At 38.0% G+C, this 68,926-nt stretch overlaps 3 protein-coding genes across 3 annotated transcripts; 2 read left to right on the top strand and 1 right to left on the bottom strand.

Moving 5' to 3' along the window:
• Window positions 1–29,613: 29,613 nt before the first annotated feature.
• lurap1 (leucine rich adaptor protein 1) lies at window positions 29,614–39,649 on the bottom strand (the record flags this gene model as incomplete). Its single annotated transcript, XM_079245584.1, has 2 exons — window positions 29,614–30,501; window positions 39,437–39,649. 2 exons carry the CDS (start codon window positions 39,647–39,649, stop codon window positions 29,614–29,616), a joined length of 1,101 nt encoding a protein of 366 aa, XP_079101710.1.
• Window positions 39,650–47,036: 7,387 nt separating this feature from the next.
• Window positions 47,037–53,148, top strand: ttc22 (tetratricopeptide repeat domain 22; the record flags this gene model as incomplete). Its single annotated transcript, XM_079245549.1, has 8 exons — window positions 47,037–47,299; window positions 48,652–48,952; window positions 49,029–49,084; window positions 49,162–49,277; window positions 50,434–50,552; window positions 51,265–51,426; window positions 52,377–52,529; window positions 52,612–53,148. The coding sequence occupies 8 exons, from the start codon at window positions 47,037–47,039 to the stop codon at window positions 53,146–53,148; spliced, it is 1,707 nt and encodes a 568-aa protein (XP_079101675.1).
• A 12,399-nt stretch (window positions 53,149–65,547) lies between these two features.
• LOC306759841 (cornifelin homolog B-like) lies at window positions 65,548–66,475 on the top strand (the record flags this gene model as incomplete). Its single annotated transcript, XM_079245583.1, has 3 exons — window positions 65,548–65,614; window positions 65,718–65,905; window positions 66,206–66,475. 3 exons carry the CDS (start codon window positions 65,548–65,550, stop codon window positions 66,473–66,475), a joined length of 525 nt encoding a protein of 174 aa, XP_079101709.1.
• Between the last annotated feature and the right edge of the window lie 2,451 nt (window positions 66,476–68,926).

Below are 68,926 nucleotides of genomic sequence, written 5' to 3'. Positions count from 1 at the left end.
AAAGTTAAATCAGATCTGAAATCCAATGAGAAGAAAAGCAAAATCTAGAACATGAGAAAAGATGTGTAGAATTGTGGGGACCCAATTGCTGGACAGAGCGGTAGGAGGCAGACAATTTGCAGGATGACGATTTAATCCAAGAACTTTAACTAAACAGAAGAAAGTCAAGGGTGACTACAGACAATGAACAAGCAAATACAAAACTGCCACTGGGTTAACAAGGAACTGGTGAAATGAATAAGAAAATCAAAACCAGGTGCGCTAATGAACCAGATGGCCAAAAAGAAAAACAAGAGTCCAAAGATATGGGAGAGGAGGGAGCCTGGAGGAGTGACCAGAGCAAAAACACCAAGTTCTAGGAGACTGGGGGAAAGTTCAGAGGGCCCAGGACAGCAGGATGGCCTGGAAGCCAAGATAACTGGGAGACTAAAGCAGCCGAACATGGAGGAGGAGCAATATCCTCAGACACTGAAACAGCTGAGGAGAGAGAAAGAGCCACCTATTTGGACACTGAAGCATCAGAGGATACTGAAAAAGCCTGGAATGGAGGAAAAGCAACCTCCTTGGACACTGGAGCAACCAGGCATGGAGCAACGTTTTCTTCGGACATCAGAGCACACTGGGATATTGGTGTAGCTAGGGACAAAGGAAGATAAACCTCTTTGGATTCTAGATAAGCTGGGATCGGAAGAAGAGCGACATCCTCAGACACCGTAGCACCCTGGGATATTAGTGCAGCCAGGGAGGGAGAAGGATCTAACTACTCTGCGACCTCCTCAGACACTGGCGCACCCATTGATTTTGGAGTGGCTGGGGGCGCAGCATGATTAACCTCTTTGGACTCTAGAGCAGCTGGGATACATAGGAGGAACGACCTCCTCCGACACTAAAGCAGCAATGGACCAAGAAGAAGTGAGAATAAACCTCTTCGGACTGTAGAGCAGCCGAGAACATAGGGGGAGTGACCTCCTCCAACACTGAAGCAGCTATGGACCAAGAAGGAGCGACCTCCTCAAACACTGGCGATGCCAGGGATGGAGGAGGAGCGACCTTCATGGACACTGGAGCAACCAGGGATGGAGGAGGATCAGCCTCTTCTGATTCTGGAGAGGATGTGATCACAGGAGGAGCAACCACCTCAGACTCTGGTGGAGCTGGGGATACTAAGGAGGACAGGAACGGAGCAGTGATCTCTTTGGATTCTGGACAAGCCAGCATCGGAGAAGGAACAATCTCCTCAGACACTGGAGCAGCCGAGGAATGAGGAGGAGCAAACCTGGGATGTCAGAGCAGCATGAGACATAGGAGGATCAACCTTTTTGGACTCTAGAGCAGCCGGCATCAGATGAGGAGCGATCTCCTCAGACGCTGCATTTGTTGTGGACCAAGTAGCAGAAAACTTTTTGGAATCTGGAGTGGCCAGGCATGGAGGACAAGCAACCTCTTAGGACTCTGGAGCAGCAAGAAACAGAGGAGGAACAACCTCCTTGAACACTGGAGCAAACATGGACTGAAGAGGAATGACCTCTTCAGACACTGGAACAGCCGGGAAGGGATGAAGAGAGAACTCCTTGGACACTAAAGCAGCCTGGGTTGGAGGAGGATAAACATCTTTGGATTCTGTATAAGGCAGGATTGGAGGAGGAGTGACATTCTCCTACACCGGAGCAGCTGTGGACTTGGAAGGAGCACTCACATCAGACCCTGGAGCAGCTGAGCACAGAGGAGGAGCGACCTCTTTGGACACTGGAGCAGCCGGGAAGGGATGAAAAGAGAACTCCTCAGACACTAAAGCAGCCGGGGACGGAGGAGGATAAATCTATTTGGTTTCTGTATAAACCAGGATTGGAGGAGGTGTGACAACCTCCAACACCAGAGCAGCTGTGGACTGAGGAGGAGCATGCTCCTCAGACTATCACGCTGATGAAATCAGGTTTATTTTCCTTTCGTCTGTTGGAACCTAATGTGTGGAAAATTTGCAAAATTGTTTGAAGGACATTAGAACATGGATGGAGCTAAACTTCCTCTGCATAAATGAGAACAAAACGGAAGTTTTAGCTTTTGGGAAACTGGGGTTTTCTTTGATTTTAATTTAAAATTTGATTGGCAGGTCAGTGCAGGGGTCAGTCTAGTTTTTATCATTTAAGGCTTTACAGTAAAGTGAAGCCTTATCTTCTGCATGATGTCCTGGAAAGGGTCATTCATGCTTTTATTTTCTTTAGACTGGACTACTGCAACTCACTTTATACTGGGATTGGTCAGTCTCTCCTCCATCATTTACAGCTGGTCCATAACTCAGCTGCCCGCCTGTAAATGGGGAAAAGACGGTGTGAGCACATGACTCCTGTAATGCGTTCTCTGCACTGACTGCCTGTCTCATTTTCGAATAGTTTTTAAAGTTTAACTTCTGGTTTTTAAATGTCTAAATGGTCTGGCACCTTCATACCTTTTGGAGCTTCTGCACCGTCATCGTCCTGTCAGAGCTCTGAGATCTGAAGAGCAGATGCTCTTAGTGGTCCCCAGAGGTCAACAGCCCCCAAATTTTGGAATGATCTCTCTCTTTCTGTACGACTTTAAGTGGTTTTAAGTCTCTTTTAAAAACTCACCTTTTTAACCCCAGAGAGCAAGACTACTAGACACCCCCCCCCCCCCCCCCTCTTTTTTTTTTTTTTTTTTTTTTTTTTTTGCCATATATTGTAATGTTGATTTGTTCTACTACCCTGTACAGTACTTTGGAAACCTTTTGTTTTATGTAAGTGCTTTATAAATAAAGTTTTGATTGATTGATTGACATCCTCGGACTCAGGAGCACCCTGGGATATTGGTGCAGCCAGGGACGGAGGAGCATCAACCTCTACTGATTCTGCAGTGGTTGAGATCCAAGGAGGAGTGATTTCCTCATACACTGGAGCAACCGTGGACTGAGGAGGAGTGACCTCTTCAGACACTGGAGCAGCCAGTAAGGGACGTGGAGCAAACTCCTTGGACACTAAAGCACCTGGGATATCGGAGCAGGCAGAGACATGGGAGGAGCAACCTTTTCGGACTCTGGACCAGTGGGCATCAGAGCAGTAGCGAACTCCTCAGACACTGGAGCAGCCGGAAATGGTGGAGGAGCAACCTCCTCAGACAGTGGAACAGCCGGAAATGGTGGAGGAGCAACCTCCTCAGACAGTGGAACAGCCGGAAATGGTGGAGGAGCAACCTCCTCAGACAGTGGAACAGCCGGAAATGGTGGAGGAGCAACCTCCTCAGACAGTGGAGCAGCCGGAAATGGTGGAGGAGCAACCTCCTCAGACAGTGGAACAGCCGGAAATGGTGGAGGAGCAACCTCCTCAGACAGTGGAGCAGTCGGAAATGGTGGAGGAGCAACCTCCTCAGACAGTGGAGCAGCCGGAAATGGTGGAGGAGCAACCTCCTCAGACAGTGGAGCAGCCGGAAATGGTGGAGGAGCAACTTCCTCAGACAGTGGAACAGCCGGAAATGGTGGAGGAGCAACCTCCTCAGACAGTGGAACAGCCGGAAATGGTGGAGGAGCAACCTCCTCAGACAGTGGAGCAGTCGGAAATGGTGGAGGAGCAACCTCCTCAGACAGTGGAGCAGCTGGAAATGGTGGAGGAGCAACCTCCTCAGACACTGGAGCAAGGAAGGAGGAGGAGAAACCGCCTCATACACAAGTGCAACAGGGGATGGATGAGGAGCAACATCCTTGGACACTGGAGCAGCTGTTTACAAAGGAGGAATGACCTCCTCAATACTTGAGCAGCCGGGGACATTGGAGCAGCCAGGGACTGAGGAGTATGGACAAACAATTACTTACTTACTTACTAACTTACTCTTTGGAAACTGGAGGAACCAAGGACAGTGGAGGAGTGACCTCCTCAGACTCTGGAGCAGTCAAGGATATTAGGGCAGCAAGGGATAGAAGAGGAGTGACCACCAAGCAGGCGTGGACCGACAAAGAGCTACTTCCTCGGACAGTGGAGCAGCTGGGGTTACTGGATCAGACGAGGACAAAGTAGGAGCAACTTCCTCAGACACTGGAGCAACCTAGGATACTGGGACAGCCGGAGGCAGATGGAGGCAAAACAAATTTCTTGGACACTGGAGCAGCTAGTGACGGACGAGGAGGTGACCTCCGTGGACAGCAGAGGAGCTTGGGATATCAAAACAGCCAGGGGCAGGAAAGGATCAGGGCGGGGCGGTTGGGGTCCGTGCTTGGGGGTGGCGGCCGGCTGCCCGGGTCTCGGGGTTCTCATGGCCTACCTCTTGCCTTTGTGTGGGTGGGATCAAATTGACATGATCACTGTCCTCTGAACACGTTTCACTGTGTATGTTCTGCATGTGACACAATCACTGAGTCATCCTGCAGGTTTATTTACTTACAACAGGTAGTTTTCTTTCTACGTTTCTAATTTAGCTTGTTAGTTTTAGGTTCTCCTGACAGCTGATGGCCTTGTCCTCCTGTAGGGTGAACATGAATCGAATGTGTTTATGTGTATATGTGTAGGTATATGTGAATATATAGGCGGGTGTGTATGCGTATGTAGCATATAGGTTTTTCTTTATCTCATTCTTTCTTTCTGTTTCTCTCTCTCTTTCTCTACGAGGTGTTTTTCCTGTTTTCTCTTCTTTTTAATTCTGTTCCTGTCCCTCTTCTATTCCGTCTGGTCCAGTCCAGCTATAATAACTTTGTAATACAAACATTTCTGCAAAATAAATAGAAAAATAAAAATAAGAATACAGAATATCAAGGGGAGCAATATATCTACAGTGTTCCCCAAAGTAAAATTTGCTCAGCAGAATACGGCATCCAGACCATCATACTGCTTGCTTAAATGCTGGACAAGACAAAAATAAATAAATGAATGAATAAATAAATAAATAAATAAGAAATACAGGCCAGGTATGGAGGAGAATCAACCTCTTCGAACTCTGGAGCGGATGGGAATAGAGGAGGAGCAACTTCCTTGGACACGAGAGCAGTCAGGGACGAAGGAGGATCAACCTCATGGACAATGGAGCAGCAGTGTCCGAGGAGGTATATATATATATATATATATGTAAATATATATATATAAATATATATATAAATATATATATAAAAAGAAATCCTATCAATGGCTGGAGAGGGCTGGACTGAAGGACAGCACAGAGGCACTAATCATGGCAGCACAGGAGCAGGCCCCGAGCACCAGAGCGATAGAGGCCCAGATCTACCATACCATCCGTCCAGAAAAGTGCAGTCCTGAGAACAGGTGGCAGCTAAGATAGAGCATCGGCAATGGGGACGCCACCTGATGCACTGAGAAGTACTTTGCTCCTTTTCCCTAATGTATAAATATATGACAGTATTGCCATCTCTAACATATTTCTACTTTTTCCGCAGGTCTTCCTGAATAAAAGCTGCTGTATGTGTGGATCTGTCTTTCCTGTCCTCTCCACCCCAACCAGTCGAGGCAGATGGCTGCCCTCCCTGAGCCGGGTTCTGCCGGAGGTTTTCTTCCTGTTAAAAGGGAGTTTTTTCCTCCCCACTGTTGCCTCGTGCATGCTCAGGATGGGGGATTGGATCGAACTCACAATTCGATGCAATCAGTTGGTTTCTAATAGCTAGGCTATTTATGAATTGGCTTGAAATATTGTGTTTGTAAAGTGCCCTGAGACAAGCGGTGCTATACAAATAAAGCTGAATTGAATTATTAAATGCTATGATTCATGGTTTCTTAAGTCATTACTCTTTATTCTTTATTTTTCTAACATTAATATTATGAGTCCTCTGCCACTTATCTGATAGAAGTTTGAACAGACTTCATAAAAACGCTTTGCATTTTTATTTAGAATTGCTTAGTTTGCAATGATTTTTCTATAAAGTTAGGCTCAATGACAAAACACAGTTTTTTCATGTACTGTCCACTAGGTGCCACTCATCAAGATTCAAGCCATTTTGGCACATTGTTAAGGCATGATGAAAATTGAGTTGGAATATATTTATTAACAACTGATGAGATGAAAATGATCCAATTTGAATCAACTCTTACTCTGCTTTTTCTGATTAAATAAGACAACACTAAGATATGATCACAAAACCTTTTTGTATTTTCATGATTAGTCTGGGCATATTTACCCACATTAGTACTTTTTTAATTGTTCCTTTAGCTTTGGCTGAGCATACATAGCTATATTTCATAGTTTTGAGTTGTTTGGCTTGATCAAAATCAGCAATGCAAGTTTTTCTTGAATTATTACGTCCATGTTTTCATATCAGACTGGCCAAATGAAATAAAGGTAATAAAATATGCCATAATTCAATAAATTGTTATAGTTGAAAACAACTGCATAGCTGGGCCTACATTATGAACACCTTCAGCAGGTCATGCAGGCTGTAAACTTTGCAAGTAGACAGTCTAAGACAAAATTGGTGGAAGATAAATTGTTTTACCTAACAATGGAGAATAAGCATTTCTAAATAGATTTTCCTGTCTTGGCTACATTTACATAATATCTAGTTCTGCTCCTCCCTGAAAAATACTTTTAATTTTTTATTTTTTAAATAAACTACTATTTATTAGAGTTACTGGTTACTTTATGAACAACAAATAAATGATCATAATAGGAATCCTTCTCCCCTTCTGGTGGACAATCAGAAATAACAAGAAATATATGAAGTTATATACAGGCTTTTAAAAGGGGAAGCTGAGGCTTGCAGGGAGTCCCTGAAGACAGCATGATGTTTTCTCAGAGCTTTCTCTGAACACTTAAAGTCTCTGCTGGTCGTCCTTTTCCTTCTCCTCCCATCCAGCCAGACCATTAAAAACATATCTGTGGAGTAAGAATACTCCCCAAATTGTCTGTTCTAAGGTCAGAAAGTATTAGGAGGCTAAAGACAGAGAGGGCCAACCAACAGACAAAGTTAAACTTTCCCAGGCTACTGTAAAGGGAAGGGCTAAAGGTCATTTGATATCACTTGGTCAGTGTTCAGAAAAGAATTCACCATTCAAAGATCTCTTCATGAAATGACTTAAAAATAAAGATGCACAGTAGTGTCTTGGTTAGCTCTGTTGCCTACCATGGCCTTTCTGGATGAATTTTGCATAGTCTCCAGTTGTATGTGTGGGTTATCTTCAGACACTCTGGGTCCCTGCCACCATCCAAACTAAAATACTCCTGGTTGTTTTGCCTCTCTATATTGGCCCTGCAGTGGACTGGCAACCTGTTTAATGTGTACCCTTTCATCTGCTAATAGCTGGGATAAGCTCTAGGTTCTATCAAGTCAGATCATCAACAGAATGAAAAGTTTTCCTCAAGAAATATATTCATGCAATCATCTCCAGTAGACTGGATTACTATAATGTTCTTTTAACATGACTTCCTAAGAAATCCTAAGCTCATCCAGATTGTGGCTGCTAGAGCTTTAACTAGGACTAATAGATCTGAACATCAGTTTTAAAGTTTTTATAACTGGGTTCCAGTAAGTTGCACAATAAACTTTAAAACCCTACTGATTGTTCCCAGAATGGTGCAGGCTAAGAATACATCAGTGATACGGTCAAGAAATATAATTCAAGCCGAGTTCTTAGATCCAGGTCAATTAGTTCAGGCTAAAGTCCAGACTAAACATGCAGCTTCAGCATTTCAGCATTTAGTGGAAAATAAACTAACCAAATCTAGACACTTGCAAATCCAGGTTAAAACCATTTCTTTTCTTATTCCCCTGAAATTTCACTGACTGTAGATTACACTCATTATTTTAGGCCCACCTCAAAGCAATCTAATCTAAAAAAAAAAATCTAATATATTACAGCAATTAGATTAAAAGAGCTTTAAAAAAAAAACTCTTTTAATCTAATTGCTGTAATATATTAGATTTTTATTTTTTTTATTTATTTTTTTAAAGTTAATTTAAAATAGTTAACCTGTTGTAATTGCAGTATTGGCTGTAAATAAACTGCGGTTCAATTGATCTTATAGTATATTCAACAAATACAATACAACTTCTGCTAGCTTTGAAAAGAGAAGATATACTGATATAAACATGAACCAACTTGAACTAACACACACATGAAAAACAGATCCATAAGCTATGCTGTGGGTTCATTTAATTACATTTTAGTTACATTGTACAACATAGATGTATTTGCATATTTTAGCCACAAGAGGGCAGAAAAACACTACTGATGGCTCTAAGTTAGCTGTGAAAGAGGGATGTCAGCAATGCTGTATCCTTACAAGCCCTCTCTTGTGTTTACCATAGAAGGGCATGATGGTGAGGGGTGCTGCTGCCTTTGGCAGAGAGGTTTGAAATCACTGAGGTCTGACACTTTACAAACAAGGGGTATATTAGGTTCATTTATTGGCAATAGAGGTGTTGGAGAGTACACAGGAGTTCCTGCAGGGGGACTTAAAATATCCCGAGAGCCAGTTGGTTCAAATGTTACACATATTATTTTAATGAGTTGGCAAAATTACATTCCACTTATGGAAGTGATAAAATGTCTCATCATGTGACCCAGATTACTCAGATGACCCTGGAAGCAAACCTCTGTACCCACAAACCAACAGGTTAACAAATGGGGCCTCTAATATAAAGCAGCTTCCAGGAGAAATGTTGCATATGTGAAGGTTCGGATCCTTCATCAACTTCAACAGAGATCAGAACTAAATAAAAAACTGTTCAAGCCCTTACAGAGATATTGGTCAGTAAGAGTAGGCAAAATTGACAAAGTTCTAGAAATGGAAAATGATCCAGATAGCTTTTTGACAAATCCAAAATTAGACCTTTGCCTTAGAGGAATAGTTGAAGTGTTGTTTTTTTTAATTTATTTTTTTATTGTTTTTTAAATGTAGTCTACTTGAGTCTTTACTTTTATTATAATGAATTCATTTTGATTTGAGCTGTGTAAAAAGGAAATCGGATACACAGATTAGGTCTTTGAAGGTTGCATTAACATATTGAATAATTGTGAAACCTAATAATCTTGTTCACAAGGGGGAGATTTTCTTTATTAGTAGAGGTTGACCCTTTAAAAGCCAGATTATGCATGCTTTCTCAAATTTCCATTTTGGAGATCCGATGAATGCTCCTGATGCACATTTAGGTCAAAGTCATGAACTTTGCCATTAGGTTTATACAGAATAGGCTTTAAAATGTTAGGTGCTTCATAAAAAAATTCTCTGACATTTTCCTTTGTGGGAAATATTAAAATACTGTTTAGCATATTGCTATGATCTCTGGGTTAAACCAGTCACTTACTCAAATTTAGGGTAAAAGAGTGTCTTTTGGGAAAACAAAGCCCTAACCTGTTAAAGGGAATTTCCTTCTATGATTAGTGATGATGCATTTCAGGTAATGATCTGCTGAGAAAAGAGATTAAAGTATGAATTAGCAGTGGCAAAAGGAAATAAACCTTACTAAATCTGACAAAATGACAAACCAGGAGAACCGATGTGCCATATTTGAAGAGTATAGCAGCAAGCAATGCTTCCCTGGTGCCTCTTTCAATAAGGTTAAAGCCAGTGGTGTGGTGGTCGATCAAGAAAGGTATACTCTCAGTTTCTTGTCCTAGTTTTAAAAACAGAAAAAAGTACCCCAGAAAAACGCTGTTTCAGAAAAAGTGACACGTAAGACTCAATTTAGTCTACTTATGAAAGCCATCAGTATATTTGTACATTGTTACATAATTTCTGCTCTTTGGTTTCAGGGAGGAAGAATTATGAAAGGACTAAACCAATACTGGCACATAGACTAGTAAGAGACACTCATAGGCATATATATAGCTTTATTTTGTCTATGGTCAGGCTAAAGTCAATACAGCTGTTGACTAAATGCACCAATGTAGCAAAGGTAACCTTAGCTTAGCTGCTGGGCAACGTAGCTACATGTGTAGGGACGTTTGTAACTGTAAAAGCAGCATCACAGGGGATTTAGAAGTGGGTATACTGAATGCTGACTGAAAAAGAAGTGGGTGTACTCCGTATACCCGTGTATACCTTGGACTACACCACTGGTTACAGCATGTGTGTCAAAATGAAAGTATTAAGTTGAAGTTATAAAGTTCTCTGCCAATGTTCCAGATGAAATCCACAAAAGATCAACAGTTGAGATAATGTGAAAACATAGCAGCAAATTTTCTGGCTCATTAACTGGCAATGTGTGCTAGAGCGTTTGCGCCTCCTTTCTGCTGACCTTTTAATGTTGTTTTATACCTTCTCCTTGCTGATGATACATTCAAAAACCTGCAGGACTGATATCAACAATACAAGGAGCTTTAGCTGCTTCATCTCGTGTTGCCATTTCTGCAGCCTCATTGATGCATCAAAGTCTGCCTCTGCAGTCTTGACAAAGGTCCCCCCCACACACACTTACCTTGCAATTCCAGCTGTGAGAGAGCATTTCCAGCAGGAAGCTTTCTATTGTAACGCATTTGTGAACAGCAACTGCAAAAAAATTCCAAACAAATTGTCAGCACTTTCTCCTGAAAATCTCCAGTGTTAATGTGCAAAATCAGCTCTTTTACACATATGAGAACAATGCAGCGCATCAGGAGAGATTTATCTTGGAAGCAGATTAGTTCTGTCTATTTCTGATCTCACTCAACTCTTTCAGTTTTCTTCATCTTTGGAGATTCAGAGGTCAGAGATTTAATGTTTCATTGGATGCACTCACAAATGAAAACATGTTTATGTCAGGAAGAATTTTGTCCACTGACTGCCACCGTCCTGTCCCGTCATCACTGTGCTTGGCATTTGACCTTATTGCTATACCAAAGTTTAACACTGGATGCCAGTAATTCCAATAAACTGTATCTTGAAGTTTTAGTATGTTATCAACTGTACTTATGTTAGTGCTACTAAGATGCAAAACCAACAAGCTATTGTGCATTTCACCATGTATGAAATACTGGTTTGTGGTCATTAATATGAAAAATATATTAGATGTAACCATTAGACCAAGTTTTGAGACCGGCAACAATGACCTAAACAAAATTAACTGTTTTAGAACCAGCTTCCTGCTTCATTTAGAAATGAGGTTGGGGTTGTTTTTACACATTTTCTGCATTCCTAAAATATTTAAGAGATTATCTGGAGGGGTGAGCATTTACTACTAGAGAGTGTGTGCATGGTGATAAGACTTAATGTTAAAATTACGCAATATGCTGTCAACAACATGCAGCAATTTTAACTAAAAAACATTTTGCATTGTGTCCTACCTCCTGTGTTCGCCAGACAGATGCTCCCCTACACCCCTTATCTGTGTGCAGCTGGAATGATTTTTCACTATACTACCACCAATGAAAAATCACTGCAGTTCACTTCCAGAAGATAAACTTCTCTAAATGACTATAAGACACTAAAATGTACTAAAGAGGTGAGGGACACCACAGAGTTGTAGCAAACTGTCTGTGAATTTGTTACCACCAATGGTATCTTTCACTTCACAGAATATTACAAATAATACTAAGAAAATATCAAATTGTGCAGCTTTCATTTCTAAAACGCTGACCTAATCCAGTGTGCATGCTCTGACTGTTGACTTCAACCCTGCTAATGTGTATCAGGAAAAAGATTTAGCAGCTTGAGATTGTAAATCCCTCATTGATCGCCTGGCACAAGGGGCTGGAGCTACTGCTGCTTATCCATCTTGGCTTTGAAGACCTTAACATGTGGGGCAAAGGTCAGATTGTAGCAAGTTCACTGCAAACCACAAGCAAAAAGGAAATGAGGAAAATCTGCCACTGCTGTTTGAGAGCCACATGCACACTACTTTCGCTGTTTCTGTCCGAGTAAACAGGCTTCTCTGCCAGGCACCACAACAAGTCGGTTAGATTTGGGTTTTCTGCAAATGTAATGCCTCTTTCTCACTGTAAACTTTAATCTTAGCTCAGTTGCAACTCATTTGTAGGGAAATCAGTGTCACCAACATTCATGAGGTGAGACAAAAACAGAGGGGGGAAAAAACCCCAGAAAGTTAAAAAAAAAAAAAAAAAAAAAAAAAAAATCAATGGTAATTAAACAACACTGAAAAAAGTGGTAAAAGTATCTGTGACTGTAGGTGGAGCAGAGCTGAGTAAACAGAGAGAGGGAGTGGGAGATCTTTGGGAAGGATAAAAAGCATGTCAACAGAAGCTGCTCTGACCTCTGGGACCTTCTCCCGAGGCCCTTTCTGTGTTGGGGGCCTTGGAGAGGATTTAGCCGGACATGAATACTCTTCTCTCATTCCTCTGCTCTCTGACATTGCTGTAAATACACAAGATGCTTAATGCCTCTTGCCTGCTTTATGTCATTAAATATCAGGCATAATTTTACTGTGGATAAAATCTTTTCCAGAATAATTAAATTAAATTAAACTTTTAAAGGTTTGAAAAAAAACCACAATATCAATCTATATTTAGTCATTTTCTTTGGTAAGAATGATGTCATCATTGCAAACCTAATCCATGACTCTTACCTAAGTCATGCCTCGTGTTTCTTAACATTTAAAATTTCTGTGTTTTCTCAGCTAAGAAGATAATCTAGTACCTGTAATTTTCTAATAATTTTCTATGATATCTTTGATCAGCTGCTCAGGGACTCGAAAGTATACTGTATGAGTACAGGGAGAAAATATGTCAAATAAAAATTGTAGAACCACAATAGTAAAAATAATTTACTGTTATAATAATAATAATAATTATTAATCTATAAAAAAAAAAAAAAAAAAAAAACCAACAGTTATTATAAATGCAACATACACTGGCCACTAAGTTGTTTTTTCATTTTTGTCATTTGCAAATGACAGAAAAATATATTTGTTCCAACATTTCTAGAGTACGTTATTATCTAAAAGGTCTTTCTATCAATGTAAATTTGTATGAATTCACTATGTATTAAACATACAAAGTGTTTATATGGTTATTTCAGTTCTAACTAGAGTGATATACTATATAAATAGCTTATATAGAAATGTCTGTCTCCAGTGAGATCCTAAACCTCTGTCGATTCACACACTCATTTTAATGATGACCAACTGGGAGTAACCGGAAAAGGAAAAAATAACAACTCAGTCTCATAAAAAAAAAAAATATATATTATCCGAAAGATTATTTCTTAGAATAGCACAAAATTTTGGTTTATGACAGCTCCTTGAAATAATGGTTTTTGCATTATTTGACTCATGAACATGTCAAGATAATTTTTTTTCCCCCCCTGATGGTCAGTAAAAACCTAGAAGAAGAAAAATAGCACTAACTCTCACTTTTTTTTTTTTTTTTTTAACCCAATAAAGCTTTTTTTTTTTTTTTTTTTTTTTTTTTTTCCATTCTTCGAAAAGAAAATGTGAGATCCACTTGTGTTTTCTTTTAAGTGACCCGGGGCAGCCTTTTTACCCAGACTCGCCTGACATAAGTGGGTCGAATGAACGAAATGCCTCTGGATCAGTTAGTATGTGTGTCACAAAGCATGCTTGTCTCTGGTTAACAGGGTGAAAGAGGCTCTGTCGAATGCCCCCCTTTTTACTCTGATACTCAATTAAGGCCTAATTGGTCTGGGGTCCACCATAGGCATGTGGCAAGGCAACGCCACAGGCTATCTGCTCTTGTTCGATATTTTCTGGAAAAATTCCTTTGATCTATAAACAACTTAAGTAGATTTTAGGCCAACAGGGCTGATAACCTGGTTTTCTTTGAACACGAGCGGCAGTTTTAGACAATTACTTGACTCATTTGAGTTAATTTGACTTACAGATGAAGGAGTTGAAAAAAAGGTGGTAAGGAGCCATATGACCACAATGAATATGGATTTATGTCTGTTTGTGTGTGTGTGTGTGTGTTTAAGAGAGAGAGAGAGAAAGAGAGAGAGGGGAGAGAAACATTTTCATGAGCTGTATCAGCAGAACAGAAAGACCGTCTCCCTATAGAGTGCTACCATAATGCATTACTGGAAACCTTCTACAGAGCTCTGCTTCCCAGAGATCCACTCAGCTTAAACAGCATCTTCAGCGGCTATGAACCTCTCAAGCTACCTTTCCAGGAAAGGAGCTAGTTTTACCCTTCAAAAAAGCTAATTGCACAACTTTCACAGATATAAGGGCTGAAATTTGTTTGAAGACATCCAAACAAAAAATGTTTACATCGGCAACAAAACAAAAAAAGTATGATTGTAGCATATGATATAGTGCTGATGAATTTCATACAATCATAATGGGAGGTATACTGTTTTTATTAAATGTTAACACCAAGGGGAAAAAAGCTGCCATCTATAGGATTTATTGACAACGCCAAGTTTAGAACAAATGACACAATACAACACTCTCAAAAATAGAGGTACAAGATAGGGACATTTCTGTACCTATAGGTACATTTCAAAGAAATGTTCTCTCAGAAGTACAATACAGGTCTTTAAGAGACCAGAAGCACACCTTCAGAGTACGAAAAAGGGTTCAAAGTGACATAAAGTACAAATTTGTACCATTTCGACCATAAAGGTACCTGCAGCATTGAAAAATGTAATGTTAATGGCTGTAATGTTACAAACTCGAGCAGAGTTGAGTGATGACAGTAGTACTACTTAACAGTCATTTACTACACCAGACAATGAAGGTCAGATGCTGCAAACTACGTGTATGGCTGGTCAGTATTTTGAGTTTTTGAAGATTATTTCTAGATTAAAGATAAGATAATATTGCTAAGTTGCATGGACCAGGCCTAATGCTGTGAAAACATAAAAAAACATAACTTGATAAGGTGAGGTTGAACTTGATAAGGTACAAAAATAGACCAGAACTGAAGGGTACAGAAATGTCTCTCAAAAGAGTACACCCCCAGCGACAAGCATTTGTACCTTTTTAGGTACAAGCTGGTACCTCTATTTTTGAGTGTGAACCTCTTTGTGTAAAATGTCAATAAAATCAGAATGCAAGGGTTTAAAAAGATCAGAAATACATATTTTATTTAAAAAAAAAAAAAAACATAAAAACATACAAGTGAAAACTGAAACTTTTTAGCACCTCATGAACATTTTTATCTAATTTTGAAGGTGATGGCAGAAACACATCTCAAAAAAGTTTGAACAAAGGCAACAAAAGGCTGGAGAGAAACTGGCACAAATCAAAAGCGACTGTTAACAACTAATTAGATTAACTGGCATCAGCTCAGTAAAATAACTGGGTATGAAAGGAAATTTTATGAAAGAAAATACACACACACACACACTCACACACACACACACACACACACACACACACACACACACACACACACACACACACACACACACACACACACACACATATTTGCATATAGATGGAGCTCATCCCACCAATAGAAAGAGTGTCTTATCTTACCTCTTATCTCTTTTTATGTCCCGTTTGTTCTTTCTTTTCCTCTCTTCCTCCATGGGTTGTTGCTTTTCTTAGCTAAATCATCCACGGTGCGCATTAAAAATAGTCAGTATGATGATCTGCTTTTGTGAAACTAAGCAAAATGCGGCATCCCAAAAGAAAAGTTGTGAAATGCAGTTTTTCAGCCTTGGGACACAGCTGGGCACAATGCCTCCAGAAACGTACATAATACATTGATTGTGCAATGAAATAGTCTGGAAATGCAGCGTTTGGAAATTGTATTCATTGTCCTGTTCATTAGGTCCACTATTCTCAAAACAGACACGTTTGTAATGAAAATCAAATTCAAAGATATTTTTATGTGCAAACACAAAAATAGGTCAGCCTCATTTCAAATCTTTTTCCTTGTTACATTTTTTCATCTTTTATTGTTGTTTCTTTGTCCATTTTATGCTATAATCTCTCAGAGGTGAGCACATTTTGGTCTCAGCCGTTACAACCTGCTGAGAATGTTGTAAGTGGGGAATCCTACTGAGACAAAAATACACGTGCATACATAAAACTACGCTAACACAAAACAGATGGCTTTTACCATGCAACCAGTTTCTTTGCCTCAGAATCTTTGAGTAGTTCTTAAAAACTGAAACAACAGTTCCCAAAACCCCGGCCTCTGCTGACCTTAACCCACACAGCATCACGTCACTTGGTGGGAACGCCACGGCCCAATTCTGCCCCTTTGTTTGTTTCCCTCAGCATCCCATAGATCCCGGAGACCTCTGCAGCAAAAACACTCAACAGTAGCAAGCAGCTTGTGGGACAGCCGGGCACATTCCACTGTCTGGGAACTTCCTAACAAACTGTCAGAGGATCCAAATGGTTGTCAAAATGAGGGGGAGGAAAAGATGACTGAATGAAGAGCAAAAAGCTGAGAAAGTCTGAGAGGAATGGAAGAAATTATTAAGTACTTCTAACGAGACATTTTGTTTTGATTTTAACTTGAAATAACACTCCACAGTTCCACATCTGTGTGGCCAAGATAATCAACTTTCGGGTGGATGGATGAGATTCTTGCAAGAATTTTATCTCTAGCAAAACTGTCTTTTATTAGCCGATAATAATGAGCCATTACAGTCTAAAGTTTGTCCATGTCCACCATTTGTCCTTGTTTGTAAAATGGGCAGATGCCATAAACACCACCCATTTCACATGGTCTTCAGAAAGACCACATGAAAGAAACTCTGAATTCTTCAGTATACTCTAAGGGATTTTGGACATTTCCAAGTTCCTAACTTTATGCAAATAGTTTGGGGATGATTGCTTTCTGTACCAACTTAACTGTAAACCAGAAGGCAAAGCAAGGTGCATAAAGACATTGATAAGCAAGTTTGGTGTGTAAGAACTTAACTGGTCTGACAGAGTCCTGACCTCAACAGGATCGAATACCTTTGGGGTGAATTCGTGTGGAGACTGCGAGCAAGGTCTTGTTGTTCAACATCAGTGTCTGACCTCACAAAAGTGTTTCTAGAAGAACACAATCAAGCCTTCGGAATATATATATATATATATATATATATATATATATATATATATATATATATATATATATATATATATATGTATATATATACCATATATACCATTCACATTATTCACTCCTAGGGACAATCTAGACTAACCAATTAACCTAATCTCCCACCAACTTTGGACAGTGGGAGGAAGCCAGAGAACATGCAAACTTCCCACAGAAAGGCCACTGTTTGAGCCTCCCCTCCAGGCGATGATCAAACCAGCAACGTTCCTGCTGTGAGGCCACAGAGCTAACCACTATGCCAAGTGAAACAGAGTATCCCTATTTTAATGCTGAGCTTTTATCAAGAAAATAAAATGTGGACTGCTGTTTTTTATGCTAGCTACAAGTACATCTCTGATAAGTGAGACTCTGAATTCATTTGCTTTTATTAGTGGGGTAAAGATTAGTCCATGTTATGAATAGAATTATAATTTCTAACAGTAAGTTAAACACTGAATGTGAGGCTGTCTTAGACGGCTGCTTCCTCTCACAGCACTCTGAGATAAAGTGGGGGTAAGGCAGTGGTAGTTTTCACTACAACACTGGAAGACTCAAAGTATTTGGAGTGCTTTCTGTCATAACTTGGAGATATACTTCGGTATATTTGTGGTGCACTGTGGCTATAGTCTGTGGTTCATCATAATAATCAACTTTAATGTTACTGGATGTGAGGCCAGTTGAAGAAAGTAGAAGTTATTTCACCTCTGACTCCATTAGAAAAAGGTAAAGGGGGCTCTGGTCTCAGCTGAATTTAAACAGGGTGCACCCTTTAAACTTTGACCTCCTGACCCAGAAACCATAAAAGCTATCAAAACCATTTTTCATTTGGAGACTGGGAACATGTGTTTTTTTTCTTACTAGTGTCAACAATGTTGAAATGAAAATGAGTGAAAAACATAAAACATTTTGATTTTGGTCAGAAAACCAGCTGCAATTTTATAATGATAGTTAAATAAGACAGGAAAAGGAGTTTCTCTTGTTTGGACAAATGTTGTCAGTGATATGCAGATAAATGTAACAATATAACATCCTGCTTGAGGTTTTGCAAAAAGGAATCACACCGATCCTAATGCTGTGTTATCAACTCCATAACAGAACCAAGAGCTGCATTTTATAACTTAACTTTGGGATTAAAAAAAAAACAAAAAAAACAAAAAAAAAAAACCTAACGCCAGTAGGATTTCCTAGTCGGAAGCTAATTTACTCCCAAAATTGACGAGCAAATATGTTTTGACTTTAAGTTGGACAAACACAGAATTGGCTTAGTTTCACAAATATGGATTATTGTGCTATTTCATAGCATATTCACACATTGGCCAAGTTATTTACCTGCTTATTATTATTTGGACTGTGTTTAAAAACCAATTTGCATAGAATAATCAGCTTGATACCAAATCAGGACAATTCTCTCCAGAGTCTAAATTAGCAACAAAACCTTTAAGTTTGTACATGATTTTACTTAGACGATTGTAAATATGTTGTTTAACTAAAAAGAAAACAACAAGTTAGGATATTAGTGGAGCGAGGAACATGCTCAGATTAGGTTACTGATGCACATATGCTCAGCTGATGGCTCAGCACATGGATTACAGTTACATACAGAGTAAATTGAATTGAAAAGACTGTTCTCCAAAGAGCCCTGATGAATGATAAAGAGCTGTAATTGTTTATTCTGACACCAATAATAAGCATCCTAAGGAATTTCAGCAGTAGCAGGTGAGTTATGACTACCAAGTCTGTATTTAGCCCTCAGCACACTGAAAAGTCTCAGACACCTGTGACCTTTTCACAGGTTCTGTGTTAGTCTTTTTTTAGACAACATTTTGGTCAAAACCAGAGCTCATATTTCAAGTTTGACTTAAATGACTAATTATGTGAAGTTCATTGCTTCCACATGTGCCCAACTGAGAGCCATTGCAGCATATTTGAACTTTCCTTTGAGTGGGCTTTCTTCCACAGCTGGCTGCAATGTGCAAAGTGAACACATTCAGACTAAGCACACGCAGTCTTCCAAGTCAATTTCTAAACACACTGTTAGCAGCACAAAGTGCCTGAGCAACATTGACAAGGGCCAAGCATTGAAACCAAGATAGCAGGGACCAGGATGTTTCTAACAGAGTAGGTTCAGTAGGCTGTCTCTGCTCATAGCCTCATTGCATCTGGCAACTTCTGGTACATGCTACTTGTAAAAGAAATCTCTGCTGACATAAGTGTTTACGCCAGCTGCCAACACCTAGGTTTAATTACCAGAGATATGCATCTCTATACAAAACCACTGCTTTCTGGACAGCAGTCCACTGTGTGAATGCAGCCATGATGTCCTTATAGCCAGGATCTTTAGCTCTGATCCTCCAAAGCTGCTGTCCTGCAGGTTTAAGGCACTTCCCTGTTCCAACACACTGGATTCAGATTAACTGGATCCAAGTGTTGTCACATAACACCATTAAACTGGGTCAGGCGTGTTGAAGCAGGGATCCCATCTAAACCCTGCAGTGTACAATGGTCCTCAGTGACTGGAGTTCTTTTTTTAATATTGGCTTCTCTGGAAGTTCAGATAAGAAATAAAGTTAAAGTTCTTTGTACTGTGCAAACTTTCAAATGTCTATGAATTTATTAATTTAATTACAATTGCAAATTGTAAACTGAAGATTTGTCCAGACCAGTAAGAGCTACTAATGCTCTTTGTGAACCTTTTTTTTTTTTTCTACCAATCAAATTAAAATCAGTGTTTGAAGATTCAGCAGCTACATTTTCCATTATTTTGTGAGTTTCATCATTTGAGCAACGAGGCAAAATAAAACTTGGAGTTTTGGCACCAGACAAATTTGTAAAAAATGCCAATTGGAAAAAGATGATGAATGAGCAAGAGAGACTTCAAGTAGAATAAAAAGAGAAGAAAATATGAAGGAGCATATCTGCCTCTGGGCTTGAATAGGTAACAGATGAGTAATAGTAATAATCAATGGTGGGTAATTAAGAGACCACAGTGTGTTGTGTATATCAAAATATTATCATCTAATATTATGAAGTCTGAAGGCAAATAAGTTACATCACTGGAGAACTTTTCATCCTGAATACAAAGGAAAGCCTTGAGGGTACTTTAGAAATAAACTACCCAGCTTCCATGTAAAGAAGAGTTGCTCATTGAAAACTCAGCTCACCTGAAGTAGTTTGCAGAGATTCCTGGTTTAAAATATTTCACACCAGCAGAAGAATGGATAATAATACTGGCACTGAAACGGTTTTAACAATAGTGAACTACAATGCAGCCGCTAAACTAATAACGCATTTCTTAGTATGTTTCTTTGGTTCATGTGAAGGAGGTGGGGGTGGCTTGACATTACTGTCTTAGATGAAAAGGCGGCCCTGCAGAAAAATTTGGGCAAGGCAAGGCAGGTTTATTTGTACAGCACATTTCATGTACAAGACAATTCAAAGTGCTTCACATAAAAACATTAAAGCATTTTACAGCGAGGTGCAGAAAGCATTAAAAGCAAACAAACAAACAAGCGAATAGTTTAAAATAAAAAGAGTGATTAAATAACAAGAGAGGAAAGATAAAACCTCTTTGACACTGTGAGGAATTAACAGTTGCTTTGATAAGAGGGTGGAAAATAAAATGAAAAATTAATCTTGAATTAAAGCAGCTGAGAGTTTCATCAGACCTGCAGTTTTCTGGGAGTTTGTTCCACAAGCAAGGAGCATAAAAACTGAACACTGCTACTCCATGTATGGTTTTGACTCTGGGAACAGAAAGTAGACCTGCTCCTGATGACCTAAGAGATCTACTCTGTTCATAACAAACCAGAAGATCCTGAACGTATTTTGGTCCGAAACCATTCAGTGCTTTATAAACAGCAGGATTTTGAAGTCAATTCTTTGACAGACAGAAGCCAGTGTAAAGATCTGAGGACTGGTGTTATATTATCCACTTTCTTGGTCTTAGTGAGGACTGGAGCAGCATTCTGGACTGTTTGCAGCTGTCTGATGAACTTTTTAGGGAGACGTGTAAGGACAACGTTACAGTAGTCTAGTCTTCTAAAGATAAATACATGGACAAGTTTTCTAAATCCTACTGAGACATCAGTCCTTTAATCATCGTTATGTTGAGATTAAGTGAGAAAAGGCGACTTCACAGCTGTCTTAATGTGACTGCTAAAATTTAGCTCTGAGTCCATCACTACACCAAGATTTCTGGCTTTGTCATTCGTTTTTAATGTAGCTGTCTGTAGCCAATTGGTGACTTTTAATCTTTCTCCTTGAGCTCTGAAGACTAAATTCAGTTTTGCCTTCATTTAACTGAAGGAAGTTCAGGCACATCCAGTCTTTACTTTGATCAATGCATTTGATCAGAGTTGGATCGGACAATTGTCTCCTGGTGAGATGGTTATGCAAATTGGCGTGTCATTAGCTTAACTATGGTAACATATTTAGTTGTTTTTCATAACCTGAGCAAGTGGATGCATGTAGATGTTGAACAACAAGATGGGGCTCTGGAGAACTCCACAGGTTAAATTAGTTCGCTGATATTTATAGTTACCTACAGACACAAAGTAGTCCCTGTCTTTTAAATAAGACTCAAACCACTTAATTGCAGTGCCACCAAGTCCTATCCAGTCATTCAGCCAGGAAACCACTGCCTTAATGCAACTTTATGAAGGTATTCAGTGAGTAATATTCTTCTGAAACAAGCTATGATGGAAAATTTTGTGTATTTTCTGAGGCCTTTCATTAAAGTGAAACTAATAAATGACTGACTTTTTGTCAAAAATGAGCAAACAAATGACAGATACAGGGGTGCAAAAATTGTGTTTTGATTGCAAAGGATTGATTCCTTCTGTCATTTTCATTGTAGATGAACCGCATCTCTACAAACCTGTTGACAGGATGGATAACATGAATGCTAATAGGGTTTTTTTAAACAGACATGTTTGTACACCAATTATGGGAAGACCTGCCATCTGAATTTGATAAACCTTGTTTTGATTGGTCTGTGCTAAATCTTTTAGGTGCCTGACCCCTGAAGGTGTGATAATACTGAGATGTGTGATCCCTCATTATAAGTGTGAAAACAGAGTCCAACAGCCTGGCCTAAAGCAGGACTTACATGAAAATACAATGTAAAAAAACCCCACCTATTTGAGACCTCTTGTTGCAGCAGGAGTGACTGTAACGTCCATTTACCAGCCCTATATTTGTTCTATTTTCCCAATGATCTCTGATGCACAATCAAGGCAAGAACTGACAGCTGCAACATGTAAAAAATAGCAGTTTATATGTTACATGTATAAGTTTGTAATATCTCTGCAAACAACGAAACAATGATGGTCTCTGAGAGGCATTTACAGCTTCTGGAAGGTGAGGCCTGATGACATAAGAAGTTCTTTTTTTTTACCCCCAGCAGTCCTCAGGATAAATTCCTGTCCCTTTCATAGAATCCCTTCATTATAACTACATACAGTTTGTGTCATAACTGCAGGGAATGAAGGCAGACTTGAGGAAACACACAGTCTCCCCACCAAACTTGCTCAAAAGCTTTGCTACGCATGATTTACAGCAGGATCAATGAGTATGTTGATATGCTGGTGTCCGCGTTTAGTTTGAAGCGTTGTTGTGTTCAAGTTCTATCTCACTATTACATAGCCATGAGTTCTCAGACCAATATTTCCTCTATTACAATGATACTTAATTCAGTCCTACAAGAACCCAAATCTGCAGGTTTTCAATGTTTCCCTGCTCCAAAACACCTGGCTCAAATGAAATGGATCCAGCTGCCTATAAAGTTCTGCACAATAAGTCATTAATATGAGGCAGATGTGTTGAATCAGTTGTGTTGTGGTCCTTGTAGGATCACATTAAGTGGCCATGCTGTGAGAAGTATTGAAATAAAAAAACTTCATTTGTAGATAATATCTAAAAAAATAAAAATAAAAAAGATTTAAAAAAATTAAGGGAATACAGAAATATTCTGCTTAGATTCCAGGTAGGTCTTCATGTGAGTATTTTGTCTACATGTTTTATAAACCTGTGACAGAATGGATTGAATCCACTGACCAAACCTGATGTTTTTGCTTTGAGCTCTAATGGATCTCTACTAAACATCTGATAGACGACCCATTATTGATCAGGAATCTACATAAAAGCACCAGACTGGTTTACATGGAGAGGTCAAATGAGAAAAACAGCTCTGCGAGGTCCTAGTTTTCCCTTTCATTAGAAAAGGGTTCACAATGTAACAAGCCAAAGTAAGTAGTATTTTCTCAAGGCAACACATTCAAAATATTTTAAATATCTTTAATCAGGCTTGTATGGTTTAAAGACTGTATCAGCACATTCTCTCTTAACAAGGATATGTTCTTTTCTATTAACATACTGCATAAGAAAAAAAAAAATACAGTTAAATAAAAATTATTCAGCAAAACAAGAGCCCAAATCAGCTGATCCAGGGAGCCACTGTTGGGTCTCTGTGGCTTTCATCTTTCAATCCTCTTGGCTTTGTTTTGCAGAAGTTAAGTTTTGGACCTGGTTCAGAACCCAGTGTGCGCTTAGTGGGGTTTGTTTCGGTTCACTCCAATTTCCTTCAGCAGTTTGAGATGTGAATAAGACACAGAAAAGCAACGGAATATAAATAAAATTCCAGCAAAAGCAAATGCCGTCACCCGACTTGCTGAGCCAAGATAAGCTGTGTGTGTGTGTGTGTTTGTGTGTGTGTGTATTTGCTTATGTTTAAGAGGAAGTAACCAAACAGCAGGACACTGGGGGGTGGAAGCTTTCTTTTAGCTGCATACTGATCACTCAACGAATGGTTTAGTCCTCGATTCTGACTCCAGGAACACACAGCTGGCCTGTGGCCTTTAAAATCATCAAAAAGCTTCTGGCAGCTTAAAATGTGGCTCAACTAAAGAGTTGCTCAGTTCAAAAGAATTCAAAGACAAATTTCAACTCCGTCACGTAAGCAAATAAATAAAATGAATAAAAAGTAGAAAAAAAACTTGTACAGATTATAAATTCTGAATCATAGAATTTTAGAGGTTACATCTAGTTTAATGTAACCATCTGTGAGTTGCACTGAAGTGACAGCTTTGACTTTTTGTTTTATGTTACTAAAGGTCTAATTTCCCCTCTTTAAGTGCTGTTTTACTACATCAGAGAAAGAGTAGTGTTTCAAGTGAACCTTTAGATTAAAATATTAATTTAATCATGCAATACAATTTTAGTTTAAGAGAGGACTTGAAAGTTTTACAATATATAACCACATTATTCCAGTATTAACAAGATTTAGTCCTTATTCTGAATGAAACACTGACATGTAAGCAAAGTCTGATCATTCAGACAGAACATTTTCAGTACAAGCAATAATGATATAAAGCCAAAGTGTCCTTTTTCAGACATATTTAGAACGTAGTCACAACATTGCATCTTATCGGAAATTTCACAAAGCTGCACATCACAGTCATGCTAATGTTGTCAAGTGCATTACATATAAAGCCAAGCGCTGCATTTGATTAAACAATGCTGAACTTTGAAATGAAAAAAAAAATCCACCAGCAAAAAAGTTCCTGGATGAAGGTTCATTTCTTCTTAAATTTGATTGATATACTTTAATTTTCACCTTTACACTTCAGTAAAAGAATAAGTTTCCACTAATGCAAAAAAAAGGGCCTTGCATTTCCAGGTAATAAATTATTCAGAAATAATGTCTTTTAAAGGGCATATGGGAATAAAATGTGGTTATGCCAAATCTAAACATAAACATCAAAGAATATTCTACAACAACAATCTGCTACTCATGTAAATGTAAAAATGGTAATAGTGATTTATTTAGAATGAGGTCAACACATGGCAGAAAGGTCATATTAATCCGCATTTTAATAAAGCCATTCAGGGGGACTGTATTGTTAATGTGTTTAAAATTATCTGTAGATGCACAAGTCCCTTTTGACAACCCCTATAAATACAGGGTCTAATGCAGTGGTTCCCAAACTGGGGTCCGGGATATGTTGTTAAGAAAAACAAACTGTACTAAAGTCCTTTTTCTACAATATGTTAAAAGGGATCATTTTTAATAACTTGTCTTTATGAATAGTTTATGACTGATCAAAAGGGCATTATTAAATTATAACATTAATTCAACCAATAGTTGAAACTCATTAATAAAATGTGCCTTTTAAATTAGGGTTACATTAAAGCTGAAATGAATGAATTAATGAATTTACTTAATTAATCCCTGAATTAACATAAAATCATCAGCTATCACAGTTTAGCCAGAAACACGTAATTCTAATCCTATAAAAAGTCACTAGATGTCTCATGTCAGCTGGCCTGCCATTATCCAGCACACTGATTTGCTGCTATTGGCACTGCTGTAAACACTGTTATATGGTGCCCAAATGCTGGTGCCTGCTCAGCCTTATCGTCATGGCAACATTGTTCATGTGGATATCCACTCATCTACGCAATCATGCTATTTATCTTGTGCTCAGAATAGCTTGAGGGTGTAGGTATCTGAAGCAAAGGCAAATGCATCACACAATGGACATTTCATAAATCCTGGACATCAGGCGGATACAGCTGATGGATTTCAGCGAACCCAGTTGTGTTATTGCATTCATATTCTCAGTGTGAAAAAAAAAAAATCAGGATATAGCACTACATCTATTGTTGTTCCTTGTAAATGCCAATTATCCCAAAACATTCAGAGCACAAGCAGCTCCTTCTGGCACCCCGACTGTCAGCACTCATTAAAACTCTGCCAAAGACTGCGTTTAAACCATGTTCATACTCCAATTTTAAACTGGACTTGCCTAGTAAAAACACATTAAATCATCATGGGCTGCAGTATATCTTCAGAAGGACACACTAGGCTGTAGTAATGACTTTTACAGGCCTGTTCCCTTCACTACTTTTTTCCATATGTCTCAGCTCATTTGGGAAGAAATCCACAAACTCACAGAGCAGACAGTTTTTAGGGGGGATGTAATACTGCTTTACGACACAGGTCAGAAGGAAAAGTGGTTTTAAATGACTTCATGTCTGTATTGTTGCTAAAGGCTATGTTGTACACTGATATGGCAAAATAGAAACATTTTTTCTTATTCATATTGAGAAAACAGGAGAAAGTGTTTCTATTTATGCAAGATTTCATAGCTAAATTAATGCTCAGTTTTCCTTGCTTGTCTCCAGACACTGTTTCTGTGGTTACACTTTTATGAAGCTGTTTCCACACACACAAAGTGAGAGGGCATTGTGCACACATGATGTGTTTGTTGGCACGAACTGAGCATTTCCATCAAACCACTATGGAGGTGGAAAGTAGGATGACAAGTAAAGCAGGAGGCAGAGCGGGGGAACACTTCAGTGGCTGAAATGAATAGATGTTGGGTTTGACATCTAATTGTTGCTACAGAAGAAAGGTCTTGAAAAGCAGACAGAACACAAATGAAAATGGACTGACTGTAGGCGACACCAAGTTAACAATGACAACCAGTAACTGTACATTGATGCAACCAGTCTTAAATTGCTCTTTGAAATTTGTCAAAAGTTTCCTCCAAATGTAAAACAGCTGAGCAACATCTCAATAGTTACTTCTCAGACCCTTTCAATGACTTTTGAAGAAATTTTTAGATCACACTTAAGCTAGTTTCTCTTAAAAAAAAAAAAAAAAAAAAGAAAAAGAAAGAAAGAAAAAAGCTATGCTTGTATTTTCCCATGACAAGCTGCTCTCCTGCTGCAGGCGAACATTTCTTTCCTTGTCAGTGAGGAACAGAAAACAGCAGCACATTATAGTCAACCACACAGCAGCTGACAGACACACAAATAAGTTGCACAGATGCAAATGTCTTGTGGTTTGTTACACAGGAGGGGGCTGCTCAGTTTCTCTTCAAACGTCCTCTCCTGGTCATCATTTTCATAAATAAATATAGATAAAAATTAAATTTGTTGAGTTATCCAACATTATAGTTTCAAAATCCGTGTGTGTGCAGTGCACAGTGGCAGTGTGGAAATGACTTGCAGATTGACATATTTCACTTGCTTATATTTCAGTCATTTTATTGACTTTTTGCCATTTTATGTCAAAAAGAAAATAAAATTATGCAAATAAAAAAATTTTTAACTTATAACTGGACTGTATTATAACCTAAGCAGTAACAGATTAAACATACCTGTGGACAACAAGGAAAAGGAGAATTTAGCTCCTAGTCTGAATCTACAGCATTGTCATATGAGTAAAAAAAAAAACAAAACAAAAAAAAAAAAATCCCATATTGCAACAAGTTGGATGGTTTAATAAAAGAAAAATGGTTTTCAGTGAGCAAGATTTATGAAAGCTTACAGCTAAGATCTTTAGGTTTCCAGGCAAGCCAGCAAAACAATCATTTTCATAGAAGTTTTACAGCTAACACAAAGGAAATTTGGCTCAGGGGAACATCACATTAAACTTTTACAAAAAGCTTCATGATAGCTTAAACAGTATGCACAGATAATGTAAAATGTTCCCCCCTTTTAAATAGATGTGGTTTGCTTCCCCCCCCGACATTACTGCAGACTGGCAGGAGGAGTCGGAGCATTATGATGAATGGGCCAAACACCATTTAAAAACCACTGGGACTCATCTATTCTTATCCACCTCTGACAGGCCAGCTGGGCTCATCAAGAGGGCAGAATGCTTCAATTTCACACACACACACACACACACACACACACACACACACACACACACACACACACACACACACACACACACACACACACACACACACACACACACACACACACACAAGCACATACTACCCAGCAGTTGTGTTTCTATTGACAAGCAGACATTATTACTGGATTTTATTTGCTAAAAAAAAAAAAAAAAAAAAAAGGCTGCTTATGTAAGCCGCTATTCAGAATTTGAAAAAATATTGCTTTTCTTGTCTTGTGTTTGGTCATGCAATGTCCACTCTAACACTCAGGAGCCTACAGGTTGTTGGGCTACATGCAGGCTGAGGGCGGGAAACAAAAGCCAATCAACTTATTCAGATCATTGTAACAACAGGACAGTAATCTGTGGGAACATACTGGCTTCTTCTGTTAATGTTTACACTTATCAGGCACAATCTCTGGATTAAATAAAATACAGATCACCGTAACAACTACAAAAAAAAAAGAAAAAATCTGTGGCAATTTTCTGGGTTTGCATACAACTAGTCACAACAATTGCCAGATGCACAGGGAAGTTATGTATTGATTCAGTAAATACACAATCTTGCAGATGGTTGCACTGACATAACTCTACAAGACACAAAGGCTTATAGTGGCACATTATTTTTGCGTCAAACTTTTACTATCTTTAGTTCTTTGTCATCTATGTCATTAACAATATTGTATGTTGGAGAAGGAATACAACACACTCACAAATTTCATTGATTAATACTTGTATTTTCTGCTAATATTTAGGTCTAAATATATTAATTCATTTTTATTAAAGACACACTACTTAACTTTCCGACCTTAAAACTCTGTGTTTGAGATTTGTTTGATGGCACACTGATGGCACACTACAATGTACCTTTCTAGAGTTGTCACTACCCAGAAGTGTCCAACTTCTTACTGGATGACCAGTGATGTTACAGCCGAGTTTTGCTCTAGCAAGCAGATATGAACACACGCGCTGTTTTGAATACATACAGGGGCGGATTAAGCAAAGAAACGCAATCAAAACATTGGAGGAAAACAAAAAGAAACAGATAAAGGGACTGAGCAAAAACATAAGACTAGAGTCAAGGTAAGACTGTCTTACTGGCTGGAGAGAGCTCACAGGACAGGAAGGAGGCAAATTGGAGCACGTCACTAAGAAATTCTGTAGGAGTTCTGTAGTGTGTCTTTAAGGACTCAAATATGAGAGAAGGGTTTGATTATGTACTATTTCTACGATCTTGAATTTGGTCTCATCAGTCAAATCTGACTCAAGGGTCAAGATCCTTCCAAACAATCCTGAGAAGAATATGAAGAGTGCTAATGGAAAAGTTCCTGTCTTCCACTCGGAAACGCCATCAAATGAAACAACACACGAAATCAATTTCCAGTCTGAACTGCATAGAACTCTTCACCTCAGAGCTAATAACAGGGTGCATTAGTTTGATTTGAAGGGATAAAACATTTTAAATAAGGCTTGGACTATTTTTTATAAAGGGTCCCATAAAATGCTGATTAATCTGTAAAAGGTAAGTGATCATAAGTGGATCCCAAAGCAGGAAAATGTAAAGCGGGGTCACTTCAAAGTCCATTCAAGAGTCTAAAGTTCAGACATTAGTTTATCTGCAATCATCATTAGCTCTATGAGAGATCAGGTCACTTAATTTCTAAAGGAAGTTTAAATCAAACAATAATAAAACTAAAATTAGGGCATGCCAAATAGACCCTGAGAAAAACTGACATAGGATTTTAAAAGGGATTTTCTTTCATGTGTGAGGCAGCCCTGTTTGAATGAATGTGGACAAAATCCTGTCATGTGCATCCATCGTAATACTGACATCAATGCTTTTTGGAGATTTAGTGCAGGTCCAATAGGGAATACAGATAGTCGTGTCTATCAAACACAATGGCTTCCACTTAGGAAAGTCTCAAAATATGCCTTTTACACACAGCTGTTCACCCTTTTCTATGGTAACTTTCAGTGATTGGTCTTTGATGTTGAGAAAGTAGCATTCAGTAGTGCCTATCGTCTCTTCTGTGATTATCTTTCTTACAAAAATGTAACATCCTCTTGCGACTGCACCCAGCGCCAGTGGGCATCATACTCCAGGTGCATTTTCCCGTTCATTTTGCATGTATCCAAATCAATCTTTCCATTCTTGTAAGATTTGAGCTTGGGGCTCTGGCTGGTTCCCAGTTTTTCGCTGATTCCCGGGCGAGTTGGGCTCCCTTTTTGTGTTGTTGGTTTCTCCAGGATGCCATTTGCTTTAATAGCTTGCATTTGAGTATTTTTCTTTAAAACAGGGCTTCCCCTCTCTGTCCCTGCAGGCTGGGTCCAGACTGGATGGTCTTGCTTGAGGCTCTCGGGCTTGGTTTTCGGAGAACTGGAAGAAACTGCTGTTTTGACGGTTCCAGTTCCACTCATCCCAGTGCCGATCACAGCAGTGCTAACTGCAGTACCAGGTCCATTTCTCGACTCCGTCCCATTCCCACTGTCATTTGTCGCACAGAGATTCCCACTCCCAGACCCATTACTTGACCGATTTCCCACTCCAGTTCCCGCTCCAGCCGCTGTGGCCCCAGACCCTCCTGCCATGTGACCTCCAGCAGTCGCCTCTGAAACCAGTGGTGTGGTGGAGCAGATAACAGACTCTGAGCTGGAAGGGCAGTACTCATCCATGTCATCTGCCAGAGTGTCCAGGTAGCTGCCAATGGAGATGTTATCCAGTTTGTCATTGGTTGGGTCCTGCAGGCTGCTCCAAGACCCCCTCCAAGAGGTGTCTGGCCCCTCACCCAGGCTGTACTGGCTACTGGTCAGGCTGCTGCAGCGGCTGGTTAGAGTGCTGCGCTCCTCCATTAGCCATTTCACCGCCTCAATGCCCTCGTGGACAGCTAGCAACTGCTGCAGGATTTTTACATCCACTGAACGCAAGTGATCCTGTAAACAGAAAAAAAGAGAAAAAAATCAGAAGTTACTGGAAAGGTGTTATTTGGGATACTCTATTTTGAAAGTGTTTAAATCCATCCATCAATCTTAACAATGAGAACTTAAAGATTGCACCTATGAAACAACCAGACAGTGATTTATTGAAAGCACTCGGCTTCCGCTACAGAGATATAAGCAAATACATTAAAACTCCAATTAAACTTTTGCTAATTACCATAACTGGGGAAAAAACAAAAACATACAACAGACATTAGCGGGCAGAGTCTACAGCAAAGGTAGAGAATAAACCGGCTTGTAGATGGAAATAAACTGCCTCAGCAGTGATGAAAACTAGACACAGTGGAAAGTGTGACACATTAATGGCCTTAAATTGCCTTTTAAATTCTGTGAAGGTGGTAAAAACCGCTGCAAAGTTTATTTATTCATGAGGACATTTGGTAGAAAAACCCCCCCCACAATAATTACAGTAGAAATAACAATAGTTGAAAAACCCTCTGAAGTGAAATGCGTGGGAAGGAGGGTGAAAACCATTAATGAAAGAAAGAGGGTAAAGACTGTGTGATCATGGAAAATTCCTGTCTTGAATCCATTTGCAGAGGTCTGCTGCAGAGTGCAAACCATAAGGTGATATATGGTGCCGATGTCTAAAGTTCAACCTGATGAAATAAGCTTGTCATTGCAGATAACTGCTCTCTCAGCGCTGAAGCCCTTCATTTATTAGTATTCTTCACTTTCCTCCATTCATTCATCCATCACTGGACTGTGTCAACTCTTTCTCGTGATAACTGCAACTCAGTTTTCTAAACTAAATCTTTACTGAAGTAAAAGTAATGATTTTGCACTAAACAGTTGCTTTGCATTTGAACTCATCATGTCTTTTGAATTAGAAACAGGATTTCTAAAGGGAATTGTAACTGCAGCTGCCAAACCGGCAGGACCACTCTTGCAAGTCACCATAAAGAAGCAAATTCTTCACAGTAGTCCAAAGCAGACAAACCAAGCATGAGCCTTACAAGTCTTTCTTTGTTGTTGTCAGGGGCCAGTTCTCTGCAACTCTGTCGCTCGGTGTCACTGAATGACACACTCTGATCACATGACATCTTTATGTACTGCTACAATTTTCCTCATCTATATATTAATAATCTATAAAGTTGATATTGCAGTTGGCCTTTGTCAACACAGTCCAGTACCACAACCTGCATGGGAAATTTATTTTGGCACATTTAGTCAGGTCCAGATGAACAGTTTCCCTCACCTTTCTCAGTAGTGGCTAAACAAGCATCACAGTAGGAAGCTGATAGAGATCAGTGATTTTCAAACACTGTGAAAATAAGAAAAACGCGTCAAATTCCTTTCCCTGACTTCCTTTTAGTACATGCTTCCATATGACTCAAAAAGAAAAAGAAAGACAAAAAATGAAACTGAGGAAAAAAAGCCCATATTTGGTTTATTGGTCATTTCTCAATTTATGACCAAAAGAAGCACAGTGGCACACATCAGCTTTGAAAGAGTGTGGAGTTTTCACCATCAAGCATTTAATCACTAATTGAGAAATGAGTAGTGGTCTGGCCCTGCGATGGACTGGCGAGCTGTCCAGGGTGTACCCTGCCTTATGCTCAAAGACTGCTGGGATAGGCTCCAGCTTCCCGTGACCCTTCATCGGATTAAGCGGTTAGAATAATGAATGAAAGAATGAATGAGTAGTGGTCTGCGTGGCGTGAATGTGATGCCAAAGTAACCCTAAATATACCTGCAGACAAGCTCTAACACCAGGAGGAGGGTTCAAAGAAATCAAGTAAATGAAATATGAAAAGCACCAGCTGCAATAGAAAACACATTTACTGTATGATCACATGAAGAATCGCCACCAGAGAAAGCAGCCGCGGCTTTCTGCCAGAAATCTGCATGCGTGGCTCAAAACCAGCTGTCGTTCTGGCTTGCAGACATTTGGGGTGGGGCTCGGAGTTGAGGTTTTTGCCTGGTGGTGACTGGGTGTGTAATGAGGGCAGCAATAAAAGTATCCCTTTGCCTGTCAGCGCTGAGGTGGCACAATGCTAATGAAGCTCTGCTCCACCAGTCTGTAAAACTCTACTACTGAACTGACCGCTGCCGACGGTCAGAGTATAAGTCAACTTGATCCATGATGCTGTTACACATCAGAGTTTAACAGATTGAAAAGCTTCATTATATTTTCATTTTAAAAACTATAAATAAAGTTGTATGCTTTGAGGTAACTTGATCCAATTTCCAAGAAAATTTAGTTGTGAAATGAACATATGAGACAAGCAGGAATGTGACTGAACAGATTAGATTATTTTGTCATTTGAAATTTACTTCATTCTAAGTTTTCTCCAATTAAGTAAAGCAACAAATATTCTATAAAAGGTTCTTTGCATCAAAAATAAATCCATCCTGTTTGAAACTGTGTCAGCTGTGTCTTGCATTGCGTTGCTGTTTCTGGAATCATTTTATTAATCTTCATTTTCACTACTCTAGTACTCCTACAATTATGCCACAACATTGCCAATATAAAAAAATAGTTCTTGTTCATAGAAAAAGGTTGAGGCCTAAAAGGTTTCATTTTGGGAGCTGAACATGGAGTTTTGAGGGCAGAAACATCATTCATCTTCTTTTCACATTTTTGGAGAGGTCTGTACCCAACCAAGCTGATTTTAGCTCCTCCATTCAGGTATGACATGTGATCTGGTTGATTTATAGGACTCTGGAAAATGACTTTGTCACATTCAACATGTGCTTGTTTTCTATAAAGGAACAAAAAACCTCCAAATGATCATGATTTCATCTTCTAAGACGAGTGAGGAAGACAGTTTCCCTTGTGCTTACCAGATCTTTTGGTTTATCAATCAGCCAAAGGAACTGACTCTAGAAAAATATCATTGAGGCTTTTACTACATTACTTTGGCATCAATCAATTATCTAAAAAAAAATATATAAAAACACCTTCACAATACAAGACAATCAAGATAATGAAGACAATGAAGTCAATGCTGGAATGTTTCTTTGTAAAACACGAAGACGTTTTTCACGCCACATCAAGGCCGGACATGCAGAGAGGAGTAAAATGCTTTAGTAGAGCTGATAATACAGACAACTGAAGCGTGATCTATGACGCAGACTCTCCCATATGGTAATGATAATAAAAAAAAAAGCCTTCCAATGTCATGCAGTTCCTGAACAGACTGCTGAATCATTGCCAGCTGGGACACTAGTTATCTCATACACCAGCAATATGAACACACACTTGGTCTCCCGTACCCCCCCGGTGTCTGTCTGCTGTTTCACCTTCCCAATCTAACTCGGGTCGTCTGCAGATATACGGTGTCCTTCAGGAGCTGTTCCAGTCTCAACTAGACCTTCAGCAGACCATCTGTCTCCATTCATCCATGTTATGCAAAATGTTCACTAATCCTTCTTTACAAAGCATCATGTGAAAGATTTTATTGCACAAACGAATCAAGAAATAAAACATTTAAATGGTGATTTGAGCAAAAATTTTTTAGTAGCTCTAGTTTTGCCACCAGTTCTGGCTTCGCTTTTTAAATCAAATCAAACTTTATTTGTATAGCACTTTTCATACAAAAGCATATCAAAGTACTTAACATGAAAAAATTAAAAACAGTTTCACATTTAAAACACACACAACCTAACCCTTCCCCTGACCATTAATGCCAAAATAAAAACGAATAACTTTAGGATTCTGTCATCTGTATCTGGCTTGACACTGCTATGAGGATATAACATCATGTTTAAGTGATGGGTGAGACAGTGGAGGACATTAATGAAACCATTAGGCATCTGCCAAGAGAAAATATAAGTAATAAGATCAATAGATATATTTCTGTTCAGTTGTCAAGCAAATCTGAAGAGAATTTATTAAACACTTATAAAGAATCAGGTAACTCCCTTTTGATCAGTTAAAGTCTATTCAAAGTCATTAGAGGGAGACATTTTTTTTAAATAAAAAACTGCTTTAAGTGTAAAAACCATTTTGATGTTTCATTAAAATATTAATTTTAAATAGTTAATTAAAGGCTTTGAAGGAAGCAGAAAATGCACTAACCAAAGCCAGTCAATGAGCAGAAACTTTCATTGTTCAGTGTAGTCACCCAGTAAAGCCACCTTCCTATTCTTGGTAACAGAACAAGAAGCTAATTGATTCAGACTCTTTATTTAGCTGCAAATGCTGATCTTGAAGCTTCCCAAGAGAGATTCTTCATTGGCTGTGATATTGCACATCTTGCAGGAATCCACCTCCGTTGCAAGATAACTGAAACAGAGACCCAATCTCATCTGCAATTTAGTCTTTACTCTTTTTTTTTTTTTAAAATAAAACTGTGCAAATATTTAAGTGACAGCACACTGCTATCAATGAATGAAAAGAAACCAGGATATGTTGTATAGCTGCCAACGGCAGGATAAAATAAAGGGGTTGTGAATGTGATGAATGGATAAAAGAGCTGCAGGTCATTTGGCAATGACTTTAAATGACAAAACTGTGTCCTGACTAGGACATCTGTGAAATGTCAAGCAGGCCGACAGGAAAGAATGACATCATACAGACTTGATCTTGAAAGGGAAAAGCTACAGAGAACAAAAAGAAAACAAAAAAAAAACAGGTTCACCTCCAGAGAAACACAGGATTTGTCCTCAAGTAGCTTAAAATGCATTTGCTGATCATCAATGAATTTTACCAAGTAGCTTATAGAGGTTGTGTGTGTGTGTGTGTGTGTGTGTGTGTGTGTGTGTGTGTGTGTGTGTGTGTGTGTGTGTGTGTGTGTGTGTGTGTGTGTGCGTGTGTGTGCAGGGTTGTTTGACTGGCAGTCTTCCATCATGGAGTCGTGTCTCAATCAAGTAAATCTGTTCAGATCAGAGGGGAGCATGTGTTTAATTACACAGCTGGATAAGAAAGTCTACTACTAATCTACAGGAATATAAGATTTTGTGATGATCAGTGGAGATTTTTACCCTATTTTGTAAAACTTAAATTTGTACTTTATCAGTTATGTAACAATAATCAGTCTAAGAGTTTTATCAAGATGATGATAGCTTCTGTTTCCTGCAAAGTAAGCAGTCAGTTAAGATGTTCTTAGAGGCTTAATTTAGGAGGTACACATATTTCAGTTTAGACACTTAGCAAAAAACAGATCAACACAGCACACACACTTGATCTTACAGCCACACAAAAGCTGCTTTAATTACAAAGTACTAGATGAGGAAGAAACAGGAGAATTAAACACAAATACACAGCAAAAAGGAAGAAAAAGAAGCTGATATTTTCTTTTTAACACCCTGCCTCTTAGCGTGGATCTAATGAGCTTTTCACAGCATGGTGGAAAGTGTTAAACACATGCACACACACACATTTACTGACTTTGCTAGACTGTTAGCACAACTGTGTGTACACGTGAGCTTTTCCATTTGGCATCACTCTGCAGACACACTGCACATGCATTACTGTACATCTTACTAAGCAGATTTGTGATAAAAGCGCAATGCTCACATCTCTTCTGTACTCTCATTACAGCACACTACTCTCCCAATGAATGAAACAACCACACACTCAGAGGAGTCTGTGGTTCAAGTTTTACTTCCTGCATTAGGAAGAGGTTCTTAATCCCAATCACTCCTTTATGTCTTCGTACCATCCCAGCAGAGCCAAGTGAGAATCACCACTAGTAACTAATCTGTCTGATAACCATCTATTGTTCCAATAAATAGACCATGAAAAATTTGGGAACAATATCTCAAATTTAGGAAAATTTCATCTGAGTCATGTGGAAGCAGAAACAAACAAATCAGACTAACATGTAATTTTAAAGAAAAGATTTTTTTATTTATTTATTTATTTTTAAAGTGGCATTTGTGTGAAGTATGTATCTATAGTCTGTGTACTGTACTCATGTTGATCTTGGGTCAATATAATTCTAAGCAGGCATGAGTTTGTTCTTGCTAGGCAACAAAGTGCAATACTGAGACAAGGTGCAAAAGCAGACACATCTAAATGCTCCCTGAAAGAAGACAGAAAACTTTATCATCAGTCCCAGCAAAACATTAAAGCTGTTGCAACTCAATTAAAATCCATTTGAATCCATTTGCTAATTTTATCTTGCAGAAAAAAGTAGCCATGGTGAAAATACTCTAAATATAGTATTGACTTCTTTCTATTGATTTGTTTTTAGTAGAGGCTGCTTTAAGGGGCCAAAATGTACATTCAGCTGCTGCCCTCTTCGTGCAGTGCAATGCCCAGATCCTGTGCAGCTATTGGTTGCTTTTCAGTAACACAAACATCTGTCATGATGACTGATTAAAAAAAAAAAAAAAAAGGAAAATATCATGGTTTTTATCTGAGAATAAACCAGGTATAAAGCTAAAAACATATCATTAAAGCAAAGACAAAAGCCATCTTTCACAAAAACGACAGTTACAGTTGTTGATGTCTCTTCAGGAAGAGGATCACTTTTCTCCACCACTATGAAATTGTTTTACAGTCCTCAAGTGATATAAGCTTCTATTTCCAACACATGACCAAACTTCTAATGTGTTTTGGATGTTTGAATGTAACCAATGTGTTTTGGAGCAGCTCTCTCAGAGAACAGCTTGCTTTGTTTGGAAGTTCGGCTGTGGTGCTGCATGTGCTCTGTGTCACAACCACAGACTGGGTGCACGCCTGCATTTACCACAGGAATGTATTACATACATGAAAACCGAGAGGACAAAACAACTGCAGTGTGCTGCAGGTCTTCAGTGTTTGGAGAAAGACTTGGTCGCGTAAACAAGACGACAGAGCCATATTTGTTTTAAATCAGAAGCTGTTCAGTGGAAATAATCTACTGTGAAAACAATGGACAGCCTTGACCTTGGCAGGAAGAAAGAATACGATAATTTCTCAATGTGTGCGAAACAACAACAGTCACAATGAATCTGTGTATTCTACCAAAGCTGACATGTGTCTAGAGAAGAGTTAAGGTGTTAGAAATTACAAGTTTATAAGAAAGGTATATGGATGCTGTCAGTAGAGTGTTAACCATCTAATGACAGAAACTACATGAGTTTACTACAAAACAGGCCTTCAGCAGTTAGAATATTTCTTTGCAGTACACTGTAGTTGTCATGGTGTGGAGGAGTTTGAATTATTTTGAATACAATGAGCCTTTACATTACTCATGGGAATTGCAATAAAACTAAGACTAACATATTTTAGCGTACCTATGTAGAGGGTCTATAATGCATCCTCTTGCAGACACGACTGTATAACAAGTTAAAAGTAAAAAAAAATTACATCCATGCTTCTTTTTATTATCATGTTAGAGGAATATACTTTTGTCCTTACCATGAACTGAGTGTTTTCTTATTTCTAATCTCAGCCAAGTCATGTTTCTGCCTTTTCATCTAAGTTTGACTGTAACCATGGTAACCATGACTAGGCTTTGTACTTTAGCCTGAACCGTGATTGTTTTCTACCTCCACTGAAGTGAACCCAGTCAGGAAAAGGACAAGGGGTTGTGGTGAAGTGTTGTGATGTTACTAACAGAGCATATGTCACTCTACATCTCATGGCTAAAAGTGGAGCATTTAGCCTACTGCTCCATCCAACCACCCCTTTTTTTCTGGACATTGTGTTCCTGTTAAATAAAAGACCTGACAAGTGTGTCTGCTCCAATGTGTAAATGCTTGTCGGAGACATATTTCCTTTATGCTGCTGGTGGGAGAGATGTGAGGTTCAAGAGTTCTTAAACCTTGCAAGGTTCTTAGATCCAAGGACTCAGGTTAGTCCAGACTAGAGTCCAGACTAAACTCAGAAGCAGCATTTAGCTGTTATACTGCAAAGAGGTGGGACAAACTGCCAGTGGGAAAATAAACTTTTACCATATTTTGAACCACATTTAAATCCAGGTTAAACACATTTCTGTTCCCAAACACCTGTTAACATTTAGTTTCTCTTTAGATTCTTCTGTTTCTGCGCCTCACTGTAATGCTTTTAATGGGTTACGTAAAAGCACTTTGAATAGTCTTTTACATGAATGTGCTATATAGATAAACTTGCCTTGCCTTAATGGTCAACGTACTTGCCATTAAGGCAAGGCAGTTCAGGAAAATGTTTCTTTTTAGATAAAATAAGTCAAATGTTAGTGTCAGAGTGAAAATGCAGAAAACAATATCATCTTAGTAGAAATATTGAATGCTAAGCAAGAATTTAAAAAGGCATACAGTGCAATAACGTGACTTGGTGTACAATAGTTTCATGAGAACAGGTTGTGAAATGATCATTTGCATGGGGAAAAGGTAAGACAGCTGCTAAGAACAGGCATAATGAAATGATTCAGTGTTTTTATTTTTGAGAGAAGAAAATTTATTATCTACTCCACTGTCAGAAGATGTTAGATGGAGCTTTATGGTTTGATCCTTCAGCACACAAACTGCATGTTAAGATGTTATAGGCTATAAACTAAATGATGGGCAAAGAGTCACTGAAAAAAAGACTTGACTATATTTCTATGTAAGAGTAAATTATTCCATCGATGACTCATAAACAGTCACTGCCCCAAGGAAATCAGGATTTACTTTTTATAGTCATTCCAGTGTTATGTTGCATCCACTGACTGTTTCCCTCTGAGCTCGTGCTGGACGAATGCGTGGCTTTTCATTTCACCTTAGTAATGATGAACTCTGCTGACACTTGTTTAAATATTCACGACAACATTGTCCAGTGGAGCAGAGCTGGATCAAATTCTCAGCCTCCATTGAGACGCATCTCTGTGACAGCTCCACTCTGACTTCAGTGACATAAACAAGTCGGATTCACACACACACACACACACACACACACACACACACACACACACACACACACACACACACACACACACACACACACACACACACACGCACAGCTGTGCACTCTTACCATCTCCATCTTCAGTTTCCTGATCTTTTCATCCAAACTCTTCCTCCCCGTTGCCTTGCTGGGGTCGTGAGGGACTGTCAGCTTGCCATCTCCCCGGAGAGAGGACGCCTCCTCCCGCATCCACCTGAGCAACCCCTCGGGGGTCTTCCTGCCGATTTTCACCTCCAAATCTTTCAGATCGGGGATCGTCTCGTTAGCAGAGCTCTCATCCATCGCTGTCGTGTGTTGTAACCGAAAAGACCCGCAGTGGGAAGCTTACGTCCTTCTGCTGTGTTGGAGACTGTTGGCTGTGAAGCTGCGAGGGTCACTTCCTTTAGGATTGAACGGCATCCTCTGCGACTCCCGCTGAGTTGGACTGCGCCAGGAGAGAAGACAGTCTGACAGGAAAAACACAACAGTGTGGAGATGTCCCAGCCGATCGAGACGTCTTTGATTAGTGTTCTAACTCAGCCATCGTCTTAATGAAAGCAGGAAAAAAAATCCATTATTTCCTGTGACTTGATGCCTGGCTCATCTACACAGGTTTGACTGTCAGAGCACGGTGTTCTGTCTGATCTCTGCAGCTCGGTGAGGATGAGTTTGTACGAGATCCTGATGCAAAAGCACACTGCGCAGATTCCACCTGCATGATGACAGCGACCAGCAGAAACCGCAGGGTGGGAGAGGAGACCACGGAGCGTCAAACCCCTCACAATAACACACATCAGCTTCCGGATCAGCTTTCAAAGTAGCTGCCAGCCATGACAAGCAAAAGACGGACTTAACATGTTAGAAGATAGCCAAAAAAAAAAAAAAATAAAACCCAAAAAAACAATGACATAGACCGACCAAGACCCTTTACTTATGCAGTTCATATTTTAAGAGGAGATGTAAAATATTTAGGATATTTGACTCAACTGGAAAGACAAATGACAACAGATCAGCCTACTTGTTGCGGAAAATAAGGTCCTGTGACTGATATCTGAATCAGGATGATTAAATACATTCTCTTTTTGTCTTTTCTTCTTTTAATTACAAATAAATAAATATCTCTCCCTCTCCACTAAAGTGTTCCCACTTCCCTTTTCCAGGCAAGGTGACAGATTTTGCTCCACAGAGGTCTCTGAATCGCTCTTCATGTTACCACTCCCCCGAGACCACCGTATCGTGATACCCACAGAACCGACATGAGAACGGTTCCTAAGACATCAGCATGTTGAAACCTCTCCAATATGTTTCAATGTTGAATTCTGCATCAGAATCAGAGAAATTTTTATTGCATTAAAAGTATGTGTTCATACAGAGTGTTCATACAGGTGCGTGTGTATACACACACACACACACACACACACACACACACACACACACACACATACACACACGCACACAGACATATATACATATGTTTTCTCTCTCTCTCTCTCTCTCTCTCTTTCACTTTCTCTGAGGTGTTTTCTCTTCTGTCTCTCTTCTATCCTCTTCGGTCTGGTCCAGCAGTGCAAACTCTGCAATACAAACAATAATGCAAATTAAATAGAGAAATAAAATAAGAATTCAGAAAATCAAGGTGATGATTATATCTATAAAGCTCCCCTTGGCAAAGTAAATTTGCTCAGCAGAACACAGCATCCAGACCAACATTCTCTTACTTAAATGTGGAACAAGACACACAAACAAACAAACAAACAAAAAACAGAGCAGTTACAGCTTGACTTGAAAAGCAAGAAAAGAGTTATATTCCTTATTTGTTAATCTGCTAACAAGTTATACGGAATTAAACTACACTGGGTTTGTTAATGAAACCATCCATGTCTGCAATTTAATTTAATCAGCTGGCAAACAGGAAATAGTTTTCTCTTGCACTTATACACAGACTCATTGTCAGGCTGAAGTTTAAATAAAGACATTTGTTGTAGCTGCATTCAAAGTTACCGTATGCTAAAGTCATCAGTTCACTGAGAGGCAGAGTGGGATGAATGAAACATCTAATAAAGCACAACATATGTCTGCGTCACTTGAAACTATCACATTAATTTCGGCACTCATACTCTCTCTCGACTCAGATTTATCCTCTCTCAGACGCAGTCCTGGCAAACTTTTCCCTAACAGGCCTGGGCCTCCTCATGTGGAACTGTTGCTGAAATTACACATCAGGTTGAAGCTATGCAGTTCTAACACTGGTGAGCTGATTTACAGGGAATATTTTTTGGGGGGAAAAAAACGGTGATCAAATGGTGTCATCAGTGGAAGCAGAGAAAAATGTTAAAAAAATCCATTAAAGGTAACAGTGAGTATCATTTTCCTCCTGACATCAAGTTCACAACTTGGGAATAGAAACTAACCAATATCTGGATATCACTGTTACTCAAAGTGCTAACTAATGAACATAAATATTATGAGTGTTGGAGCAGAAGAAAAGACATTTGAAACAGACATAAAAGAGGTCATAAGTTTGTTTTTGTTTTTTTTTCTTCAGCTGAAAATATTGAATTGTTACTCTGCCTTGCATTTCCCTCTACCCACAGAGACACTCTGACAGGTGCAACAGCTGCCAGGAAGGGCCTCTGCGGAGCTGAATAGATGCTTTTGAAGTGCAGCTCATTCTGGCTGTCAAGGTGAAGCTGACAGCTGTATCAGGCCAGGAGTTTGAAATATAATCACTAATTCAATAAGTTAGTGGAATCCCAGGGATATCAGGAGGATCTCCCTGTCATGGGACTCAGCTTATTCTTTCTGATTAAACAGTAAGGTGTAGCTTTTTCATTTCAGGGTAAAACCACCTAATAGATCACATAATATACTAGATTTTAGATTCACTCATTCTTAAATCTCTAAACCAGCATTCTGCATTTAAATAGAGGCAAAGCTGCAGAAACCTCAGTTTAGTGATGTTGGACAGGAAGACACAGCAGATACACCACCCTGAGGCCTTCGACCCAGATTAAACATCTTAATGTAATTTGTATTTAAAACTTTCACAAAAAAGTAACTATCAACCAAGAAGAAATTAAATAGTCATCTTAAAGTGAAACAGTGTATGTTACAAATGAACAGACTCCCTTCACTTTCCTTCAAAGCTTTAACCAGGACTCAAACTCCAGTCACCAAAGGGCTATTCTTCAGCAGGTTTTAGATGTTCGCCAGTTGAAAAACACTTGATAGAAATAATTGTTCCAATAGCTTGTGAAGTTAAGCACAATGATGCATTAAATTGAGTTAGATTAGTTGAAGCAGGAAAAGATCTAAAACCTTTACAAAGGAAGCTCTAAAGGACTAAATCAAAGAACTCTGACTGTTATAACAATAATAACTAAAAATTAACAAAGTCATTGTTCTCTTTTCCAAAAGAAAAAAAAGACCAGTTATGCATAAATTCACGCCCAGTTAGGCAGGGCAAATGTGGACTGCACTTGATCAGATTGAACACTTGTAACAAAAAGAAAAGAAAAAGTTTACAAGCATGTGAAACACATTGTATTCCCATTTCTAATCCCAGTGTAATGAGATCAGAAACGGTCAGTTTGTCTCACATAACACTTGTGTTTTGTCTCAGCAGCCTGAATGAAACATTTGTCTGTTTAATGGTGATATCCATGATGATTGCCATAGCAACCGTTGGGGAGGATATAATTCCATGTTTCCTGCACACCCACATGGTCAGGTTGGTGTAAAATCCAGGTTATGCAACACCTTTTAGATGGCAGACGTATCCACCCAGGTGATTCAGAGGCACCAGAGTTATTCAGACCAACATATTTCACTAATGAATTAGTAAAAATGATCATTTGTTTGCATCTTTACTAATGTCTCACAGCTACATCCTCTGAATAGCTCTTCTACAAGCAGCAGGGGGAAGAAAAACTTATACAACTATTTTTATTGGGTTTAGGCTGTGGTATTACTTGGTTAGATATAAAAACTGCTTAGTCAGGATTGAAAGACAAAACTTTCTACACAAAAGATGTCACCTTCATGGACATCATTTTGCTTTCATTTAGCAAATCCAGATATTTGTTATGGTAGTGCTTTTTCACTTCCTGGTTTGGTTTAACCAATAAAATCACTTTCCTCAGGTGATAAATCAAAAGGTTAGGGTTAAAAAAAAAAAAAAAAGGACTAAAATACATTGTCTGTATACATGAATGATATGTTAATGGATGCCTTTTTTTTTTTTTTTTTTTTTAAACAAGTCACTAAATCATTTCATTCCGGGAATAATTAAAAAAAAAAAAAAAAAATTATTCCTTTCATTTCACATTCTTAAAGGGCAACTATGCTATTTTAATGATGTTTCGGGAGACATACAGTCACAGTCAAACAGTGAAGACAATGGTCAACAGGTTTGCAAGTTGCCTTTATATTTACATAGACTTACCCCAGGTGATCTTGTTCTGCAGTCAAACCCAAATCTGCATTTGTGTCTCGAGCACCGCTATCACTGGTCTGTCTTTTCCTGCTTATTCAGGTAGGATTTATTTTCCCTATATGTTTCAGTGGAATATCCAACCAAAAGAGAATCTAATTCAGCAAAGATCTAAAAACAGAAGGACCCAAGATATATAATAAGTGCATATTACTGTAATTCTACCTTAAATACAGTCAAGCTTTTCTTACTACTTGGTTGTCATGTCAGAAAATATTGACAGAGAAAAATGTTCAAATTACCAGCAGGAAGCATTCAGTAGATTTTTCATTTTATAGCCTAAAGGTAGACGCTTCAGTGAACAGTTAAATATAATAAGACAATAACTACTGCCATCTTACACAATATGACCTCAAAGCAGTCGAAGTGTAGCAGATACAGTCAAAAACTTAAACTGTTACTTAGAACTAGATAGAATTTGTCAAGTTAAAGTAGAATAAAATATTAAAAAAAAAAAAAAAAAAAAAAAAAAAACAAGGATCAGTACTTATCCTAGTCGCCTTATGGTGGTTTGCTAAATTGTCCAAACTCTTTCATGCCATTTCGATGAAATGACTACAAGGTTTGATTACAAACTTTAATCAGAAAATATTTATATTTGTTGACTGGGTGGCGTGGCAGTGCAGTCTTTCAACACTCAGAAGTGTAAAAAATGAAACCACTGACACAGTTTAAATCAGATTAAAGTGATTTGTATTCAAAACCCTCTTTTAAAAAGATGTTTGCTGATATTTAAACATTGAGAATGTTGGTTCAAATATTGTGGCTTTCCTTTCCCTTCCTTTACATATATTAAACAATTTCATGATAAAAATCTTCAAAAAAGAAAAAGAAAAGAAAAGAAAAAAAAAAAAGAAAAACTACGAACAAAGTTTCAGCCTGATAAGTGTTTGGATACATTTCTTTTTAAATGAGTAAATACAGTAGTGGATTCATAATGAAAAGGTAGAAACTTATCTAACTTTACTGGAACAAGCTACAAAAAGATTACAAACTGACTGCGATTTGTGTCAGACATGAATAAAGATTAATTCCACATTTGAGGGTAGGATCTGAAGTCAACTAAACTGATTAGTGATCAGACTGTTTCTGTTAGTACCTTCTTTTTGTTTATTAGCTGGTAAAATGAAGAATTTAAGTCCCCTAATTTGGATCAAGTGAAAGACAAACCTGTTGAAAACTTCTCTTTGGTTTTAGGAGTGCACAGTCACACAAATGTGGATCTGCAACAGTTACCATTTAATCAGCTTGGTATCCATGATAACACCATGGCAACAGTTGCTGGAGGAGAACATTTTACTTATTTATTTTTACACACCCACATGGTGAGGCAGATTTGCAATATCCACATTATGCAGCACTGCCCATTTATCCATCAAGGTACTTCAGAGGCAGCAGCACTATTCAAATCTGGCTCAGGCATTTGTTTGTGGGTTTGCATGTTGCCTTTACATTTGTGTAGGCTTGGCTCAAGCGATGTAGTCTATATTCACATCAAAACGTCTTCTTCTGCAGACATGCAATGGTCATTTGTGTCCATTTTGCTTTCAGCAAGCCTCTTAATGACCAGTATCTCCTCAAAAGTTAATCTAAGATTTGAAACAAAGTTTTAAGCAGCAAAAACTACAAAAATATGATCCTGAATATGCGGAAATAGCTTAGAGTAAATCAAGTAATGGACTACACTTTACAATCACAATATAGGATCCAAGTTTAAAGATTTTTGATTAGCCAATTAAACACTGGTCCGCACAAAAATGTCCTCAGTGAAATAATAAATAAATAATAAATAAACTCTTTACTTCTGGGGTTTGGGGACCAATGGCATTTAGGGAATAAATTGTTTTCAGGTATTCCTTTCACATGTCTGAAACTGAACAGAAAACTGTACGTTGCCTGTGAGCAACTTTTTTTTTTTTTGCACATTTCTTCAGTGAATGGTGACATTCATCAAGACTGATAGAGTCAACAGAAAAAAAATAAAAATAAAAAAAAGACAAAACAAATTCCTTTTTTTCATTTGGTTTCCATTTAAAAGTTTTTACCCCATTCGTTGCATTGAACCACTGTGTTCTAAAACACATACTGGTAAAAGGTATATTTCTATGATTGCTGAAATTTTTTGTTATTTTAAGCTGCTTAAATTTACTAAGGTTTTTTTTTTTTTTAATAAGTTTTAACTTGCCTACAAAACATATCAAAAGTAATGATGTGCAACATATGAGTGGACTTCATGACTTGCCTTAAGGGAAGTTAAAAGGATTCATTTAATTTAATTAACATTATAAGAAATGTTCTTCTATTATACTTCATTTTCATTGTCTCTATCTTTCACCAAAAGCAAAACAAAAAAGTGCTCGTCACTTGCTGAGTAGAAAGCATTGTGAGGTGCTGTGTAAAGACGAGCATTGCATCTTTGCTTTTCTAACTATTTAAAGTATTTTGCTTATCTCCTTAAGGCTGTCACATGTTCTGTCAAGATTTCACAGCACTGCTGCACATTTTTCTTCTTGTAATAAAGCATTTTTGTATCTTATGGAAATGCTGAATTAACAGAAAATACTGCACCAGATATAATGCTGTATTGTATAGTAACATAAAAACCTGCACATTGATTTAATTTTACCCAATATTTCCTTAGTCACGCTGAGCCTGCAGGGTCACATTCTTCAGATGGCTACAGTGAACAGAGGCGTGGAGGCTGAAACCTCACTTTAAACACAGGCTTGTAGGAGGCAGGCCAGTGGGGGCTTTAATGATCAACGCTCCAGGCCATCTAACAAACACTAAAATAAATTAAAATAATTCTTGTAAAATCAGACAAACAGAAAAATGGCAACAATGAGCAGAAACTAGAGGGATTTGGAATAAATCAGAAGAAAAAGAGTGCATCTGGAAATGAGCTTGGAAAACTGCCGTTTTACTGAAATCAACTCATTTTGTTGAAACAAAAAACAAAACAAACAAAAAAAAAGTAGTAAAATTATCAATGGATAACGACTTTCTAGTCATACGTCTCACATAAGGTTGATTTCCTCCCAAGTCACTCCCAGGAAAACCTGTTCAACCTGCCACTGGATGAATTATGTAAGACAAGACCAAGTCGAGAGTTCGAGGCATTTAGTTCAGGTATTTCTTGAGCTAAACCTTATACAAAAGAGGGGGAAAAGTCTCTTACTAAAGGCACAGAAATAAGCCATGGAGGAAGACAGCACAGAGGACATTGAGTCCCTCATGGAGGACATGGACTACATCCCTGGACACTTCCACCTCGACCTTCATCTTAACTGTGAGCCGACTGGACCAGTAAATTTGCGGCATCGGGACACTTACCTAAAACAGGAGAGCCTGAAAGCTGAATTAGAAGCTGAAGTTGGATATTTACAGTACGCCATTAGAAATTTTCTGGGTCTGCTGGCTTTCCATCTTGAACAGCTGGACAAAGCAGAGGAAATATTCAGGTGATTCCCTGATTTTCTTCTTTTTTCTTGTTGCACTTAATTATAACTAAGCAGAAAAGCAGAGAGATGTTAATATTAGGTGTTGATAAATAGCACATATATATTCAGCAACCTACTGTAGAACAGAAATACCACATAACTAACATGCGCAGGATGTGCAGTATATTTTTAAAGTTAGAAAGTAAGTGAATCTAGTGTCTTGGAAAGAGACTACGCATTAAACTCACACAAACATAAACCCATACAAGAGGAGATCATGCATGATAGATAGGGATAAACGCTTTAACACACAGATTCACATGAAAAATAACAATTCAAACTCAAAATTTTTGTTCAGTTTGGCCAAATGCAATTTACATCTTTGTTCCATGTTGCTGACACAACGTTGCTCATCCAACGTTGCCGTTTTCTTCAAGGCAATTTTGCATTATTGCCGCTTTAATTGTGTTTAATTGTACATAATGGATACATTGTTTTCTATTATTGAAGTTTATTGCCCATACACAATATCCAGTATGATATATTTAGTTTTCTTTTATCCTAACAGACATCTTCTGCGTCCTCTTAGCTGCCAGAATTCCTGTTAGCTACTTCCTGGTTGCTCCTGTGACTGATAAGACAGCAGTTTATCACAGTCACGTTAGCTTGTCATTAATTCACTTAGAGATTAAAGCTAAATGTATATACATATCTGCAATAGAAATTCTAATGTGAGTAATGTTTTAGCAAGTTATCTTTACCACACAAATGCTTGTTTAGCTAGCTAAGTTAGCATGCAAACACTGCTAAGCTTTGATGAAGAAGAGAAGCAGAAATACCTCATTTATGTACAAAAGTCGAGAGAAGCTGTGATTGAAAATGCTGTCTTTTAAAACTCATTTTATAAAATATATATTATCTCGCAATGACAATGAGTTGTGTCAAAATGTTTTATTTTAAAGCTGTGAACAAAAAAAAAAAAAAAAATCAAGTCTTTCTTAAATGTCAGGTAAGACTTTGCCAGAAACCCCACAAAATCCCAAAAACACACATCACGTATAAAGATTCTGACCAATCGCAACCATGAATGAAGTTCAGTGCCACTGCCAACTGTTCATTTTAAGCTCACTTCACTCACTGATTGTGATCACTCACAAAGATTCTTGTAATATCCAGTACAGCCAGTGGATAATTCAATAAAAGTACAATTTCTTAGAATGAGAGAACTTACCACTAGAAAGCTTTTTTCATAATACATAGATAAGGGCAGATAGATAATAGCCATAATGTCCTCTTTTGATTTTAAATATTTGTTTAAGACGAAACAGGGATGTTTTTTTCTGACCCTTGTATGCTGATGTCTGGCCTTACAGGAGCATTTGTAAAGAAGACCCTGGGAACCTCAACGCATGGGCCAACCTGGGCTATGTGTACGACAGGCTGGGAAGAGAGGTGGATGCAGGGGAGTGTGTGGACAAAGTGTCCCAGCTCATGGGCATTGATGCAGGGGAGGCTTCTCAAGAGGAAACCAGGCTACTGGCTGCTCGCTGCCTGGCAGAACAGGCTTATATTTATCCATATGATGTGGAGCTGGACAGCGAGGATGACCTGAGAGAGAGGCTAATGTCTGCACTGACATTTTACAACAGAGCTCTATGTTATGGGGGTCATCTGGTAAAATATATATTGCATCCTAGACAGTTGAAAAATTGATTTGGTGGAACTGCAACAAACTGATGTTATTTTTCAGATACCAACAGAGGAAAAACTGAGCTGGTATTTCAAAATGGCAACAATTTATATAAGGTACAGAGCTCACATTAAACATTTCTGAATGAATTTCTCTCCAGTGTGAACATATTAAAAGTGTTCTCTCCCTGCAGACTGGACCATATAGTAAAGACTCAAGAGGAATCAGAGTACTTCAGGCTCTCGCACTATAATAAGGGGCTCAAGCTGCTCAAAGAAACACTTGAATCTGAGAAAATACAGCACAAAGGTAAATATACTTTGTTTCTAAATGTACAGAGACATGCAACGCTTTGGTACTGATGTCTTGCTTGAAATAAGTTTGAAAAACACTTTTACAGGTAACTCAAGTTACTCAAATTTGTAATATGAACTAGAATAGCATACTTTTTGTGAGCAAGATTTGATTATTGGCCCCGGAAATACACATTGTGATCATTAATTTGTCAAAATTATCAAAAGGATAGGATACAACTATATAAAGATGTTTTATTTGTAGTTTTATTAGCCGTTTGTTTAGTTTTAACAAAGAAATTAATTTTAAAAAAAAGGGGGGGGGAAATCCATCATGATGACCCATAGGGAGGCAGAAAGCAGGAGCAACAACATATGCCACATGTCAGAGTTAGGAAAGCTGGTTGGCAAATAAATTATATGTGAAAGAGGGTAGAAAAAAGAAAACAGCAGGTGGTGACATTTAAAGACTGACACTTGCTGAAAGCAAGTTAAGTTAATGGGAGGAAGGTATGATGTTTTTAAATAAAAATAGAATAAAAATAGAAAGAACAGCTATCAGAAAGACTAAATCCAAGAGTTGGATAAAGTGGCCTAAAAGTTAAGTATTTATTCAAACCTGTGTGCCATGTACCTGTTTTTTAGGCCTTTGCTCAAAACTCACATACCCATAATTAAAAGAGTGTCTCTAAAACCACAATTTCTATTAGTATACTTTTAGAATTATGGTAAAAGGGACATTTGTGAAAAGCATTGAGATGTGGAAGGGTATCATTCTTCAGGTGAAGAAAAAGATGAAAGATTTCAGGTTTATCAAAGGTTTATTCATTTAAAGTGAAGATTAAGAAAAAAAAGCAGAGGTTTTAGACAGTTCATAAGGTCTCCAAAATAGTTCTTCTGACACAGATTGGTTCCATCTGTTGTCAGCACCTCAATTAGTGGACCTCAAGTTTTAAGGCTAAAATGTCTGAAAATAATTCAAATATATAGACAGATATTCATTCATTTTTCTGTCATTCAACCATGGATTTGCATGAATAGTTTTCTCTCTCTCTTTTTTTTTTTTTTTTTTTTTTTTAAATTAACATGTTAGAAGCATTTGTTTTCAGTAAAGAGACAGAGCCCTGCAGGTAGAAACTGGAAATAAAACTCATTGTTATCTCTCCTAATAGCTCTAACCTGGTGCTATGTTGGAATTATGCTGGAAAGGAAAGAGGAGTTTTCTTCTGTGCCCATGTCCATACACGACTGTGGCTTTTCAGCGTCTGATCCTCTGTCCTGTTATGGAACAGTAAGTTACAGCATTAATTCACAGCAAATGTAATGTACTTGGAGAGACTGAATAAGTCAATTAAATTGTGTCACAATTTAACTTGTGTTCCAGTTAAAATCTATACGCGTCATAATCCAATTCAAGCCAAGCCAACAGCTTATTCTTATGTTCTTATACCAGTTTAAACGGCTACTTTAGGAGGCCAGTGTCTCTCTTACCAAAATTTTACAGGAGTTTTCTTACTTTTACTTTGTTTCTTTATGTATATGGTTCTACTATGCTCATGATCTTCATTTAAAAGGGCTTGAAAAAAAAAAAGACTACTTCTTGCTAAAAAGTTAATTGGTATACCTTATTTGGAGCAGTTTTAACTACTAAACTAACATCACATTTGGGTAAACATGTTTTTTTTCCCTTTGTAATAACAACTGGAGAAGCTGTATAGTATGAGACAAACGTCATATGTTTTGTTAGGTTTGTTTTCGTACCAAGTAGTCTGAGGTGATTTTTTTGTGAGTTGCTGATATATTATTTGTTTTTTCTGGTGTTAACAATGAGGCTAAACTTAAAAATAATGACACATATATAACGGTTTCCAGTCTGTCACTGAGTAACTGTGCAAAATGCTACATGATAAAAAAAAACCAAAACTTTGCATCCCACGAGTGCATTATTTTTTCTTTACATTGGAAATGTACAGCAACCACCATTTGTTTTTCTCTGTTTTCAGGCCATAAATATGGCCAGTGATGACGCATTTATCCTGAACCGTCTGGCCAAGGTCTTCTTTCTCTTGGGCAAATTTGAGATGGCTACTGGGATCTGCAACATGGCCCTAAATGTGCTGCCAGATCCAGAGCTCAATTGGCAGGCTTACTGCACTCGTGCCAAGGTACTGCATCTGAGCTACTTCAATCCAATGACATGTTAGCATACCGTCAGTTTAAAGTAGTTAATAAAATGTTCATCTGACAACTTATTTTCTGTAAAGTGTTATCAGCTATGCAGGTTATACTAAAGTTCCTCTGTAGCTTCACTGAATGAAAAAATGCTTACATTTACAGTTAACATGCACAGAGCCAACACTATTACTGTTTATGTTATACTCATATACTCAATGACAGTTGCAATTAGAAATATATCTGTATTAAAACTATGTTATTTCATTTAATAACCTTACTTTTAGTGCTGGAAATCACGAATATACCACAAGACATGCAAAAGATGGAAATTTTAGCTTGCCTAATGCAAAATCAGATGCAATAAAAAGAACTGTTATGTATAGAGGCATCAAAATATGGAATTCACTACCGAAGAACATTACATTAACCACTGATCTAAAAAACTTTCAAATATTATTGAAAGACTATTTGAAAGACTATTTCTCAAAAGTACAGTCATAAAATCATAATTATAAGGGTTTGGTGATAAAAGTATAATAAATACAAATGTGTAATAGAGTAAACAAATTGATAATGTGGATAGAGGTGTACTAGAAGACTTGTATTATAGATAAATATAGGTTGATATCCAATTATGAGTAAGCATATTTTTGTGGATGAATAGAGTGTGTTATTACAGTAAACTGTTTAAAGCACTGGATATAACATAAATGCACAAGGCATTCATGCATTTAGTATTTAAAAATGGATATAAAGAGATGGATTTGAGTATGTAGATAGCTTGTATTCCAGGATTGAACTGATGTGCTGTGTAACTTTACAAGTTTTTATTTTTTTGATGCTATAATTGTGCCGGACCCCAGGAAGAATAGCTGTAGCTTGCTACAGCTAATGGGGATCCTGAATAAACTAAACTATCAACATGCTTTGTTTTCTTTAGATCAATATGATCTCATATGCCAAGGACCTGGAGAAGGCAAAGCATGGACAGGGGGGACTCCCAGACCGTCAGAAGCTAACTGAAGCTAGAAGAGACTTGGACAAGGTGCTTGCAGTGTGTCCGTGTCTTCGGACTCATCTAGAGATGGCTCAGGTAAACCACAAACACCACAAGACATGGTTTAACACAGTTTCCTGCAGCAACACTGTTCACATAATCATGTTTTATCTTTTAGGTATACTACTACATGGGTGTAGATGCACTCCAGGAGAGCATTCTGGTGGATGAAAATGCAATAAATTGTGCTCTTGTGAGCCTCTCTCATGCTCTACAGTTTGAGATGAGTGACACCTTGCCAGAACTCCATGTGCTCAGAGGACGCTGCCTCCTAATGAAAGGCGAGGAGCAGAATGCTGCAGATTGCTTTAAGCAGGCCATGGACTTGGAGAGACCCGGCAGCACAGACACAACAGCCTTGCACTGCCTCCTGCAGGCCTTCCTGGCTCTGTTCATGCAGGGAAGTCCTGAGCCTAGCCCTGTTATCACACAGCTGGAGCTGTGGGTGCACAAGGCAGAGGAGAAGTACCCTCTGGAGATAGTGAGATCTGAGCTTAGGTTGCTTTATAGAACTCATACAGAAGAGGTTACAGAGTTATCCAAGGCTATGATCAAGACAGGACGCCTAACCTTAGTGAGGAGGCTGTTGGAAACAGTGGTGCCTGAACAGCTGGCGAAGAGGAAACCAATAGCCAAATCTTTCTCATTTACTTGAAGCAGATAGATCATTTTAACTTATATGCATCAACATGGATGGACAAAAAAATAAATAAAAAGAGCAATAATTAAAGAAAGCCTTGACAAAGTTTCACATATTTCAGTGAGTGACGCAGATGTTGTCTGCCTTCAAGCTGTGATGTAACAAAGCAACCTTTTCTTCTCTGGCTGAAGGTATAACCAGTAAGGTATTACGTTGTTGCAAAACACCTTATGAATATGTGCTAACATTTATTTAAACATGTTTTTAGCGGTGATCTTTGAAATTTTCCACACTTATTTAACTGCAGCTCAGAGTAGTCCTCCCTCAAATGAACAGCTTATACCAACAGGCCTGTTTCTGCTTCACTACCTCACCAAAATACATTACAGATGATCAGTTGGCAGAAGTATTCATCCTAAAAATCTTTATTTCTTTGAAGAACAAATACTGAATCAATGTTATTCTGTGGTATTTAAAGTGGTTGCAATTAAAACAGTTTTAAACCCTTTTCTATATGATTATTTTAATTTGAAAACAGTTCACAAGTTAAACATACACCAAATGTAGCTTTGGATGAAAGTGCCTGCTAAATAACCAAATGTTAAAGTCAGCCAAAGGAAAATAAGGACCTTAATGATGCAAATGAAAACAGTTGCTGGCAGGATATTAAGTCAAGAGTACACTTAAGATGGTCCAGAATGGATCGCCTCCTCATACTTATCTTTGCCCAGAAGCTGACTAATAAACAAGAGAGAGAAAGAACAAAAACTGACAGACTTGTGTCTAGGTTTTGCCAATGTAGCTCTGGCCCACTGTGACTGCCAACCATTGATGAAATGAGATAGCCTACCCAGTCGTACCATTGTGCTCCAGTCCTGTTACAAGCAAAAGAAGATGTAACAGGTGTCAACAGTTTAACAGAGCATCCCAGTTCTTCCTGGTTTTTCTGTCAGTGAAATTAATGTTTTGAAACCCAAATGAAGCTGGACATTTTACTTTTGTTCCTGCTCATTAAAACTTTTCTAGCTGGTTGACAATTAATGGCTTAAAAATCCACAAATATGAAATATGACAATTGACAAATATTACAAGGGAGAAAAACAAAATAAAATGTAGCTGCTTCTCTGCACTCAAATGCTGATCATCAACTGCCATGTTGTGCAAAGTGAATTTTGGGTAAAACAAGACAGCAAAGGATCAACCACCAGTAGACTCTTCTGTGTGCCAAATGCAGCGCTGTTTTTTATTTTTTTTAAATTTTATTTGGATCCCCATTAGCCTGCAGCAGCTAGCTGCAGATATTCTTCCTGGGGTCCTTTGTTAAATACAATAAAAGATGACATGTATTCATGTTCATTCACATTTCTATGTACATATACTTATACATGCATGCACATACACTTTTATACTGTATACATACAAAAGCATATCCATACATAAATACATATATACCTACACACATACATGTACATACATAGACTTATTGAAAATTTAGCAATTCCATTATTAAACAGATGCTGTTGTGTTATTTTTTTTTTTTTACACTCAATACTATTTACTGTTAATAAATTTGGTAAATGATTCCACTCAAACATTACTCTATAAAATACTGTCCATTTCAATGCATTAGTCTTAGCTTTAGGCAATATAAAATTATTTCCGGCTACATGCCTTGTACAATACCCATGTGTATTTGTACTGAACTGAAAGTCTTTATAGAGTATCATCAGTGTTTTTGCTACTGAGATGTTCTTGATAAAAGTGAGCCGTGTGTACAATAGTCTATCTTTTACTAATAACCACTTAAAATGATTATGCAATATGATCAGTGTAACAGGACAAATGTTAAGTATTTGCTGCTCGGTTCTGTAGTATTTGAAGTTTCTTGAGGATTTCATTCCATGCACTAGACCAGATAACTGAACAGTAATATAGGTTGGAAAAAATTAATGATTACATTATTTCTATTTCCTTCATTGTAATTGTCGGTAAAAATGTTGCTTTTCTTCTAAGTGCCGTGATTTTTCCTCCCATTTTCTCTGTAGTTTTATCTGTATGTTTGTTCCAAGTTAGTTTGTCATCTATAATAATACCAAAAGGTTTAGTTTCTTGTACTTGTTTGATGGCTATTTAGTTTATTTTCAGGTTTTCAACTGGTTTTTCTTGTGTTAATAATTTGTTAATTTTCTTCAACCCACTGAGTCACAACTTTCAGTTCATTATTCAGACTTTGTTCAGTAATTGTAGGTCCAGAGAAATATATGGTAGAATCATCAGTGTGTGTCATAGTTTTAGACCTTTTCAGTGCCAGTGCTAGACTAATTGTAAAAAGAGTAAACAATGGTGAACCCAAACAGCTTCCCTAGGGCCACTCTACACGTCACATCGCTGATGTCAGAGAAGCATCCACTGAAAAAAAGAGGGGAAAAAAAAGTTTGTGATCTGTCTGACATAACTTTTAAACCAAGATAAGGCTGATTGATCTACTCCATACCATTGGAGTTTTCTCAAAAATAAGTTATGGTTGATGATATCAAATGCTGCAGAGAAGTTAGTCTGGATGCCCCCTTAAATGGAAAACGGCTAAAAAAAATACGACTCTTAAAAGATAAGAAGCAGATGAGTGCTTAGATTTATTATGTGGCATATAGCCAGTGGAACTTGAACAGCCACCAGTTTCAGAAGCTTCGTCTGTGGTAGCTGGACTCTCTTGGGCCTGGTGGTAGCCAGTGTCATCAGTGCCTGATGGCTGCCGATGGATCCCGGGCCTGGTGGTATCAGCTGGTGGATCCCCGGCCTGGTGGTCAAACTGTGTCGACTTCAGTGGCACTCTGCTGCCGCTCTGCTCTGCTGCCGCTCTGCTCAGCTTTGCTGTTGTCTGGTGGATTCAGAGAGTCTTTATAAATGGGAAAGTGCTTGGTGCACCACTATGACGTATTTCACCAAACCGGCGCGCTCTGAAGTGCATCGACCCTAAGTTGAGACAACTAGAAAAGCACTCAAGAGTGCAAACCTCCGCAAAGGGCCACAGTTCTCCCCATATTGTGACACGCACAATAAATATTGTGCCCTACATTTACTGTATCCAAATGATCATTTTTTACCTCTTTTTTTTATTATCCTGTTCCTTTTTGTTTGTATTTTACTAGACATTCTCCATCATGGATGAAATATATATTTTTTTTCCTAAGTGCTCCAACCATTTTCGTTGGAGTTATATGCATAAATGTTGAAAATGGCATTATCTCACAATGTTAAAGAATGCTTATGTCGAGTGTATTTTCCACCGTGCTACGCTTCCACACTTGAAAAGGGTATACCAACAATGACTAATATTTTGTCAATGCCTATTGTTAATATTCTTTAATATTCTGTTAGCTGTTGTAATTCTATTGGTCAATCGGCCAGGTAAAAACATTTAAACACACATACACAATAAAAGTAAATACATAATCCACGATGCACATGAACTGAAGTCCTAAAACTAAATTAATTACCAACCTAAACTAAAAGTTCAATTAACCACATTCAAACCCCACTTCTGCCAAAACTACAAACATTTATTTAAACCATTAAAATGTAAAAAAAAAAAAAAAAAAAAGTCCAAATTTACCCAATTAATCAGGTGAACCACGCCACCTTCGTTCTCCAACACAAACATTTCAATAAGTAATGCGTTAACGCGCATCACACATGCGCATCAGAAACGCATCAAAAGTCTGCACATAAACCTTAAAGACGTCCTTACCAGCTGCCTCTTCAATATCTTGCAGGTACCTGTTGTGCAGTCACACTTCTCATGTCCCGCTGCTCTCGCGGCCACTATGACCCTTTCATTTTATACCTGCGGTTCCATCAGAGCATCGCACCGGGCGCAACAGATTGCACCGGTTCCGCCCATAGAGCCGCATTGTAATACGCTGCCTCTGCGAGCTGACGTCTCATCGCGCCGCCATCTTGGATGGGTCTCCCATGCTCCTCTGCATTGGACAACAATAGTTTCACCAATTTTCCCTTATTATTTCTCACAATTTGGTTTGTTACAAAGGACAGAAATATTGTTATGATACAGATCATTGTAAAATATTAAAAACAACGTCCTGTTATGCTAAAATATTTTTATATATTATTTAACTAAGACATAAGGTAGCTACAATATAAATAAATGTATAAATGCATTTTATACTAACATGTTTGATACTTTATTGATGCATTTGGATTTGTCTATTGTTATCTGGTCAAATAAAGTATTAGTCAACCTGGTGAAACGTAATTCCACATGATCTACTTTCAATATTTCGCTGGTTATTGCAACCATATGCTGAACAAAATACGGGAATGGTTGCTGGCTTTCGCTTAACTACGACTGTCTCTTTTTTTTTAAATTTACATTTATTAACTAATCAATAGAGATACAGTTTTAAAAGTCTGAAAATAAAATATTATATCAAAACTTTGCAATTCAAAAGTTATTCAGAAAAACATTTGGAGAGTTCCTGGATCTGGTGATCTGGTGATCTGGATCACCACCAAAATTAAAGCAGTTCTTCCTTGGTACACGATCTAATGCAACAGTGTCAACACTTTGCAAAAAATATCTCAGAAACCACACGACAAAACTGTGAGCTAGGGATAATTCTAGCATTTCGAGAAGGTTTTCAATCCAACAGTTAAATTCTGTGTTATTTTCCTTGAACTTTGTATGTGAATTCCACATTCATGATTCAGTTTTTATTATTATCACATTTTGTGATTAAAAACGTGTAAATTATGTTAGCGGACCTCCATGTTGATAATGACTTCCTGTTGGTCTCTTGACCAATAAGATGCTGAGATTTCTTCTTCATTTGTTTTTATGACGGTGACATCCAATCCGAGCAGCCGAAGATAAGCATGAAACAGTCATCTTACACTGTCAAAGTAATACTAAAGAAAAGTAATACATAAAACATGATCGCCACAAAGATTAAATCAGTTCTTCCTTTTCACATTTCCAACAACTCCTGAAAATTTTTATGAACATAGAAAAACAAGCAGACAAACAAATAAGCAGATATACGCCGGCGAAAACATAACCTCCTTGGTGGAGGTAATAATAAGGAAGGCCACTATCAGCTTTCATGAGTTTGATTTTGTGGGACTTCATTAAGTTCTGGGAGGGTAGAGCTTTTAGTAGGCCACTAAATCAAACGACTTAAATCTGTAACATCAGTAATAGGAAGTGCAATAGCTGTTAACAGAAGATTAAGTGTAATTCGGATAATCACTGCAACTGAAAAATGTGAAGAAACGACACCAAACTGCAAAAGGTTCAGGGAGAGATCCTTTGTTTAAATGAAGTGGAACAAAATTGTTTGGATCAGGTGAATCCAGTGTGCATCTTTAAGACCAGGCCAGGTTAACCTCACTGACTGCAAAACATAAATAACAAACAAATGGGACAAATGTGTGAATATGAAGCTGCATGAGTGCATAAGATACTGTGCAGACTGGATTTAGTTTGCACTTAAATACCTACACATACACAACAAAATAAATAATCTATGACAGAATCTTTCTCATTCTGATCCTCAGTAATTAGCAGGGTACACTCTGAGCAGGTCACTAATCCATTACAGGGCTGACACTGAAGACAAACAACCATTCACCCTCGCCAGTGTACCCAGACAACCCATGCATACACAGGAAGAACATACTAACTCCACACTGAAAGGCTTCTTTTCAAACCTCCCTGCTGCAAGGCTTGAACCAGCAACTGCTTGCTGTGATGCTGGGGTGTTGTGAACCATCACACCACCATGCAGCTGTCAGCTGAGAATGCATCAATTACCAACCTAATGTGTGTTTTGATAATACAAGGAAATGTTTTTCTCATGAAGTTCTTTTTCATGATCATCTCTTCAGTTACTCACTGTCAACCCTCAACCACAAAAAAATGCTGCAAAACTTGAATGTGGTTATTGAGAGGACCTTTCAATGCTGTGCTTTTGGGGTAAATTATACATTACAGCTGCAATACAGGTGCCAACAAGACTTCTGACCAAATCAGGTAAGACGCTTCACATCACCAGTTACATACTAGATGTACTGTTGTTTCATTAACATCTCATCTAGCGTTTGAACTGACAACTAAAATAAATGTTTGCATATGACTAAATAAGCATTATAACCATCTTAGATAATAATTACTCATTACCAGGCTGTTAGTATTATAAACATTACAACATAAAAAGGCATTTTAACTGATATTTTAACTACTTATTCTAATAATGAATGTTTATAAGTATTTTAAGCCTTATTCCTAAAAGCTAAATTGAACATAACTTAACATGATATAAAGTTCTTTATAGAACTGAGACTATTATTCAAATTTATAAGTCTAGACTAGAATAAAATAATTTTTTACAGTGTTACCAGTAGAGACATGACCAGTCTGTTTAACAAAAAGCCACTTCACTGATCCAACAATTCCCCAGAGTGTTTTATATTTTAGTACAGAGGAAGAAATATATGATATAACATGTTTTTTAAACTCACGGTATATAAAGAAACTAGGATTTTAAGGGCTTAGATTTTCAACTCATTTATCGGTCATTAAACACTTACTTCGTCTTCTGCAGCTTATGGCTCAACAGTCCTCAGCAGAGTGGAGCTCAGGTATCTGTGACTGCAAACAGGATCCATATTCCTGTAAGGCTCAAAACCACACATATTCATTATTTTGACATGATTTTTGAGGGTGCGGAGTACATATATATTTAAAGTACTTCTTGTTTGTGCTGATTCGAATTATGTCATTTGTCTGAATTATACAACACTGTGTTTGTTTTTCAGGTGTTTGTACTTTCTGCCTCTTACCTTGCTATGCTGCCACAATTGCAAAAAAATTGATGAGCACCCCTTGCTTCCACTACTTGACATACTTAGCCCTGCAGGACTTTCACAGCTCAGATACCATTCTTTGTGGCTCCTGTTGCCTTGTCACTCAGGACTGCAATGAGAAAAAAATATGGAATCAAGGTAAAAATATGTTTATAATAATATATATATATATATATATATATATATATATATATATATATTTTTTTTTTTTTTTTTTTTTTTTTTGTATAAAATAACAGAACATAAATAATAGCTTTGTTCCTTCACAGGGTACTCTGAAGCAGGACATCATGCTGACCTGTTTCTGCAACTGCTGTGTCTGGTGCCAAATGGGCCGTGAGATTAAGTACCGTGAAAATGTCCCAACGACGCCAACTCAGTCCCCCGTGACAGTTCAACCTGCAGCCCTTAATAAATGAGCAGTGGTACCTGCGCTTGTCTGCATGCTTCAATCATGCTTGTGTATTTCCATTTTCTGATGATCCTGCATCTGATATATTACATATAATAAAACATTTGATCATTCATTTTAATCTAAATTTAAACCATACTGACTTTTAAAATTATGTACTGCTTTAAATTTTGCTTACAAAATTGTGCATTTCGAGCATTGGATTTTGAGAGCTCAAATCTTGCTTGTTTTTCAACTGTGTCTTTTTTTCTGGATAATAGAAAGTAAACATGATTTAACTAATACTTGAGCATTGTATTTCTCATTATTACACAGTCAGCAGAGATCAGTGAAATTTGTTTTTACATGCACTTGAGTAACAAATGAATTTTATCTGCTGCTGTGCAGTTTATCCTGTTGTCACACCCACAGATATGAATGATGCATTTATTTTGCTCTCAAAGTACAAAGTGTTAATTAAAATACATAAAACAGAATAATCATTTCAAGTGAATATCATGGACATTATGACTCTATTTAGTCAGAACAATAAATAAATAACCATGGAGCTCATACTGTGTCAGGGGAAAAAGCACTGATTATCAAAAATAAGGTAAATGAGTCAATGTGCATTTTAGCTAAAAAGACAAATCCGCTCTTATGGTACAGCCTAAAAGATAATGCGGATGTCTGTTTCAGTGGGCAGGAATGACCTTATGTTCCAGTCTTTATTATTCATTTATTCGTATCTGCCTGTATTGAAATTGCATCAGAAACCTCAACATTCAGTTTTGTTGAAACATGCTGTAGCCCCCCCCGAAACAAAACAAAACAAACAAAGAAAAAAACAATGGATATGAGGTAAGTAACATGTACGCATCATGCTGTCCAAAAATCAATCCTCGTCTATATGCGTAACTAAAATGCCTGTAATCCTGTTTGATTTGACACAATAAAAGACATAGTACTTTCTTTTTTTTTTTTTTAACTCAGCAAGAGCAGTGAAGTCAGGTGTAAATGTTGTCAAGGCAATGTGCTAGCAGTGGTGCAGATGCTGGTCAGCGAGGGACATCCAATTGTGTGTATGAATAATATTTATATGTGGGAATAAGTCTGCCTCAACATTCCCACAGAAGAGGTCTTAAACAAAACTTATCACTACATTTCAGATGCTGAAATGATGAAACCTGGCGGCCAAGTTGTCTTTCACTGAGTCACTTTGTGTTAACTATTATGCAATATTCATGTAATTGTTGTTTTAGTTGGCTGTAGTCCAAGTCTGCTTTTAGGAACCATACATGACTACTGTGAGCATCATCACTCATGTCATTATCTTGCGACTAAAGGAAGTGGTAACATGCCAAACAGATTAAATTAATGAGAATGACACCAGATTCCTCGGCCATCACAGAACCAACACAAAGGTAAACATTCACTCAGAGTCACACTCATTGCTAGCAAGAATTTAGATCCTGAAATCTGACCTAACATGCATGTTTTTGGACTATAGAAGGAAACCGGGAGAGAAGACACACCTATAGAGGAAGAACATGCAATCTCCTCACAGCCAGTGATAAATTATAATGGATTTTACTGAGTATTAACCAGATTAATCATCCCAATATCACAAGAAAACAGTCCTTCTTTACGTAGAAAGGACTAAGATAATTAACTGGTCGGCTGGGTTTTAATTTAAGGTCAATGTAGTTGTCTATGTAGTTCTAGCCTACTGTGGCAGCTAACATTTAGTGAAATGACACAGCCTACGCAGCGTTGTGCTCCAGCCCCCAGTTGCCCTGCAAATGATGATGTAACAAGTGTCAACAGTTTAATAATCAATGCATTCCTATTCTTACTGGTATTTTCCTCAGTTACATTTATGTTTATTGTTTTTTCTAACTGACCTTCTCCTTGGAACAAAAAAATGTATGAGCTGGTATAGACAGAAACCAGCACACCAAAGTGCATAGATCATAAGTTGATGACACAGCCAAGATTATGACCAAAAACACAATAACAGATGAGCAAGGTCACGTTCAGCCTCCATATGTTTGATTTTGTGAGACTAGATATTTGTGAGGTTATAAGTTTAGTTGGCCACTAAATCAAAAACCAGAAACCGACTAAATCTGTGGCATCAGTAACAGGAGATGCAATCGCTGTTAACTGAAAAATAAGCGTAACTGGGATTATGAACATCTATAGAAACTAGTTATAGAACAGGACTCCTACGAAAACTGCAAACTGTAAAGAAACAACATTAAACTGCAAAAGGTGCATGAGGTGATCCTTTGTTTACATGAAGTGAAACAAAATTGTTTGGACCAGGTGAGTCCAGTGTGTATCTTTAAGACCTGGCCAGATTAACCTCACTGACCGCAAACTATACTGCAAGTAAAACAAGAGGATGAGTGAGTGGATAGGAAGCTGCATGAGTGCACAAGATGCAAGACAGATTTGATTTAGTTTAGCACTTAAGACTTTCTCTCACTCCATCTGATGACTTTTTACCTCTCTTACTGATAATTTGCTCCAAATGAAACAATACAATGATTAATTGGCAAACGTTTTCCAGAACAACTCAGTTTTCTTGGATATTGTCAGTTCTTTTAAAACTTTAACCAACAATAAAGGCTGAAATTAAACTAATTTGACAAGAACAAATAACAGGCCTGTTAGCTATCAATCTGTTTCCAATCCACCAATCACAAGATAAGCTACAAAGAAATATTTTTCTCTCGATTTGTCTACTGTGCAGGTAATAACAGCCAACAATCACACAACAAAATGCTGCAAATCCTGAATGGGGTTGTTATAAAGGCCTTTAAATGCCATGCTTTTTTAGGTAAATTATACATTATATCAACAGAACTTCGAACTAATGTTTTTCATATCACCAGTTACATACTAAACATATTATCAAACTATGTGTTATAAAAACAACTGAATAAGAAAAAAGAAATCTCATCTAACTTTCTTGGATACACAGAAAACATTCATAAAGAAATCCATCATTACCGATTGAACAGAACTTGACACAGCCTGATCATCCCTTCTAAAACTCCAAAGAGCAGAAAGACCGCATCTTGGAAGGAACTGTAGAAATTACACAGTTTGCAATATTTATTCACAATTTAACTACTTTACATAAATCCCAAAATAACGTTTTGCTTGCTGCATTACTTGGACAAGTGTATCACTGCAAGGGCAAGCTCCGCTTGGTGGTGGTTTAAACATGTTTGCAATGTATTGATAAGTGGCAATGACAATCAGATCGATGCATCTTCAGATTCAAAAGGGCTTTATTGGCCTGGGAAAACATGTTTAGTTTAACAAAGAAAATACACAGTAAAAATATCCATTGAGAAATTAGACACCACGAGCATCTTTTTAGACTCTAATGGAGCGCAGCCTCTATGAGTGCAACATAGTGTGATGTCACCGGCAGGCAGATCTGGTACCTACACCGGATTTTGGCCATTTTGAACTTCAGTTTTCATCTTCTAATGACTAAATGTTTACCACAAAATTAGCAACTTGGATCATTCTTTCCATTTTTCTCTCTAAGAAAATAAAGTCTGTGATTGCGGTTCCTGCTACTAGCTGCTTCTTTATTGTATAGAAACCACTGTTCTTGTTTTGATTTGTTTTGTTCTTCTTTATTTTGTCATTTTATTCTTGTATTTTGTGATGTTTCATTTTTGTCTTTGGTCCAGGTTGGGATTTATTGATTTATTGATCCAGAAGGTATAAAACATACTGGGTCGGCTGTTGGACCTTTTGGGGCTCTTCTCAGATGTCTGAACCTATGGTTCAGTGGAGGTCTGCACTCTCTTAGTGCTTGTAGCTTTTTTTTTTTTTTTTTTTTACACCATCATCCATGAGAAAGAGGTGGATATATAACCAAACTGGCTGAAGGCTGTCTTTAAGCAAAACCAAAGAAGGGAATATAAAAGGGGAAATACGAACCCAACCCTACTGGTGCAAAAAAGGTGACAGCTGAAAAAAAAGTCATATAGAGGAACCATAGGTGGTTCAGCTGCTGAGAAGACAGCAGTTTATACACAACGCCACTAAGAAGTTGCAGTTGCGTGTTGACCAAAAGACAAAAATATGACAGAAGTGTGTTGAAGGAGCTGAGGAATGTCATCAATGGCTTGTTATAATAAAACACCCTTTCTTGCTCTTACATTGTTGTTCACACAGTAAGATTCATGACTTTACACTTTACCCCTCTGTGAAAGATCAGATGTTTGTGGAGGCCATGTTGATGCTGTGGGAGACGGGAGAACCATTGCTTGTTAGGCCTTAAATACAATGAGAGCATCCAAGTGGGGTGTTATGACTGTAACCAGTTGTTGTCTTCTGCTGCTGAATCCAGGGAAACACTCTGGGACATTTTATGATCTGCCTCATTCATCACAGCTTGCTGGTTAATGGTTTGTTTTCTTTACACGTGTTTTACTGCTCATTAATCCATTTATCTTTATGACTGATCAGGAAGAACAATGAGCATGAATAACTGGCTTGCGAACAGGAAGCTTTCGCATTCAGAAATTGATTTTAACACCCCCCTTCAAGAATTTACTTTGACGATAAGAAATGATGAAGAGTTCTCAAGTTATGGAGATTTGATTGGGTTTAGCGATTTGACACACAGACCTTGCCACTACTAACCTGAGCCATGTTTTCTCATTCATTCACAGCTTCAGGGGTGCCAAGAAGGTGTCCAACAAGAGCAGGTACAGTCAGACTTGGCTGCATCCACACGAGAAAGCAGTTTTCCTGTCCATCAGCGTAGCATAGCATCCCCCCAGCACCCAGATTAAGACAGGCCAGGGTCCACCCCACAGCCATGAAGCTGTGATGTCAGCCCACTACTAACCAAACAGGGGCAATCACCATGGCAACAACCCCCATGCCAAGCAGCAGAGCCCCCAGTATGGAGGATCCCCATAAGAAAAACACTGGAGCTAAAACAAAACAAAAAAAAAAATCTTAAGAAACAATCAGAACACATAAGAGCAACAACAATAATAATAATAATAATAATAAAACATATTAAAAAAAATACATATTATATTATAAGGACTTCATAAAATAATCTGCTTTTTTTCTTTTTAAAAAAAAGCAGACACGTGATGGAAAAAAAGCCTGAGGAAGAATGGAGCAATGGTCTCTGGGATTGCTTCGAGGATGCAGCCACTTGTAAGAATAATCTCTCAAAAAATGGTATTTAAGATCTAACTTACAGAACTTACAGAAGGAATGTTTTGACCCTTGATTATCTCTGTTTCCGTATGTTTCTCAGGTTGCTATGGTTTCTGGTGTGGTCCTTGCCTTGCTTGTACTGTTTCAGGAAGATTAGGAGAGCACAACTGTCTCCCCTTATGTGATGCAGCTCCTACTACTGTAATGACATTATTTGGCATACCTCTTATTGTTCCTCCTGCAGCCTTATCTGTACGGTCCGCCCTGCGTAACAGATATGGCATCAAGGTATGATGCAAAATATACTAAATCAGGGGTGCCCAAAGTCGGTCCTCAGGAGCTGCGGGCCTGAAGGTTTTTGGTGTATCCCTGTTCCAACACACCTGACTTCCATTAATTGGATCAAATAGCCAATGAAGTCCTGCTATGAGTGAATCCTTTTAGTCAGGTTTGTTGGAACAGGGATAAATGGAAGACCTGCAGGATTATGACCCCATGAGGACCGGAGATGGGCTATCCGGCACTAAATGAAGCTAAATTAGCAGAACAAGAAGAAAAACAAAGTGTTTTTATTTTGTTGGATTGCAGGGGTCTCTCTGTAAGGACATCGCAATATCCTGTTTCTGCACCTGGTGTTCCTGGTGTCAGATGCATCGAGAGTTAAAGTATCGCATGCAAGTCCCTGTTGTGATCAACGTGCAGCCTCAAACGGTTGTCAGCGTGCAGCCGCAGCCTCTCATCAGCATGCAGCCACAGGCTCTTGTCAGCATGCAGCCTGGCCAGATGATGATGATGCCTGCAAACCTTTGTTCATCTGGTTTTGTGAGTCAGCCAGGAGTTGTAATGCCTTCACAATGACCTCATTATTCATTGTAATCTTTTTAGTGTACTTGTTAAAATAAGATATTGGGATTTTGGATGGTGTCTCTATAGAACTCTTATAGATGTTTTTACATATTTCATGTTTTTGTGCTTCATTTTGTCTTTGATATTTTCTGTTTTCTGAGTTGGTTGGCTTCAAGTTGTTTTGGATTTCTCATTCATGTCCTGTTTTAACTCCACAAACTGGCTTTTGGTTTTCATTTGGACTTTGTTACATTTAATGTCGGTCAATTTTTTTTTGTTTGTTTTAAAATTTGAATTTTGTTCTTTTTTTCTGATAACTTTCCAATTTAATTTTGCTTCTTGTTTTACATCACAGAATTTGCCCCTTTTTGTATAATTTTGTCTTTTCTTCCAGTTTTTGTGTCAAAACAGGTTCTGAGTGGCCAAAAACACAATTTTAGATTTGTAGGGATTTTGGATTGTGTCTCTGTTCAACTCGTACATAAATCTTTACATATTTTGTTTTTATGCTTCATTACATTATTTTGTCTTTAAAATGTTCTGTTTCCCGGGTTAGATGGCTTCAGTCCCTTTTATGATTCTCAGTTATGTTCAATTTTAATTTGACAGATTGTTGGTTTTTAGTAAAAATTTGTTACATACAGGCTGAAATATCTTTGTTTCGCTTATTGAATTCTTTTACTTTGCTCCAGGTTAACTTTTATTCCCCATTTTAAAGTTCTGATGAAGTTAAGCATTTTAGTCTCAATTTTTTCTCCGGTTCTTGTGTCGCAATGACTAAATTTTCTCTCTTTTGGTAATCTTATCCTTCAGCATTATCCTAATCTTTTCTTTTTGTAATGCCAGATGATTATCATTTTTGTTCTAACTCCCTCCCTGTTAGTCACATGTGTACTCTGACCAGAAAGTTTTTGAGAGCTTGTGTCTAATTTAGTCCCATTCCTAATCTGTGGAACAGTCTTTCAATCAGCAGCTGGGAAAGCAGATATTTTAAATGAACCTCAAGACTTACATTTTATTGTTTTTTTTCTTCAGCTTTTATTGAAACTTCCAGTATGGTAGGTGTGGATTAGGACAGCACTTTTTGAGAAATAATTTTTCACATATGTGTGGGGTAAGATGGGGTTTTTGTTCATTTAATTTTTAATGTAAAGTACTTCACATTGCATTTCATTGGATGAAATAGTGCTCTGTGAGTGAATAAAGATTGACTGATATGCTTAAGTTTGGTTCTTGCCAGATTTGGTTTTAGTGTTTTATTAATTCTGTTGAGACAGCGTCTTGTGTTACTTGCAAAAGTCTTGAGTTCTGGCATTTGCCTGCCTGCAGGACTTGTGTCTGTCTGTCATCTGTCATCTTTGTTTATTTTATTTTTTTTAGTTATTTAAGGTTGAAATGCATATTTACTATAACATTTATGGCAGCAAAGACAATGTGTGGGTTTTGATTAAAGGCTCTAAATCTTGTTAAACAAACCAAACAATATTAATCTAGTATTCATGAAATAAAAAGACTGATCACTTAATTACAATTGATCAGACAATACATAAATCTTTGACTAAATTTTATTCCTCAAAGTGCAAGCACCATATGCCCTTTCTAGTAGAGGAATCCAGCATTTGAACTTCTCTGGACTGCCATCTGCTGGTTTTATGAGCTACTGAAGGAAAACAAAACACTACCAGATGGCAGTGGCAGCTCCCTCCAAAACCACCCAACTATCTATGAGAAATGCCTTATGCCACATGGAGATAATATGGATATTTTATCTTTATTATTTATTGTGGTTTTCCACTGAGTTGTGCACAACTTCTAATGCAGTGGTATGATTAACATTTTATCTTAAATACAGAGTCTGAAAGACTCCTTTGCTCATAATATTAAAGGTATATGAGACAGACTTAAGTGGATTGCTGTTTCCATTGAATCAGTGGATAGATAACTGCAGAGAGGACGTGTTGTCTGACATCTCATTATCTGCACCTATTGTTGCCATCAGGACTTAAATCCAGTCACAAGTCATGTAATCATCAATTATCTACAACATCATCATGACTAACTGTGGGTGCAGTTGAAGCTTCCTTAAAGTAGTACATTTACACATACGTATACATTTTAATAAGAGTGGCTGTGAGACTATTTCAGTAACACCGAATGAAATATCCAGAGCACATGCTCTGACTGTTTTATCTTAAAAGTTGCATTTAGGTCCAAAAATGAGATTTTTAAAGACTGCAGATTTAAAGATAAACATACGCATCAATACATCTGATTTATCTTCTATAAGTTCCAAAGAGCTGTAAAACACAATATGCCTTTTTAACTGTTTCTTTAGACTTTATTCTGTTTTTTTTTTTTTCCTCGCCAGGCTAAACACGAGGCAGGAGATAAATGCAACTATCTTTTTGTTTTATCATCCATTTCAAAATATCCCAACACATAATTAATCTACATGGTTGAGCA

Source organism: Telmatherina bonti, assembly GCF_933228915.1.
Source record: "Telmatherina bonti genome assembly, chromosome: 8".
Classification (NCBI taxonomy): domain Eukaryota; kingdom Metazoa; phylum Chordata; class Actinopteri; order Atheriniformes; family Telmatherinidae; genus Telmatherina; species Telmatherina bonti.
The sequence above is the reverse complement of the archived record's forward strand: the minus strand, read 5'-3'. Positions and strand labels throughout refer to the sequence as shown.